Below are 72,089 nucleotides of genomic sequence, written 5' to 3' on the forward strand. Positions count from 1 at the left end.
CCGAGAGAGTCCAGCCCAGCCTCCCTTAAGGTACTAATTTGTTCTCATCCTCACCCAAGAGCCTAGGCAGCAATTGAAGGTTGACAAATCAATGCTAAAGATGTTCTCAGGGTAAGAAATTTCTTTAAGAAGCTTAAAATCTAGTGAGAGAAACTATAACTAGACAAATAATTGGCAAAATATGGTAAATATAACAGAAATCTTCATTATGTTCTGTTCGATCTCCATACCCTCATTTAGATGAAACTAAGGATTTAAAAAGTAAAGTAGGGCCCAGCCCGGTGGCGTAGCAGTTAAGTTTGCACGCTCTGCCTGGGTGGCCCCGGGTTCGCGGGTTCAGATCCTGGGCATGGACTGATGCATGGCTTGTCAAACCATGTTGTGGAGGTGTCCCACATAAAGTGGAGGAAGATGGGCATGGATCTAAGCCCAGGGGCAATCTTCCTCAGCAAAAAGAGGAGGATTGGCAATGGATGTTAGCTCAGGGCTAATCTTTCTCACACACACACACACACAAAAAGTAAAGTAACTCTCCCCAAGGTCACACAATTATTTGCAGTTCAGTTGCTAGGAGGTAATTTGTTAGCACGGAGAATTCGTGTACACTTATCAAGTTTAAAAAGTTATATTAAAAGTTAATGTAAAAGAAATCAAAAATAAGAAAAATTAAGGTGTGTACTTTTTATAGACAAGTTTCTATACTTCAAGTTTTAGAAGCAAAATGCCCAAATCCTAGTTTTATCCACATTTTCTTGACATTCTCTATTTACAAAAATGTTTCTTGCTAGTGGAGCCTTTAGCAAGCTAGCATCTTCATATTAGCCATGACGACGTGTACTGTCATTTGCACACCAGACAGCACTTGTATTAACCAGCTTAGGCTGCTGTAACAAGACCACAGACTGGGTGGCTTAAACAACAGGCTTTTTTCCTCACAGTTCTGGAGGCTGGGAGTCCAAGATCAAAGTGCTGGCAGATTCAGTTCCTGGTGAGACTCTCTTCCGAGCCTGCAGACGGCCACCTTCTTACTGTGTCCCCACATGACAGAGAGAGAGTGAGAGCAAGCTCTCTGGTTTCTGCTTATAAGGGCATTAATCCCATCACTGGGGGCCCACCCTCATGACCTCATCTAAACCTAATTACCTCCCAAAGGCCCCACCTCCAAATACCATCACATTGCTGGGGGTTAGGGTTTCAACATATGAATGTTGGAGGAACACAAACAATCAGACCATAACAGTGCTCAACAAATTTAATCCACAAAGTGGCAAAAATTATTTTTGTCATCAAAAAAAGTTCTGATCGGGGCGGCCCGGTGGCGTAGCATTTAAGTTCGCCAGCTCCACTTCCGCCGCCTGGGGTTTGCAGGTTCGGATCCCGGGCACAGACCAACACACGGCTTGTCAAGCCATGCTGTGGTGGTGTCCCATATAAAGTAGAGGAAGATGGGCATGGATGTTAGCCAGAGCCAATCTCCCTCAGCAAAACAGGGAGGATTGGCAAAGGATGTTAGCACAGGGCTAATTTTCCTCACAAAAAAGAAAAAGAAAAAGTTCTGATCATTTTGAACAGATAAGAGGCATTGTAGTAATTTTGATTCTTTAAAACGCTTTCAGTTGAGATTGTCAAAGAAGAGAAAAAATCATTTTGAGAGAAGCACATGATTAACCTGAGTCCAAACATCCAGCAGCTGGAGTCAGTGAGTCTCTGGAGAGGCGTCCCCACAGCTGCACGGTCCTGTCCTCCCAGGCGTGGTGTTCTGATCTGCCTTCAGATCTGTGGGTCTCCCTAGTGTTTTCTAAAGAACCCCCCCGTTTTGCTTAAGTTAGCTAGAAACTGTTCCTGTTGTTTGCAACCAAAAGAGTCTTAATAGACACAGGGAGTTTCTAATTCAAGTCCACTAAGGCTGCTGAACCTAAGGAATTCAGCAGAACTGGGGGAAAAAAGCAAGACGGAAACAAGCTCTTATCCCAAGAATATCAAGTTCAAGTTCTTGCTTTTCCCTTAGAAGTTATGTGATTTTATGGGCTATCCCTTTGTTAGCCTCAATTTCCCCACCTGTAAAATGCTAAATAGTCTCCAAAATGCCTTCCAATTCTGCCAGCCTATGAATTTTTGAGAGCCCAGAATGAGCCAATGGACATATCTCTCTGTTTAAAGGCCCCTTACTCATCGTTCCACCAATAGCCTGCAATACTGGCAAAGCTTAGTGCCAACCCCAAGATCCTGCCTGAAACGTAGCACAGTGAAACAGGTCAGACACGTTCATTTGTTTATCTGTAAACCAAAATGTCTGGGCTTCCTTAAGACAGGCCTCTGCATCTTGACCCACATAATAAGACAATCTAACTGCAAAGACCTTAGAGAATAACACTGAACTTTAGTGAAGGCTTTTGAAGGAACTTAGAAGAATTACTCTAATAATACACATAGGATGATTTCTTTAAAATCTTTTATAACGCCATCACTACCAAATGCCCCCCCGTCTCTTCTCTTCTGTATGACACCCCTTGCACCCCAGTATTCCCTCCAACTCCTCACATATGATTAGGATTTTCCCCAGCATGCCCTACGTCCTTTTGTCATCTACTTGCTGCTCTGAGGTTCTTGCAAGATGAGGCTTCCTAGAATTTGGGTGAATAGGTTGCCCCTTCATTCTACAAATAGTTACTGAGCTCCTCCCACATCCATTTGACTTGGAAGGAAGGGTGCCAGAGGAAAAATGAGAGATGCTTCTCACACTCTGATTCCAGCTCTATTTCACATTTCAGTTCTAAAGGTTAATGATTAAAATTAATTAATTTAAAGACCCTAGTCCACTCAGCAGTTAAAAGTGGCCTCATGTAACCCAGGCTGCGCGTGACCCGCAGCTGGGCCGCGCATGGAGGTATCAAAGCCTCCATGCCAACAGGACAGCTGCCTCAGGCAGAGGTCTGCCAAGACCAAAGAGGGAGGAGGCCGCCACCACTCCCCAGGGTGCTGGCACTATCTGGCCGCCTTGGCCACAGCGGGTAGGCACTGCTGATCCCCTCTGGACAGAGATCTGAGGGTGCTGCTGATGAGTGACGTCAGCCCCCTGGCTCAGGCAGTCTGTGTGATGGGGGTTCAGCACCCATGGAGGAATCGCTGGGAAACAGCCTTCTGTGGCAGCAAAGCAGCTTCCTCGGGAGGATTCAAGTTAAATCATATCAATAAAGTCCCTTGATCTGAGGAAGAAATGGGCCTCACATAATTGAACAGTCAGGTTACACCCCACAGAGAAATGAATTGAGTTACTTCGAGCCAAATTGATAGACTTTTTGTAAAATGACCTATAGCTCTCTGTTCTTGGCAGTTATCATCATACTAACAAGCCACCATCATCTTGCGCCTCTTAACTAGCATCTCCACATCCACACTTTCTCCTCTTGTCTCCATTCTCTTCACTTTAAGACAAAATTTTTAAATGATTATGTCATTGTTATGCTTAAAATCATTAAACAACTTCCCATGTATTTGTAGGATAAAGACCAGAACCCTTGGCTGACCCACCAGACCCTGCGTGGTCGGCTCTGCCAGCTCCCAGCCTCACTCATGACCTGCTGTCTCCTGTGGCAGCCACTCCAGACTGTCTCAGTTCCTTCAGTGCACCAGCTTCATCTCACCAGGGCCTCTGCACCTGCTGTTCCCTCTGCTAACACTCCTGTCCTCTACCCTTTAACTAGTTAGTGTATATTCTTCCTTCAGTATCAATTTAAATCTCACTTGCTATGGGAAAGATTCTTGTTTTATGATCTCATGCCAACTTTTATCCCAAATGCAATGTTCCATTTATTTTTACAGTTTTTTGATGAAAGTCAGTCTTTCCCACTAGAGTATAAGCTCATGAGAGCACAGGCTGGGACTTCGTTTTTTTGTTTACTTTTTTTTCCCACTAACTAGCACAGGACAGGGGAAATACGGAAAGGAAGGAAGGAAGGAAGGAAGGAAGGAAGGAAGGAGGGAAGGGGGGAGGGAGGGAGGGTAGCATATAAGAAAGATCTGACTTGGACAGCTCTGGGAGGTGACTTCCAGGCCCCTGGCCGAAGTGACTGGGTGGATGGCACTGCCATTCCCTGAAACAGACAGGACAGAAGGATCATCATCTTGGGAAGACGCTGAGTTCAGTTTGGGACTTGCAGTGGGATATCCTAATGGTGGTGTTCCACAGGAGGCTTCTTTATCTATCCGAAGCTCAGAGGAATGAGTAAATACTGAAATCTACATGTCTGCCTTAGCCTCCTGAGTGGATGGGATCACACAAGGAAGAACGCACAGGGGAAGGAGAGCAGTGGGCCAAAGGGAAGCTCACACAGAACCCACCTTTAAGTACTAGGCAGGGAGTGAAATATCTCTAAAGAAAACAGAAAAAGAAAGGTCAGAATATTACACAAATCCAGAGGGTAGGGTCCAGGACACCAAGGATAGTTTCCAGAATGAGGAAGGGACCAAAGCTGTCCAATGTGGCTGCGAGGCCCAGTAAGGTGTGGACTAAGAGGTGTGCAGTGGAGTGACTTTGGTAAGGGTAGTTCCAGGAGAATGATGGTGGCAGAAGACGGGGGTAGCCAGACCGCAGGGATTGGAAGTAAATGTGCAGAAAGGAAGGGAAGGCTGGAATCGTAGCAATTCTTTAGAATCTGGGCTCAGAAGAGGAGAACTAAAGTAATAAAAAGAAGAGAGTGGAAGAGGATGGGGAAGATTCCAGCATTTTTATAGGTTAACTTGGAATGAACCAGCAGGAGAAAGACGGGGCATTAGTGACAGAAAGGGGGCAATGGATGGATGGAAGTCCTGAAGGAAGGCAGAAGGACCAGCGTCAAAGGACAAGCAAGTGTTCTTCCCAATGCCTGGCGCAGTGTCTGGCACCCAGTGGCTGATCAATTAACATTAAACGGATGAATGTTGAACGAATAATCAAATGGATAGACAAAGGTGAAGACTCTGGCTTTGAGAAAGACTGACTTCCCTAGACTGGAAAGCAGGCAGAATGGGTGCAGATATAAATAAATTGCCATGGATTATAACTAGTATTGCAGCAAAAGCTTTCACTTTGAATGAACACTTACCTCAGTAGCTATTTGGAGGTAGAAGAGTGTCGAGAGGTTGAGGTACCTGTCACCCAGGCACCCCAGATGAGACTCCTCCAATTTTTCCAGGCAGCTGTCCCTTGGCTGCAGTGGATGCTGCCGAGTGAACCAGAAGGTACAGTGGCATAGGGAAAGCTGGCCTTCGGAGTCAGGAAGACACAGTTTTTAATCCTGTTTAAAAATTAGTACTTATTTGACCTTGGGAAAATCCTCTAACCTCTGTGTACCTAAGTTTCATCTCTGTAGAATAGTACTAAAAATTATTCTTAACTCATGGGACTCTTTGAGAATGCGTGCAAAGAGTCTAAAGTGCCCAAAACAGAAGTGCCCAAAAATTGAAGATGTTATTGTTGCTTGTGTTGTTGATGTTGCTGTTGTTTTGCAGCTGAGAAGCAAGCCCTCCTACACCTAAATATTTTATTTAGCAGAAACCTGAGAATTCTTTTATAAGTGAGTGCTCTGAGTATGCTTGCACAGTGTCCCATCAGCAAATTGACAAGCCAGTCAGTGACTTACGGAAACTTACGTGCACAAAGTAGTCCAAGGCCTGATACACAGCCAGGAGAGGTGAAAGGCCCCAAGTCCAGGCTCCACACCAAAGGTAGCTGAGTGGGTGAAACAGACACTTTGCAAATGAAACAGCCAGACAGGATAGTCAATTAGCATGGATGTGGGACCTACAGCTGGTGCAGTGTGTCCCATTCTCCCAGACAGCACTTGTCCATATGGGGATCTGGATTCCACAAACCCAAGATGGGGCAGCCAGGAACAGAGTGCCAGAGGGATCCTGAGCCAAAGTTGTGAGAGACACTTTGCTGAGGTCTAGGGGGGAGGACAGGGTTTGCTTCATAAGCCAGAGGGCAGGAGCAGAACTAGAAAGAAGAATCAAAGCCGAGAGTCAGGACAGAGGCAGAGGGGAGCTGATCGGAAGCAAAGCAGGGCAAGCCAGATGATTGCAGAAAACCATGTTCAAGGTCTCAAGTTTGCCCTCACTAGCATTCATGCACGTGAGATAAAGGGTTAGGATGGATACTAGGGCCCACTCACTGCACGCAGAACCCAGACGCTCAGCATCTCAATTCTATTCAATTTTTCTTCTGCTAACTCATTTTTGTTCTTTTCTATTTTCATTAATTCCCTGGAATTTGTTTGTTTTAAGTTTAAAACCTTTGGGGAAGCCATCAGGGCATGAAGGCATATACTGTAGTTATTTTCATTCTATCATGTCGGATGGGCATATCTTTGCAAACTAGTTTAAAACCCTCCTCCAACAGGTTAGAGTACAGGTAATTAAATAATACATATTTTTTAAGTGCATAGCTATGCATACTTTCCAATTTATTTTACATTTGCCACCTTTTTGTCATCTAATTCATTCTTCTTGTTTCTCTTCTCTCTATTCCAGAGTCCTGATCAGAGTTGGTAGCTAGGTTTGGAGCCTGTTTGGGGAACTAATCCTTTTTAACTATCTGTAAGCTACCCCCTTTTTTTTTTGCAATGAGTTGGAGTGTTAGCAAGTAAGCAAACAAACAAATAAATACAGCCTGTTCCTATAGTATAGTAACAATTGATACCATTTACTGAGCACTTGCTATTTGCTAAGTACTATGCCAAGTGCTCTTCATATTTTATTTCACAAAACCCTCACGATAACTAAATTGTGTGGATTTCTCCACTTTACTGATAGGGAAACTGAATGTGGAAATAGTTGCATAGATCACTCAGCTAGTAAGAGATCTGAATCCAAGATTATTGGACCGCTGTATTCTGGCTCTTTCCTCTAACATGCACACACATATGAAAATGTGCACACAGACACACACAGACACCCCATAGAACATCAAATAGTGGGAAGGGCTGGAATGTGCCGCCAAAGGCAACCAGTTATCCTGACTTGTCCGAGGATGTCCCCAAGGTCAAAGTCTCCCTCCTGGAATTTAGACATGGAGAAATGGCTTTCTGCTGCTCTGTGGTCCATCTCAAGGCCATTCCCCAACTCAGACCCACCAATGCACTGAATTGCTTGTCTCTTGAGAATTCACAGACACTAGTGATAAAGGCCCATTATTCCCTCATGCACACTTCCTGCCTCAGAAAGGGGTGGTAGTCACAGCTCATGTTCTCCCTGTCTTCAAATTCATGGAAGCTGGGCCCCAGACTGCCATTGAGAAGCCAAAGGAAAATGAACTTGTCTGTAGCCTTCCCTGGTAATGTTTGTTCTCTCAAAATTGACTCTAAGCTTGCATACATGGATATTTTCCTTCACTGGGGCCGTGAAAGCTGGATGGGAGTAACAGAGAGCAGAGCCCCATTTTCATTCCTGTGGACAGACCAGAGAGAGATGGAGCTGCAACATAAAGAGACTATGTTCTTCTCTGGCCCACTGCCTGGAATTCCACCATTCAGGATTCTTTCAAGGGAGGAAGTCTAAGGACTCTTGCATCTTTATGAGGACTCTCTGTAAACCAAAATGCCCTTGGAAAGAGGGAGGGTTAGACTAAATGGGTCTTAGTTCCCTCAAATTCCTTCTAATCCTGATTTTCAGCTTTGAATAGTCTCCTATGAGGGAGGGATAGGTAACAGGAATGGAAGTGTAAGGGGTAAGAAAGTGAGGAAGAGCTGGAGAGGAAGACAGGCTGTGCCCAGAGTCAGCCCTGCCCTCTGCCTTCCTGTTCAAGCCCACTTGCAGTAAAAGCTATGAGGCCACGATTTGTTGTGAACTTACCACAAGGATCTTGACTTAGAGATCGAAAGCATTCGTGTTTGTTCACAAAACCATTCCATTGTTTTCACTCACTCATTGGAAAAATATCTACTGAGGACCTATTATCCACTCTTTAAAAGCCCACAGTCTAATGAAGAAAGAGACACTTGTATACTTATTTTATAATACAGTGGAAGTAAATACAGCAAGATAGAGGTAATGATGGGTGGATGGCTGGATGGATGGGAGGGAGGGAAGGAGGGGGGGAAATTAATTTAGCGTTAAGTTTAGTTGTTTTATTTACAAGGGAGGAAGAGGTATTCTTGAGCTGATTTATAAAGGATGAATAGGGGTGAGCTCCTGAGACAGTAGGGGAGAAAGCTTTCCAGAGAGAGAGATCAGTACAAGCAAAGGCATGAAAAATCAGTATTATGTGTGTGTGTGCATGTGTGTGCAAACAACACCACTTTCAGTATGGCTGGTTAGTAGAGTATAAGGGGCAGGGAGGGCAGGTGAAGCAGAAGTGGCAGTTCTGAGCCGGTTCACAGAGGCTGCGTAAGCAGAGCTATTGAGTCACACCTTCACCCCCAGACAATGGGTATGAATGGTGGATTGAGAGCAATAGTGACATGACCAGAGACAGAAAAGTCAGCGTGGGCTAGGATAATTAAAGAAAACTTCCTGGAGAAGGCAGATCATGTGCCTGTGTCTTGGTGGTAAAGATAGGCAGAATCAACAATTATTCAAAGAATTTGGTTAAGTTGGGGCCATATCACTAATTTTCCTCAGTAATAAGAAAATCCAACTCATTTTCTCAACTCTCCATTAAGGGTGTAGATAAGCAAAGATCTTGCCATTTTTTCACTATGATATTGACCAAAATTCTGATCTCTATATCTGCAGGCAATAAATATTCGTATCCTGTGGAAAAAGAAAGAAAAAGTCAATAAACAACAACCAGAAGGTTCAGAGAGGTTGCCTAGGGCACATACCTAATAAACAACTGAGCCATGATTGGAACCCAAGTCTGATCCTGCGTCAAACTGAGTAGCTAGCCTCAGCTGTGACACAACATAAAATGTTCACCTTTTTTTCGCTCTCTGATTTCCTCTGACTTAGTGAAATCTCTCCTCATCGAAGAATACTTCTACACCCAACCTAGTTCACAATGACTTTTCCCTCCAAGAAGTCCTTTATATTTGCAGTACAAGTGATACAATCCCCATAGATTAGTCTGATATTGTTTCATGTCTACACATTGAAATTCTAGATTCTTGGGAGTAGAAGGACCTATTGGGATATGACTCATGCTCACAAGATGGGAAGAAAGACAAGAGACCCATGAACTGCCTTTGCTCTGATCTACTTTTTCAAGGATATTTGTAGAAAAGCCTCAGAAGATAGACAGAGTGTCTCCAGATAATGCCGTCCAGAACAAAGGGCAAGGTTGCTTACTGTCCAGAACAACAGAAGTAATGTCACCTCTAGAGCAAAGGACAGACATGCTTACATCCCATTATAAAAGATTTGAGTTGCCTCAGCTCAAGTGACCTCTTCAACCCCACTTTGCATCACCCTAAGGAAAGAGGCTCAGGGAACAGACATAAATACTGATACCTGGTTACTGCCATTGCTGTGACTAATGAACTGCCTTTTGTCTCTGACCCAGGAATTGTGCGTCCACTGCCAGCATCCATGAAGCTATGGCAGACTAACTTGTTACCATGCAAGCAGGGAGAAATTCCAGACTCTTCACAATTCTCGACAGGATCGTGTCTAACAATCCTCCAGTCTTCTCCTCGATAGCCAAGAAAGTCTTCGTTACATGGCAGGGCCTCAACAATAACAGAAATGACAAGAATAATGAGCAATGAATTCTCAGCATTCAAATTTGGAAGTTGTACTACTAGTAAATTTTAAAAACTCAGCCTCTTGTGATAGCCAAAATCCTCTCAATTAAATTTCTAAACAACCATTAGTCATATGACTTAAATCAGTATTAAGCCAGTATATTGTAGTGGTTGAGAGTGAATTCTAAGGTCAAACCAGGTGCCTGGGTTCAAATCCCAGCTCCCTAATTACTAGCTGCATGACTTTGGGCAAGTATTATAATCCCCCTGCTCTTTAGTTTTCTCAATGGTAAAATGAGGATAATAGCAGTACCTTACTTCGTGGGGTTGTTCTAAGGATTAAATAAGTTAATTTATACAAAGCACTTAAACTATCCGAGCACATATGTCATATTATTGTTGTATAGCTGCCATTCCAAATGCAGCAGAATATTTCAGTGGCGACAAAACTATTTTAAAAACTCCAGCTGTATTAGATCTGCTGACTGTAGATGATCTTCTGAGATGGATTGAAACATTTAACTATCAGAAATGAAGGATGCTTGTCCTAGGACAAACCCGTGCAGCTTTATTGTAGAAATCTGGTGCTCAGTAAGGGATGGAAACACTTGCCAAAACTTTTATGGACCATAGATACTATTGTCAGCACTCAAACACCATGTTCACAAGGCAGTTATTTCGGGCCCACGCTGTTTTTAGAATCCCTCATTGTTTGACAAGGCAATATTGGATTCACAAATGTCAGCGAGTCTATGGCTGCTCAAGGAAGCTCCCAGGGCTCGGGATCTCCTGTCTCATGATGCAAGTGATCATCAGGGGAAGAGGGAAAGGTCTGCACCAGCAATCAGTCAGAGCAGAGGAGGCTGCTCTTGACCTCAGAGCACACTGGCATTCATACCACATTGATGAAGCAACAGGAGTTTATCAGCCAAAGGATGAGGTGGAGAGCAAGGAGATTGTAAGTCTGAAGCATCCGGTTTACTGTTCACGCTATTCAGATTCGCGAAATACACGTCAAGGCTTCAGTTCACCTTATGAAAGCTTAGCCAAGAGTGCAATATTAGCTAACAAAAGGAGGAGGAAAGTCATGTTTACTGAGGACCCGCTACATGTCCTTAATGTGCATTACCTAAACCTTGTAAGATGGGCTGTATTAGCCCCTGTTGAATAGTTGAATAGGCTTCAGAGAGCTAAAGTACTCTGACCATGATCGCAGAGAATTAAGTGGTGAAGCCAGACCCTGAATCAAGCTCTACACTCCAAGGCCTGTGTTCTTTTCCTGCTCTGCCTCAGGCACCACAGCCCCAGATGCCCATTCCATCACACCACAAGCTTCTTGTAAGCAGGAGCTGTGTCCTTTTCACCAGTATATCAACATCAGTGTCAGAGTATATATATATATGTGTGTATATATGTATATATATGAAGTGGAGCATAACATACAGTAGCCTTTAATAAGTGTTTATGGAACAAATCAAATTGGATATCAGGGAAAATCATAATAAGTAATCCAAGTCCTTGAAGGCAATCACCTAGAATAAGAGCTCTTGGGTCCTTTCCTATCACCCTGGGAAGCTGCCACAAATAACCACACAACTCTACAAAGTCCCTTATAGACAACCATCAAGAGCCACTGGGGCTGGCTGGTTAGAAGAGGGGACAATTCTACTGGAGGTCCTAGGAATATGTGAGAGAAGAGTGGTCCATTTACAATCCTATTAGAAATCATGCAATATCTTAGGTTTGATCCTGGTCTCCCAGTATTAGTTGATAACTCTTGCCATGAAATCTGGAGTGAAGTCTGACCAGGCCTGTATCAGGCAGATGAGCTCATGGACACCAAGAGGCTGAAATATCTGGGTGTCTCCCTGCAGGGCTGTCAGCAGACTGGGCTGAACCCTGGCTGGTTGGGGCTTGGAGTTTTCCTCAGAGGCTGGCTGGAGTAGGCTCATATTGAAAATGGTCTGAAATGAGGAGACAAATAGACTGAGGATGTGGGGGCAAACTGAAGCAAACAACAGAGAAATCATTTGCCAAGACCCAAGGGCAGATGGTAAACAAAAGTCAAGGCTGAGAGTCAGGAGCCACATCACACCCGGATCTATCGGAAGCTGGAGGGGACCAGTGAAGAGGGCCTGGGTCTATTGCTGCAGCTTGCAGCTCAATTCCATGGACCAGGCAGTCAGGTTGGCCCAGAGGCAGAGATATAACAAAAATGAACCACTCTTTCCCTCCAGCCCTAACAAAGCCAACCCCCTTGAGAGCCTGGAAAAGATTCAGAAGTCCTGGTCTATACAGAACCCCCCAGCAGCTGGGATGAGATGTATCTGAGATGGCTCTGAAAGCTTTTTCTTGCTAGGGAGTGGGTGAGATGAAGGTGAGGACTGTGAGTGCACTGACCTCCCGTGATTCGTCTCCTCTATGACACCAGGGACTGTACACCATGACTCTTTCCTCATTCCTGGAATCTGTTGGGGTTTGGCCCAGGGAAGGATGGGCGAAGTGTCTGACTTGGGCCTTACACTCTATTCAGTCCACAATTAGATCTGCACATTCTGGAGTCATCATCATCTGTGGAGAGAAACTCTTGCAGCAATAGATTTGCTGACAGAATTTATGAATCCATCATTAGCTCTTCAGAAACAATAAGGCTATTTCTTGCCAGTGCTCAGGGATGAATGCATGTGCTGTGCATGCTGACAAACAACTTTTACAGTTTATAAATACCATGGCACGTGCTCCCTACTCCAATGGGAATATATCCAGTTTGCCTGCTGCAGACAAGGCACAATTTCATCAGATAATTGCTCTTGGAAAAAGACCTCTGCATGTGCTTCGTACATCTGGCCTTACAGCACCATGGAACTTGTCGATAAAATGTACGCTTGCATTGGTAGCTGGTAGCAGGATTCATTTGGAAAGAAAGCTGTGTTCAAATAAAGCTGCAACGCTTTAGGAACCAAATGTTCTGTTCATTGATTTTTTTTTTGTAATGATGCAACAAAGTCCATCATAGACACACGTGTAGTTGCTTGTGTAGTTGCTGCTTCTCTTTGTTTTTCTTATCAGGGAAAGAGGGCCTCATGGTAGCTTCTAACTATGAAATGTTTGTAGAACGTAGTGAAGCATTTTTAAATCCTCACTACCATGATATTGTTTTTCCCCTTTCATACATTAAGATGCTGAGAGGTGAAGCGGCTTCCCCAAGCCTATTCAGAGAGAAATAAACAGACTGGAGTGCAAACAAAAGGTATTTTGACTCCAGGTCCAGTGTTCTTTCCCATCTTCAAATCCATTGCAGCTCAGTGACATTTTCTGTTTTCCAAAAACCCTTACAATCCACTTAAGTGTTGCTCTAACATTAAATGTGATTGATTCTTCTACTTTAGATTTATATTTCTTAATTTTAAATTAGCTTCAGTGTCTTTTCACACAATAATATTTCAAAAATAACCTTTCTATTGACATCTGTAAATGTCTTACAGTCAAATTGTGTTTTAGTTCATTAATGTACTACAGTCAGAGAGAAAGTACCCAATCCTGCATGGGTACCACTTGAGATGAGGCAAAAGAAGTCTTGCATTAAAATAATATGGAAGGCCATTTATGGAGTACATACTATATGCCAAGCACTACACCCAATACGTTATATTGACTAGCCAATTTAATCCTTACATTATCCCTGTGAGAAGGTTGGTATCAACCCCATCTACAGATGAGAAGACTGAGACTCCAAGAGATTAAAGAGCTTGTCTGTGATTACACACAAAGCCAGGACTAGAACTCAAGTTTGTCTGACACCAAAACCCATGCTCTGATCCACTGTTCCTTTTTCCCAATCAATAAGATGCATTATATTAGCACACCATTAAAATTAGGCTTCTTAGTAGCTGTGTAACCTTGGTGTAGTAGGCTGAGTATCAGCCCCCAAAGCTATCCAGGTCCTAATCCCTGGAACCTGTGAATGTTGCCTTATACGGCAAAGGGACTTTGCAGATGTGATTAAATTGGGGAGCTTGACATGCGGAGATGACCCTGGATTATTCGAGTAGATCATAAATGTAATCACAAGTGTCCTTATAAGAGGGAGGCAGAGAGAAGTGTGACACAGAAGAGGAGACGGCAACGTGACCACAGAGGCAGAAATTGGAATGATGCATCCACAAGGTAAGGAGCACCAGCAGCCATCAGAAGCTGGAAGAAGCACAAAAATGACTCTCATCCTAGAGCTTCCAGAAAGAACCAGCCCCGCCAACATGTTAATTTTAGCCCCTAAGACTCAGTTCAAACTTCTGGCCTCCAAAACTGAGAGAAATAATTTTTGGGTTTTTTTTGGTTTTGTTTTTGTTTTTTGAGGACGATTGGCCCTGAGCTAACATCTGTTGCCAATCCTCCTCTTTTTCTCTCCCCAAAGCCCCAGTACACAGTTGTGTATCATAGCTGTAGAGTTGTAGCTCTTCTATATGGGATGCTACCTCAGCATGGCTTGATGAGTGGTGAGTAGGTCCACGCCCAGGATCCAAATTGGTGAACCCTGGGCCGCTGAAGCAGAATGTGCAAACTTAACCACTAAGCCACTGGGCCGGCCCCCAATTTCTGTTGTTTGAAGCCACCAAGTTTGTAATAACGTCACAGTACCCATAGGAAACTAATGATCTTAGAAAAGATTTTAAGCTCTCTACTAAAACACACACCCCATTTGGATGTTGGTCAAATTGGGTAACACCTAATAAATATTTCTCTTCTCTTACCTTCCTGAAAGAAAAAGCAAGTAAAGCTTTCAAAACTGAGATTCTTTGTAGCAGGAAAAGAGAGCTCAGAATGGAAACTGAATAGCTTGAGACACAAGGGCCGTTGTAGTTGGTTCCACCTTCAGTGAGTGAGAAACGAGGACAGATGAACTTTCACTGCTGTTGGCAACACTGAGGTTAAGTGTAAGCTGTGCGATGTGTTCTCTCAGCCTCTGGAGATCTTTAAAAACTGAGAAAATAGTTATCCATCTCAGATAATTTGGGGATCTAAGCAGAAATCATTTGAATGATCTCTTGAGGCTCCCTGCTTTCCTGTGACTCTTGAACACATGATTCATAGAAATTCTTACCTAAACTGGGTGTTCAGAAATGCCAAGTAACTGGAAATTGATGGTTATGCAGTACCTTCTAAGACTGGATATTGACAGTACTAAGAAATTATTGTTAATTTTTAATTCTATTAATGGCATTGCAATTGTGTTTAGAAAAAGATTACGCTTTGAAAGATACTTACAAAAATACTTATAGATTAAATGATATGACTGAGACTTGCTTCAAAATAAACTGGGGAGTAGAGGAAGTGAGTCAGGGAGATGAAAGAAGTCTCTCACGAGTTGATAATTGTTGAAGCTGGGTGATAGGCCCAGGGAGGTATCTCATACTATTCTTGCAACTTTCATTTATCTTTGAAATGTTTCATAATAGAAAGCAGGTAGGGGGCAGGCCTGTGGCTTAGTGGTTAAGTGCACGCGCTCTGCTACTGGCGGCCCGGGTTCGGATCCCGGGCGCGCACCGAGGCACCGCTTCTCCGGCCATGCTGAGGCCGCGTCCCACATACAGCAACTAGAAGGACGTGCAACTATGACGGACAACTATCTACTGGGGCTTTGGGGCGGGGGGGGAAGGAGGAGGATTGGCAATAGATGTTAGCTCAGAGCCGGTCTTCCTCAGCAAAAAGAGGAGGATTAGCATGGATGTTAGCTCAGGGCTGATCTTCCTCACAAAAAAAAAAAAAAAAAAAAAAGCAGGTAGGAAAGAAGTGAGGGAAAGAGGGAGAGAGGAATGAATGCACTGTGGTTGTGTTCCAGCCCAGATCTAGTCTCTAGGGAGCTGCATGGCCTTGGGTGAGTGGCTCCTTTTCCTCATCTGTAAACTAGGGAGGTGGGCCAGATGACCTCTCAGGTCCCTCTGAGCTGTCGCGTCTCACGGCTTTAAGCAGTGCTTAGCCATCCTGTGTGCCCTCTCTTTCTCAGCTCACCCCTCCTCTCCACTGTGTTCCTAAATGCTTTGGCATTCTTCCTGGGAAGGACAAAGTAACAGATGCTGAAAATGACCAAAGGTTAAACCACTGAGTGATTTTCAAGCACATCAAAATCACATATCTATTGAGGTTCAAGAGACCTTGTACCCACATCGCCCACCAGCATTTGAGGGGCCTTCACTCCTCACTGCCAGACAAAGGGAAAAAAATAAGTCTTTGCAAATGTTTTTAGTAACCTAAGTTTTAAGGCAAGCCAATTCCCTGTGCCCCCAATAACAAGAAATAAAACCTCATTAGTTAGGACTCTACTAAGAGAGAATATAAAAAAAATTAGATGGCAGGTTAAAATCGGTTTTTGCTATGCAAATTTATAACATAAAGCCAGAGGAGAACTAGCTAATTTGTAGAAAGAAAGTAGATTACGTCAGTGTCAGAGATAGAAAGGATTCTGGCTATCATTACACTCATCTCTAACTGGAGAAAACAAGCTCAGAGAGGGGCCTCCTGGCCTCCTGATCACACAGCTAGTGAGCCCCGGTGCTCATATTAAATCCCCAGGCTTCCCAATGCCCACTTCTTCCTTAAACTAGACACGCAGACAGGATCAGTCCCAAGTTTGTCTAAGAACTTGAGAAACACCTTTCTGCTAACATGAGGCAAACCCTTAACACTAAACGGAACCATATTGAAACTGCTGTTATTCTGGGTCAAAAACGATAGAATGATGACAATTTCATATGATGCAAATCAACCTTTTCTGAATGTTAAAAAAAGCTCCTTCAGTAACATTAATCAACCTCTATAAAATGGAACAGGGGGTCTCAAAGCATAGAAGTCTCAAAGCAATGGCCCTCCATGATCCTCTAGATGGGACAATACAAGTGCACCCAAAACTCTAAGTTATATTTAATTCTAAGTTAAATATAAAATCAACACATGGGGATGACCTCAGGCATGTACAAAAGCAACTGCAACCAAACTTTCTGGCAAGAAAAAAACAGTAAGAACAAGCAAAGTCACAAAATCTACCTGTATGGGCAAAGCTAAACCTCCACAGGAAACAAATGGGATCAGCACATCTAAAGGTGGAAGATCCTTTAGTAAAGAAGGGTGGTTAGCAGAGAAGGAGAAAAGAGAAGCCCAAAAGGCAGAGATTAGCAGTGTCTGTGGCTGGGACCAGTGTCAATGAAGGTTTTATTCCTAAAACTGAGCTGAACTCACCAGGATCTCAGACACTAATGTTACCAAATAGCTCAGGTGTCACTTCCTCCAGGAAGCCTTCTGGCACTCACACACACACACACACACACACACACACACACAGATAAGTCAGTAGACTGATCTATCTCCCGTTAGCCTAAGGGCTCTCTGAGGGCAAGGACTGTATCTCATTCTTTGATTCCCAGTGCCTGCCCTGAGCAAACACCACAATAAGCACTCAGGAAATGCTGGGTGGAAACACGGGCAAGCTGCAACAACCTCGGGCGGAGGAGGACTGGGAAGGAGGAAATCAAGCCTGGTGGGATAGGTCCTCGGGTGATTCAATGGCCTTCCAAACCACCATAAAGAACTGCTGCTGAAGATGAGACAATAAATCTGAGGAAATGGAAGAAGTCACAGGCTAGGGACAAGGAATTTGAAATAATTAAAAGACAAAATCCCCCGAAGTGGCCTGGTCTCTCTCGAATGGACTCCAGTGCCCAGGACTGCTCAACACGGAAAAAGGCAGTGCCAGGGTAAGGTCGAGTTGCCTGGCTCCCTCCTCTGCCCCTCAGTGCCCCACTCCACCACCAGCGTCCCCATGCAGGGTATGACTAGCCATGGACTCAACCCTTCCCGCAAGAAGGAACCCACCTTCTGGATTGTGGACTATGGGAAAGCTGAGAGCAGCATAAACACAAGAAGCCACTGCAGCTTTGTGTCCCCAAAGGCTTAACGATGCAGCAGGGATTATGACTGAAGATCAGCAGGGACTGAGGTGAGAAGATTCTGGGGTCGGGGGGAGATTTCTAGCCACCCAAGCCCAGAGTGAGGCTGCCACCACCACTCACTCCAAACGCTGCTGAGCGCTCTGGCAAGCTACCTCCAGGAATTAACACACACGATACAGACAGAAACACAATTCCTATAGGGCTCTGATCATAAAAACTCACAGGAAAAGGATCTAGGTGTGGAAACTCTCCTTCAAGACCCACCAACTGAGAGACACTCCTGAATTCTTGTAGAACCACAGGTTTCCCACTGCGTCTGCCACTCAGGGTCAAGGAAGAACCTGAGAGACTGCTCCAGCTTCAAGGGCAACCTAGAAAACTCTACTCTGTAAACAAATGTGTCTGCTTTGTGGGTCAGAATAGGAAAGGTACATAAGCCAGCATTTTCCTCTTTCAACTCACATACTGGAAAAATCAAAGTCTGACAGAGTTTCTTGCTCTTTGTCTCTTCAGATGATGTATCCTTAAATTCACTCCCAAACACAGCAGAGCAGGAGGCAGTGCGATGCAGTGTTCAAAGCACAGGCTCTAGAATCCGGGTCCTGGGGTTCTAAGCCCAATTCCATTACTCACTGTGTGAACCTAAGCAAGTCACTTTTCCCATGAGCCTCAGTTTCCTCACCTTAGAACGGAGACAGTAATAAGCCCTTGCTGCCAGGGATGTTGTAAGGAATAAATGAGATTGTATAGGTAAAGCACTTACATAGTAGCTTATTAGTATTATTGTTGCTATTACTACTACTGCTACCGTCACCATTACTATTACTACATAAGCAGTCTTCAGTTACTTCACTACGAAGTGGGAAATCTTTAATAAAACCAGATCCCAAATTCTACCGTTATACTTCAAAACTATATTTATGCCAACATCAAAGGCACTTTGGGGAAGAGAAAGATTTTTTTAAATGGGCAGGGGATGATATATGCATGTAATAAACCTCCAGATTTAAAAGCGACTATAAACCCTGTTTAGTTATATCCATCTCAGAAATCACGGAAATGTTAAGAGGAGTGATGACTCCAAGAGTTACCTTCATCAAATAACCTACAGACAATGTCCTTCTCTCGATGAAATGCATCTGCAAACATAAAAAGTTGGATAATAAATCCATGTGGCTCTTCCATTCAAAAGATCTCAGGGAGAGAACCCCACCTGACAGCATGAGTTAGAGCTGATGAACACCTCTAAAATCAAGATTTTAGCTAAATTCTCTCTGCATGGGATAGAATTGGTCTGTCACTGCTCTGGAAATGGGTATGTATGTCTTCTTTTGTTGTGAGAGCTTTCTACATAAGATGCAGACATTACTGTCTCTAAGGCGATTTAAAAATATTGGCTCATTTTATAGCTGCTGGCACAGCTTTTCTCAGTGATTTAAGTTTCGCTCCTCTGGCATAATGAATCACAGCTGTCTGTACATTTCCCCTTGCTTCCATTCACTGAGTGTATCTCTGCCTGCAAGTGTGTAGGTTGACTCTACTCTGCATGATTTTCAGGTGATGAGGTTTTATCTTAGTAGTAGAAATTATAAAATACATCATATATGCTGGAAACATATCTGTAAGGGCACATGTTTCATTGATATACGTCAATCTGAGTATGTCCTAAACACATACGTGTTTAATCAGTGTACACTGGACAGTATGGTTAAACCATGAACATGATTCTTCTACCTGCCAACCACTACCAAGTCTACCGGACAAAAGAACTAACCCATTGTTGGTATATATCCAAAATTCGAAAACATAGAAAGGACTCTCAATCCTCCAAAAGGAGCATTTCCCTTCCAAGCCAATTTTGAACATATTGAAATGTACTTACTTGACATAAAACACACAACTAAGACATTTTCCATACTGAAGTAGGCAGTTTATTAGGCTCCTAATTTCCATGTAACATGAACATGGATTTACATGCATTGTCTCATTTTGTGGATCTTACATGCATGTAGTCTTCAGTCAGCTGGGCCTTTGATTCTACTTGTCAGTAATTTATAGTTAGCTCAATGTGAGTAAATGACAAATACAGAATGATATATAAGCCGTAGCAAGAAATCCCGCCCATTACCATTCACTATTTTTTCCAAAATCATATCACAACTCTGTCTTATAAAAAATAAATTTCAGAACAAGGCATTTTATTCACCTCACTGAAAAAAATAAAGACGATTCTATCATTTCAGAGCAATGACTGTCCAACTATGGCTGAAAGGTACACCCTGAGAATTAAATGATTTTAACGAATCCGTTGAAGTTTATAAAGCTGTGTTAACCTAACATCGGGAAGGGACACAAGACACAGGCACAAACATCCCTGCTCATTTTGCTGTGCAATTCTCCAAGGATGCCATGTTATAAACATCCTCGTTGTCTTCAATGCTTGAAGCGTCTGTGGAATCGGGATTGCTCACCACAGTTCCCACAGAAGATAGACTGGTAATGAAGGCGTGCATCCGCTGTGCATAAATGTCCCTAATGTTAAAGTAAGGTAGCTCATGACACTTCTCTGGTGGGTCCTCACTGCACTGGTCCACATCCATGTCCTTTTGCTTCTGGTAGTACTTGGAAAACTTGTTGAAGATAATGGTGATGGGAAGGGCCACCACCAAGATGCCACAGATGATGCACGTGCTGGCGATAAGCTTCCCAGCCAAGGTGACGGGGTGAGTGTCTCCATAGCCCACAGTCGTCATGCTGATGGTGGCCCACCACCAGCAGACCGGGATGCTGGTGAGGCTGGACGTGCGTTCATCTTTCTCCACGGAGTAGATAAGCACAGAAAAGATAGAAACGCCCACAGACAGGAAGAGAAGGAGCAGTCCAACTTCTTGGTAGCTGTGTCTCAGTGTGGCACCTAGAGACCGAAGTCCTACCGAGTGCCGGGCAAGCTTGAGAATTCGGAAAATCCTCATGAGCCTGAGGATCTGGACCACTTTTCCCATGTTCTCAATGTCCTCACTCTCTTCCTCCTTGGTGTCTACAGCCAACGTGGCATAGAAGGGAATAATGGAGACAAAGTCGATTATGTTCAGAGGGTTCTTCCAGAATTTCTTTTGACAGGGAGCAGCAACCAGCCGGATGACAAGCTCGCCAGTGAACCAAGCAATGCACGCGATCTCCACACCTTCCAGCACAGGGTCATCCACGTCTCCATCCTCATTCTGGAACTCCGACATGCTGTGAACACACATGGCCACAATGGAGGCCAGTACCACACTCAAGGAAGAGATGGCGATGAGCTTGGCAGACAGGCAGTAGGCTGGGTTTTCCATTCGAATCCAGATCTTCTTCCGGAGCTGACCAAATCGCAGCTTGTCAAACTTCTCCAGCTCCTTCTCAAACAGAGATGACTCTTCAAAGGAGGAGTCGCTACTCACATCATTGCTTTTCTGGTCCCAGTCCTTCTCGTGGTTTTCCTCCTTGCGTTCCTGGTAGCGATTACTGCAGCAGGAATCGATGAAGAGCTCGTTGATGCCCCAGTACTCAATCTCCTGGCAGAATGAGAACACGCACAGCTCCTCCATGACATGCAGCTTCCCCGTGTAATAAAAATTCAAAACATATCTGAACAAGGAGGGGTTCCGATCAAAATAGTACTCTTTATCAGCCACACTGTAGTCATCGCACAGCTCCAGAATGGCCTCTTCTGAGTGGCAAGTGAGCAGCTTCCCGAGTCTGGTGTGAGGAAAGCGCAGGAGGGTACTTTGGTCGACGGACTGCTTAAAGCCCCCCACATTCAAGTTGACAAGTTCCTCGTCTTGTCCAGGGCGATGGAAAAACTCACCAAACACCATGGTGGATACACGGGGCAGAGAGCTGGCTGGGAAGGGAGACGAGGAAGTTCACGCTGCACCTGGAAAGAGCACAAGACGGCATTAGCACTGTCCCATTGTGCCTTGCCAAGCTTATTTTTAATCTGCCCTTTCCAGGATGATCGACTACATTAAAAGCAAAGCAGGAAATGGAATAAAAAGGAATATAGTATTGCACATTTTGACTAAAAGAAAATCAACACAAAACAGATGTTTTTTTTCAAAAACTGGGGTCGATAGAGCCATTTTTTAGGAAAAAGAAAAGACTGCCATATAATTTTTATGAACACTAATTCCTATTTCTCTATTTATTAAGCATCCAAAATTCACTTCCCACTTCCCAAAAAACAAGGCATTTTGTATCACTTACACAATACTCCAGTCTCAACCATAAGGCTCTGGCATTTGGAAATGCTCCATTCAGACATGATAGGTTAGTTGCTGCCTGGCTTGTAGCTCATCCCTCCCTGTTCCCAGGGCTCGGTCGTGCACCCTCAGAAACAGCTCTCTCCTCTGCTCTGCACCTCGCCCCCAACCCACACATCACTAGGGGCTCAGCTCAGCTCTTACAAAAGATGTGGGTTTCTCCTTATGCTCTAGTGTTTCACTCCTTCAAGAGAAAGCCCTATTCCCTATGTCTGCTGTGGACAATCAAGAGAATATAATTATCTCCCTGGCCTTAAGTACCGTATATCTTCAAGATACAGTTACACTTCATGGGATGGGGTTTCAGGCACATCCACAAGGGGAGAAACTGACTTGGGGAAACCTTTTTAAGTTAATCGCACTATCAGCTTCCTGACACAAAAACGCTCCTCTCCCACCTCCTCTCTCCCCTCATAGACAGTCTCCCAACACACACCCAAGTCTATACTGGCCCAGCACATATACCCTGTTCTTAGTCCTAACACTAACCAGGATGTACCAGACCCATTTCTCAGAGAGAAAATAATAAATTTTGACTATCATCCAATAGAATGATGCTTCCTCAGAGCAGATGGTGTAGATAAAAGAAGGATAGGAGACTGTCACATACTGAGTTCCTACTAGGTACTATTAGATACTTTGTACATATTATGTCATTTAATCCTTCCAACACTGTGAAGTAGGTGTATAGGACAATGGATACTCAGAGAGGCTAAGTCCAAGATCACAGGATAGATAAATGGTGGAGCCAGAATTTAAACTCAGGTGGGATTAACTCCAAAGCCTGTGCTATTTCCACTACATACCACCCCCCGCCATTTTCTTCCTTATTACAATCCAATAATTCAATGTGGGAAACACTATAATAGAAGTGAGTCAGGCATCTTTGGGATTATTGAGAAAAGAACAATGACCTCTGTCTGGAGAAGCTTCATAGCAGAGGTTTTACCTTCAGCTCAAACGTTAAAGCTTCAAGCAGAGCTGACCAAACAAGGGAAATAGGCCATCTCAACAGTGGGCATCAAAGGGTATGCAGAAGCAAGGTTGTGAAGAACCTTGTATATCAGTCTAAACGGTCTGGACTTTATCCTGTAGGCAAGACCACTAAACGATCTTAATCAGTGAGTGGACATTGTTGTAACTGTGACTTAGAAAGACTCCACTGACAGCAGGGTGGAAGACTGCTGGGAGGAAAGGCTGGGGCCAAGAGACAGGGCTGCAATAGAGCAAGTGAGAGAAGGTGAGAGGACCCAACTTCATACAGCAGTGGTGTGTAGAAGAGGAAGTGACAAATTCAAGGGCAGTTTATAAAGCAGAATTAACAGTACTTGACGATTGACTGGAAAGAAGGGACAAGTAAGCAGAAAGGCTGAAGGAGGATATGTTTTCTACTTTGCATAAGTGGGTGGATGGTGACATCATTAAAGGAGGCAGAAATGTCAGAAAGGAATTTCTTTCTCCTTGTGTTTATGGAAAGCCAAGGCTGTCAGTGAGACAGAGATTCTTCCTCTGAAAAGGACACACCAGAGGACACAGCCTTAAAGTGCAGCCCCTGCCATCCACCCCAGGAGGAAGCCTGTGGTCATAAAGAATGCATGGGCATTTGCTCTCAAGACATCAACGCTGAATGTGTTCTCATGAAACCAGAGGGCATATTATGGCTTGACACACCATTTAATAGATTTGTTGACCTCTTCAAAAGGTTTGATTTTTTCTGCCTCTGCTTTCTACTTTTAGTTAGATATCTTCTTTGAAGGGCCTAAATCAGAGCTCATAGCTTGGTCCAAATAGTTATGGAACTTCAGATCTCTGAAAGCAGGCTAATGCTCATAGCAAGTGTAGTAGTAAAATGTTCCAAGGAGTGAGTTTCAGCTAAGCTGGCACTAAGACTTTAATGGAAGTTATCTTCTGGTGGCTTATTTTTCATCTCCTTGGCTGTCCTGGAAAGCCACATGATAGAAAGCCAGTGTCTGTCTTCATGATACTATCTGCATAAGTCAGTCTCATAATCAGAGGGTATGTATCCATTTCCCAACAGTTCTGCAGTCATTTCTCTGAAGAATACTGTTATCACCCATAATATCAGTCTTTCCGCTCTGTTCTCCTTGCTTTTTACTCATTCTGTGCCAGTGAAAGAGCCCATTATGAGGTCCAGTCATCCCACAAGGTCTAATCATAAAAGCAACACACATAATAAAATAGAGGCTTCTTGTTGTGGGGCTTTCATAAAAGAGAAAAGAGAAAGCATCTCTGGATCAGATCAAATGCCTGATGTCAAAGTATATACCTATATATAGGTATACACATGTGTGTGTATAAAGTCAACCATACACATACTGAATAAAAATGAGTCAATTCCTCTATAAGTGGGAAAAACTTTCCTAATTCTGACACAAAATATATAAAAAATAATAAAATAAATAAATTTTATTGCATAAAAGTAAAATTTTTTTTGTATTAAAAAAACATGCCATAAGCAACATTAAAAAGAGAATATGGGAAAAAATATTTGCCACTAATATCACAGACTAGAAGTTAATATACCTAACATATAAAGACCTTTAGATAGAAAGAATAAGAGCAACAACAATAAAAATGGACAATAGAAACAATAACAACAATAGGAAAATGGACAATAGATATGAACAGACAGTTCACAGGAAAAAAATTAAATGGGCCTTAAAAAAGGAAAAAAATAATGCTCTACCTTGCTCATAATAAGATAAATGCATATTAAAATTACGCTGAAGCATCATATCTAATCTATCTAATTAGAAAAATATCCAAAACTTGGACTACGTACTCTATTAATGAGTCTGTGGGGAAGCAGGCACTCTCGCACATGGCAGGGGGGAATGCAAAATAAAGGACAACCCTTTTGGAGGGGAATTTGTGAAGATCTAGCAAACCTGCACAGGCATTTACTCTTTGACCCAGCAATCCTTCTTCTAGAAATTTCTCCCAAAGAGAAACAAGTAAAAATTGAAAACATTTGGATAACTGGAAACAACCCAAAAATCCATCAGTAGAGGATTGGCTGAATAAACTATGGTCTATCTCTCTACGTATATGCAATAGAGTGATTTCTAGAATATATTAGTTAAGTAGGAGGGGAAAAGCTAGTTAGAGAAAAATGTACATAGCATGCTATAATTTATCTAAGAAGGGAGAGTTATGACTATACACACATATATACATACATGCATGTACACATGCATATGCACATATATATGTATGTATATGTACATATATGTGCATATATATAAATACACACACATCTGCTTATGTAAAGAAAAAGAAACAGTGAAAGGATAAACCAAAAATGAATAAAATGCTTCCCTATATGGGGAGAGAGGGAATGGGTATAGGGGACAGTGTTGGAAGCTGGACTTGAGAACCATGTAAATGTTTTATATAATTATGACAGAAAATTAAATAAAAATGAAAAAGACAATCCCTAAAATTTAACCTTACTGTGTATCAAGTTTGTCATTAACCTCAGAGAGATGAAGTATTTCAAGGTTTTTTATTTATTTATTTATTTTATTTATTTTGTGTGTGTGTGTGAGGAAGATCAGCCCTGAGCTAACATCCATGCTAATCCTCCTCTTTTTGCTGAGGAAGACCGGCTCTGAGCTAACATCTATTGTCAATCCTCCTCCTTTTTTTTTCCCCAAAGCCCCAGGAGATAGTTGTATGCCATAGTTGCACACCCTTCTAGTTGCTGTATGTGGGACGCCGCCTCAGCATGGCCGGAGAAGCGGTGGGTCGGTGCGCGCCCGGGGTCCAAACCCGGGCTGCCAGTAGCAGAGCGCGCGCATTTACCGCTAAGCCACGGACCGGCCTTCAAGGGTTTTTAAAACATAATAATTTGACTGTACATCGCTAGTGGTATACACCCTAGGACAAATAAACTGTAGAAACATTAAAATCTTTTTAGTATTCATATTCACATAATTATTCTGAAACTTTCATACACACAAAGAAAGGGTAAAGCAAATAAGTGATTATGTTAATGTCACTAGGAACTACCAAGATTTTGGGTGCAGAGTGAAAGAAGCACAAATATAAAAATCAAAGAAATTAAGTAAAAATCCAATGATGCTAAATTTGAATTGGAAATATCAGTATGAACTCATGACTGATCTTCTGTTAAAAGAAAATCTTATTTCCACTGAAAAAGCCTAGAAGAAAATGACCAACTATCGTGGTTGTTGTGAAGCATCACCCCTATCTCCTGACAGGAGCTGAGGAACGCATTCTCTCACCTGCTGGGAGTGTTAACAGCTAAGGGCTCTCAGCTAGGTCCCTCTTTGGGAATCATTCTCAGCCAAGGAGAACTGCCCAAGGTCACACTCCCTCCCTAGACCAGCTCACATCCAATGACTTATCTATGAGGGGCTATAATGACCCAGCATCCTTTTCTCAAGGTAAGCAACCCAGCTCCCGAGCTCCCCGTAGGATCAGCTGAGGTTTCTGTCGCAACATCATCACAGTTCAACTCCTCCCTTTGCCCAATCCTCCTTCCTTCACTTCCCACAGATATTTATCCCAAAGGTACCTCCCAACAAACTTCCTGCACACAACTCTCTGTCTCATTCTATTTCCTGGAGAACCCAACTGAAGACACTACTTCAGAAGCAACGAACATCCCGAGTTTGTGCAGGTTGAGGCATCAAAATACAATTTCTCGCCAAAAGAACAAGAGCTCCTTGAAGAAATAGCTAATCCCTGGTCTAGGGCAAGAAATGTATAAGATAAGCCTGGAATATCTTGTTATATCAGAAAGCAAGGAAGCTATCAACAAGGACAGGCAAAGAGTCAAAAGGACTCAGGCCCGACTGAAGGAGACTCCCACTGGTCAAAGACGGGAAATTTGTGCATCAAAAAGAAAAAAGTCTCCAGTGGAATGAAACACACCAAGTGTGTTAAAATTCTTGAGTTCATAATATTTTTTAAAAGGAAAGAAATGCATTGGTCACCTTTAGAAGGTGCTAGAGTACTAACCCATTATTTTGGAACGTGAGAAATTAAGAGAAAAATCAAACATTTATCCTACCTTCCTGCATGAATCATATTTTAGAAGAACTATATAGCAGTTAATGAGGAAAATTTTTTCCCGTTACAAATATTCCAATAATTCAAAAACAATAGTAAAACAATTAAAATGATACACTAGAAAATATTTATTTAGATTTAAAAACACAAACAGGTTGAAAGTAAAAGGATGACAATAGTAACTGAAAGATAGCAGGAGTGGCTATACAGCTATCATGCAAAATAAAATTTAAGACAAAAATTGTTACTAGAGATAAACAGCATTTTATTATAATGCTGACCATTAAAATGGTCAATCCATCAAGAAGGCATAAGAATTATAAATATAGATGAACCTAACAATAGAGCCCCAAAATACTATTTGCAGATGACATGATCTTGTATCTAGAAAATCCTATGGGATACACACACACAAATTATTAGAAGCAATAAATAATATCAGCAATGTTGCAGAATACAAAATCAATATACAAAAATCAATTGTATTTCTACATATTAACAATGAGAAAACAAAAATACAAAATTAAAAAAAGGATTCCGTTTAGGTTCAACATAATCCTTCTCAAAATAATTAGCCGCCTTTTTTCAGAGATTGACAAGCTGATTTTAAAATTCATGTGGAAATGCAAGAGACCCAAAATAGCCAAACAAGCTTTAAAAAGAACAGAGTTGGAAGACTCCTACATCATGATTTCAAAACTTGCTATAAAGCTACAGTAATTAAGACAGGGTGGTACTGACACAGGATAGACAGGGAAGATCAAGGTTAATAGAACTGAGAATCCGCAAATAAGCCCTATCTCTGGTCAACTGAATTTCTACAACTGTGTCAAGGTAATTCAATGGAAGAAAAACAGTCTTTTCAATAAATGGTATTGGGACAACCAGACAGCCACATGCAAAAGAATGAAATTGGATGCCTACCTCATATCATATACAAAAACTAACTTAAAATGGATCAAAGACCTAAATGTAGTGCTAAAACTATAAAATTCTTGTAAGAAAATAGAAGCATAAGTTTTCATGACCTTCGATTAGGCAATGGCTTCTTAGTTAAGACTCCAAAATCACAATAAAATAAAAGGAAAAATAAATAAATTGACTTCATCCAAATTGAAAATTTTGTGCTCCAAAGAATACGATCAAGTCAGAGGACAAGTATCAAGAAAGTTAAAAGACAACCCACAAAATGGGAGGAAATATTTGCAAACCATATATCTGGTAGGATTCTAGTATCCAGAATAGATAAAGAACTCTCACAACTCAACAATAAAAAAGACAACCCCTGGGGCCGGCCCGGTGGCACAAGTGGTTAGGTGCGCACGCTCTGCTGTGGCGGCCCGGGGTTCGCCGGTTCGGATCCCGGGCGTGCACCGACACACTGCTTGGCAAGCCGTGCTGTGGCAGCGTCCCATATAAAGTAGAGGAAGATGGGCATGGTGTTAGCCCACGGCCAGTCTTCCTCAGCAAAAAGAGGAGGATTGGCAGATGTTAGCTCAGGGCCGATCTTCTTCACAAAACAAAACAAAAAAAAAAGACAACCTATTTGAAAATGGGCAAAGGATTTTAATAGACATTTCTCTGAAGATATACAAATGGCCAAAAAGTACATGAGAAGATGCTCAACATCATTGGTCATCACAGAAAGGCAAATCAAAAATTTTTTTTCTCAAATGCAATCACGTGAGATATCACTTCACACCACTAGAATGGCTATCAACAAAATGTAATAATAATCCAAGTGTTGTATTATAACACTATAAATGTTAGTGAGGATATGGAGAAATTGGAAGCCTCATGTATTACTGGCGGTAATTTAAAATGGTGCAGCCATCTTGGAAAACAATTTAGTCCCGTTTCTCAAAAAGTTAAACATAGACTTACGATAGGATCCAGCAATTCCACTCCTAGGTATATTCCCAAGAGAATTGAAAACATATGTTCAAACAAAAACATGTATATCAATATTCATAGTAGCATTATTCATAATAGCCAAAAAGAGGAAACAACCCAAATGTCCATCAATTGATGAATGGGTAAATAAAATGGTATATCCATACAATAGACTATTATTTGGCCATAAAAAGGAACAAAGTACTGATTCATGCTATAACATGGATGAACTTTGAAAACCTTGAGCTAATGAAAGAAGTCAGACCAAAACGGCCACATATTGTATGATTCCATTTATATGAAATATCCAGAATAAGCAAACCCATACAGACAGAAAGTAGATTAGTGGCTAGGCACTGGGAGGAAAGGAGAATGAAATGTGACTGCTAACGGGTATGTGTTTCTTTTAGAGGTGATAAAAAAAAGTCTGGAATTAGACGGTTGTACAACCTTATGAATATACTAAGAACCACTGAATTATACATTTTAAAAAGGTGAATTTTATTTTGAGCAAAGTATATCACAATAAAACCATTATTTAAAAAAGTATTCCAGCTAATGAAGAAGGAATAGAATTAAAATCTAACTATTTTGCGACTGATAATGAAATAATGGATCTAGGCAATGATCATGGATAGCTGCTAAAATGCAGATAAAAAGCTGATGGGGAACAGGTAGATCAAAATAACAATACCTGAACTCATTGATCAAGCCTGATATAACAGAAAGGTACAACAGGATATATGCGCCTCTTGATGGAAATACATACACAATTCTACAGCACTACAACCAAAAAAAAAAAAAAAATCAGGGCTGAATTTGATGGAGACTCTAGATCTACCAGTTGAAATCAAATAGAGATTTTAGAGGAACATGTTCAATGATACTATAGGGATACAATCAACAAAATCCACACTGGAAAATCGTACAGGACAAATGACATGGCTCAAATAAGGGACATATCAGATAGATCCAATGTGTGGGCTTTGTACAGATCCTGATTCTAACTAGCCAAATGCTTAAAAAGTATATGAAAATTAGGGACATTAGAACACCAACTAAACACTTGATAATATAAAAGAATTATTGTTATTGTTTTCAATGTGCTAAAGGTGGTATAATTATGTTCTTAAAAAGAATCCTTATCTTTTGGAAATGTATACTAAAATTTTATGGATAAACTTATACCACATTTGAGATTCATTTCAAAATAATCCATGGAGGGCAATGGAGGATGGGGGGAAGGGAGGTTGACATTGATCGTACAAGACATTGATCATGCCATAAATTGATAATTCTTGCAGCTGAGTGATGAGTACAGAGGACTTTAATGTATCATTCTCTCTATTTTTGTATACGTTAAAACTCTCCATCAAAAATATTTTAAGAAAAATTTACTAAGCACCTTTTTTGGCCATTCATTGTGGTAAGTGCTTTCATATACATTATTCACCCTTTAATTCCTAGCAGCTTGGGCAGTACCTGGACACTAGTAGGCAATGAGTGAGTATCACTGAGTGAACGAGTCATTTCCTTTAACTCTCCAATAATCCTAAGTGGTAGATCTTATATCCCCATGTTGCAAATAGAAAAACTTGAGGCTCAGAGTTTGGCCAACATTATTCAGCTTTTATGGGGCAGACACTTACCACTATGTCTCACGTGAGTATCTAAATTTTGTTTTTAAGTAGGGGGGAGGAGGGATTGGTTGATCTTCAAAGTTACATATTTTATCAGTCATCCTTATTAAAGAATGCCATACTCTTCGATAGGGGATTTGGTACAGCATGCTGAGAGCAGATGGGGTCTCCAATCAGACACATCTGTGGGTACAAAAGGCCACAAGGGTAGAAAAATCAATTGCTATTTTCATTCTCTTCCTCAACAAGAGCTTAGGCTCACTGTACCAATGCCTTTACCTACTATCAACCCAAACCACTCGTGGTGAGAACCCTATATACTGTATTTGGCCACCCTGAGCCTCTTGGTGTTTGAAAAGAAAAAAATGATGTCAAAAGTCCAATGTATTCACTGGTAGCTTAAAAGAAAAACCACATTGATCCACTTCTCTCCAAGTGGCACCCTGTAAAGCCTTTTCAAAGCTATTAACCTCTTACTCACCTCTTCCTAGTCCACTTCCCTCTCTCTGCTTCGTGCTCTCAGACTCACTGAAAAAATACTCTCAAAACTGTCTTTTCAAGGCTGGCACATACACATGCACACACGTGCATGAGTGGCTTGCTTTGCTCAGAAAAGTAACAGAAGTATAACAAATACAAATCAGTATTTTTATGGGGAAGAATCACTTTTTAAAATCAATTCATCAAAAGTAAACAAAAATCTAGCTTCTTTTTTCCTTCCCACTTGCCCAAAATCTACATTGGTCCTTTCATCAAAGAAAAAAATAGGGCATTTTTCAGCATTAATGTCGCCATCTTTTTGGAACATTCTTCTAAGAGCTGAACTTTATTCTATTAAATTTAAAAGAAAAAAATCATTTATGTTTTTAAAAAGGGTAGATGATGCTAAATTCTATGGCTGGCCATGCCGTGTAAGAATATTCCAAATAGAACCAAACAAACATAAACGCAATTGAAAATCTAAACTCACTCCATACCCATGGATGAGCACCCTCCCACCAGGTACCTTCCCCAGTGATCGTCTTCTCTTACAGCAAGCTCCCTGTGCACTGGTGTGAGCAACGAGTAAAAAGAAAATCAGAAATCAATGATAGGGGCCAGCCCCGTGGCTTAGCGGTTAAGTGTGCGCGCTCCGCTATTGGCAGCCCGGGTTCGGATCCTGGGCGAGCACCAACGCACCACTTCTCCGGCCATGCTGAGGCCACGTCCCACATACAGCAACTAGAAGGATGTGCAACTATGACATACAACTATCCACTGGGGCTTTGAGGACCAAAAAAAAAAGGAGGAGGATTGGCAATAGATGTTAGCTTAGAGCCGGTCTTCCTCAGCAAACAAAAAGAGGATGATTAGCATGGATGTTAGCTCAGGGCTGATCTTCCTCACAAAAAAAAAAAAAGAAAAGAAAAAAGAAATCAATGATAGGCCAGAGAAGAGCAGACAGTATGACGAAATGTCAATGGCATTGAATAGTCCACTATGTGGATTTGGAAATGGAGACTCAGGTGGTCCTTAGTCTGGGCCTTCGTGAATCAGAATGTTTTTACGGCAGCTAAAATAGTGCAATTCTCAGAAACAAATAGCTGCTTAGGGGACATCTAGAAGGACACGCCCAGAGCCAGAGTGCAGAACACAAAATTTCAAAGAGCCTTCTGAATTTGAGTCTTTGTTTCCAGGGATCAGCATTCGCTGGGCATCCTGAGGCTCCTACATGGAGTCATTCCCTCCAGTAGCCTTCGCAATGGTTAAGCCCAGCCAGTGAGGAAGCCTGGACAAAACATGTGAGTCCCACTGGCCAAGTAGACAGCAAGGAAACTCCCCACTAGGTCTGTTCCACATCTGACATGTTCTGACAGCATGGGGCACAGCTGACCATACATCAATGGCACAGCTCCGAGTAGTCCCCAGGGTCCCAGGTTGCCCTAGTTCAGAACATTCATAACGTGAACCCAACTTTTAAATGTTGAACTGAAAGAAATGAACCCACCAGGTCCCTTATCCATGCTGAGTTTTCAGAAGCAATTAAAGAAAAGAGAAAACGCCTAGGACTCCAAAAATTTGTGTTTGAGCTGCCACTTCCCAGCTACATGCCCTTGGGTGGGTAGATTCTTGATCTATAAAAGATGATAAGGGGCCAGCCCAGTGGCGTAGTGGTTAAGTTTGGCTGTTCCACTTCAGCGGCCCAGGGTTTGTGGGTTCATATCCCAGGCACAGACCTACACCACTCATCAAGCCATGCTGTGGAGGCATCCCACATACAAAATGGAGGAAGACTGGCATAGATGTTAGCTCAGCAACAATCTTCCTCAAGCAAAAAGAGGAAGATTGGCAACAGATGTTAGCCCGAGCCAGTATTCCTCACCAAAAAAAAAAAAAAAAAAGATGATAAACCCATCTTCATGGTAAATTAACAAATGCAAAAATCTTGAAAACACAAAGTACAAGACACATGTAAAACCATATTCCAAAATAAGAGATTGAGGTAACAGGACCTCTAACTCCCCCTTTGTGCCCCTACTCCTTTCCCTCTCTTGCTCTCTCCACGTGGGACAGTTATAAGTTATATTAGAGTTGTCTTCATTCCCTCTGGACTTCTATTTAGTGTGGCTGCTCCCCTCTGGAAACTCCAGTGATCCCCGTTAGTCACACAGCTCATCTCTGAGCAGAGGGCTGCTCAGAGGGCTGAGTGATTTAGTGAGCCAAATAGCCAGAAATCTGTCCTATTTGTAAAAAGCAAAGAATCCCAGACAAAAGATTTTCAACAAGAAATAGGAAAAATGTGGACTTTGCCACAAGAGGGGAGCCTTAACTCTGAGGTAGGTACCCATCACATCTCCAACAGAGTCACGTTACGTAGAGGAACCCACGTAAATGGCTGTAACAGTGAAGCCTTGCTGTCCTGGGGCGGGGGGGCGGGGGGGATGTTTTGGAGAATTTGAATGAACCTAGGCCAAATTAATAGTTCTCTCCTCCAGTTCCCCACTCTACTCACCTTCTCCCACAGTTCTTCAGGTGCACTTTTATCTTAGCACCCACACAAGATACCATAATTTTTTTACAGTTCTCCTTACCCCTACAAGTCTGACCATTGCTGTCTCTAGACTCTAAGCTCTTCCGTGGAAGGGATCAAGTATTGTCATCTCCACAGCCCAGCCCCTTCTGCTAGCTGCTGCCCATACTCTAGTGAAAGATATTCACTTTTATCTAAGAATTAACAAAAGCTATCACTGTTTTTGTCAAAGAGCTAGCAGAATGATCTAGACCAGGCAAAGTAAAATGAAATGCTTCCGGTGACCAAACAGGTAAGTTAAACAAATGAAGTGGGTTGGTTGGGTACTATAGTGAACTATCCAGATGCAGAGGCTACTCAGCACCCTAGTCCTTCATGGGAATAGAGGGCCAGTACAGGTGTATCTTACAGTGTTCCAGGAGAACCTGGGAATCCTGATTTTTATGTGGGATATCTCAAGTTTAATTAGAATTGATCCAACATGTATTCAACATTATGTGGCTCAAACAAAAATCTGTCTCTGGACCAGGTACTCCTGATAAGCCCCCAGTCTGGGACCTGAGGCAGACTCTTACCAACCCCAGCTCCACAGTACCCATTTTAAGCCAGACTGACTCAAATGAACACAAATGGAATCTTGTCACAATAACAGTAGTGTTACTCCCTCAAGTCTGAACTACAAATGTCAAAAGGGGGTGTGGGCAATGTAGACTATGGAATCTTCCAAAGTTGGCCTGCTGTGTCTCCCAGTACAACCCCAACCTAATCCTTCCAGGCTGGCACTCTCTCTTTCTCCTTTAGACATCTGCCCCAACTGCCCAGTGGATTTTACAATTAGAATAGTCTCCCTAGTGTCTGACCTTCATTTTGTCACTATACTCTAAGGTTCGTTCTCCCCTTCCTTTGATAAGTATTAGTGCCAGAGAAAATGCCAGAGAGGCAGCTCTTACCCTTGTGGTGTCGATGTCGCACACTCTCCCCTCATCCTGCCCCGTAGACTGTCCATCGTCATCCAAGAAGCTCCGCCCTTCTTCTCTCACTGGAATGTGTGGTGCACATAGGCATTTAGTGGCCAAAAAGAAGAGAAGAATCCTGTTCTCTGGCTGTGCTGGCCAAATCAATCGCTGGAAAATCACTCTCACCTGCAGAAGAAACCATCAGTCAAGTTGTAGCTCCAAGGAAGAAACACACCCAAGACATTCTCTCTCAGACTCGGCGCTCTGGGCACCTTACTGATTAGACCCATATCTCAGAGCCCCATCCAACTTTCAGGGAGAGGCCAGTCTTTTCCTCCCACAGAACCATCAATCCGACTGGACATGTGGATAGAGAGACATCACGAAGCCCCAGGACCTGATTCACAACGACTGCAGGCTTAAGGACTCTCAGATCTTGACCATAGTGGACACTTGGGACATCCCCACTGGCCCTGAGGCCAACAAAACGTTCAAAGATAAAACAAGGCACTAGCATTAGGATGCAGTCACTCACCTCCCACATAGTTTCTTATAGGAGTATTATTTTCCCAGCTAATTCATCAAAGATATACTTATAAACTTCTAAATGAGTACCTTTTAATCCATTCCAGACACCAAGTTCTGAGTGTGACTGCCCTAATAGAATTAACGCTGCTGCTCTAATTTGAAATCAATAGGTTTCAAAGGCTGGCCAAATTCAATTTTGCTTTATTAGTCCCTTGTTGTATTTCACAGATCAGAAATGATACACGTGCTACATCAGAGTCCTTTGGTTAATGCGTGTGTGTGCGTAGTGTGGGTGTGCATGTGTGTGTGGTGTGTATATGGGGGAGAGTTAAGTTTGTATCAAAACAAATAAAAGGACAAATTTCAATTTCTCTCTCAGAATAAATTAAAGAAAGCAAAAAAAACCCAATTCCCAATGAGGTAAGCCTTGCCTCATGTTGATGCATTCCTATAGATTTATGCTGGTATCTAAGCATCCATCCACTGATTTTCATGTTTTGCAGTCAATGTTAGATCAAAAAGGGGGGGTTGGGGGTGGGGGAGAGAAGAAAAAATTGATTGTGAGCTTCAGAAAAGAAGTAAGAGAAGTGTCTCTGGCTCTCTCAGTCATTAAACAAACATTCATTCTAGTTTGAGATCTGTCTAGAATTATCCTATGCACTGAGATTACAAATAAGATGCAGCGCCTGCCCCCTTCTCCTCTCAGGAGCTCACAGGCTGAAAAGCAAATAACCAGCAATGGTGGCCTATCAACATCAAGGGGGCAATGCAGAGGGAACAAAACAGGAAGAGAGGTTCCGACAATTGCCAGAGCAATCCTTCAGTGAATTTCCACCTCTAATGGAGATGATAACAAGGAAAGATCCAGAAAAAAATGCAGCTCTACCTAAACTGAACTTCTGAGACGGGGTTCTTGGCAGAAGAGGCAGAGAAATCTCAACAGGGATAAAGAAAATCAATACAGGAGCTAAAATCCTCCTCCTCTCCTTTCCTTTCCCCCTCCTGCCCCTCCTCCTCCCCCTCCCCCTCCTCCTCCTCCTCCACAGCCTCCCAGCAGCACGCTATTGGGTCAGCCTCAGATATTTGCCTTCCACTGAAATGCAGAAAAGCTGCTGTGTCTTTTTTGAAGGATATAGCACACATGTATAGTCTTCCTTTCCCTGTGAGACGCCTTTCCAAACGTAACACATTTTAAGGTAAGGTAAGATTAATTTGGTTGGGGCACAATTAATTAACTGGGGACAGTTTTGATATGACTATATTAATTACTGAAGAAAAAAATTAACAAAGTACTTAGACTATTCAGCACTTCCAAGAAACCCCAAGCACTACGGGCACTGGCTCATCACAGAAGGACAGGGCTGGCCCAGTGACAGACTGTGAGGTTAGCCAAGTGTATCTTTTTTTACAGAAATTGGTGCCCAGTGGGCCTTCCATCAATGTCTGATGAATGAATAACATCCCAGGCTGTCCCTTTCTCTCTCCTTCCCCCCAAAACTCAGAATTCTTGTGCCTTGCCTCATTTTCCATCACCATGACTCCTGTCCAAAAAACTAGATTTTTGGAAGAGATATACCAGTCTATACCTCTCGGTATGAATTTACGTCAATTCACACCCCTCTTAGGGCATTCACGTGCTAAGTGTGACCTCTCCACATAAAATGATAGCTAGCATTTTCTGAGTCCCTCCAACACGCCAAGAACCCTCTTAGGAGTTTCACACACATCACCTCTATCCTCAACCCCTCTAAGTGGTAAGTGCTGTCATTTTCAGTTTATAGGTTGAACATGGAGGCTCAAAGAAGCTATTTGCACAAAGTCCCACACCCAATGTGTGCCAGACCCCAGATTCAAACTCAGGTAGGTCTGTCTGATTTCAATTAGTGCAGAAAATCAAGATCCACTTTTAGCAGTTGGGGGAAGTTAAGGAAGGATCAGGAGACGTGGGCAGAACATGGCCCAAACTAGCTGGCTTTGGTGAATAAAAATGTGTATATCCAGCACATTCTCCCCTTCCTGCTTAGCAATCCCACTAAATGTTTCTATTTCTCTATGTTCCTAATATCCCTATCAGTGTATAACTAAGAAGAGAGTATTGCTTGTGATTCTGCACTTAAGCAGGTTTCTGACTTTGCCGAGTGATTCAGCAGGATCCTGGCAAAACCCCTCAAGCTCACTCAAGCATTGCTGGCCTTTGCAGAATTCCTCTCTTCACAATAAAAAGGGAGACCCTCTGCTGCATCCTTGGACCTCCCTCCAGCCGGGCTATATTTCCTGGTGGGTTGACTACAACATTCAAAAATGTACAGAATGACTGCCTCCATTATTGAGAGGGAAAAGGTGAATATTTAAGTGGCGTATTGCACTCTTCCATCATCCAGAGAGCTGACATCCAATCTTGAAACAGAACAAGGAAAATTAAATGGACAAGCCGACAGTACACAGGAGCGATCACAGCTCCTTACACTCTTCTCCCAGGACTCAGAATCACAGGAATTAAGGTTGCCCTCCAAAACCTAAACTACCAAATCAGTACCTGAGAGATAAAAACAGACAGTCCAAGTGACATTGCAGCATATTCTGCAATGTCACATTCTGTGTCCTCTGCACTTGCACAGAATCCTGAGTATACCTGTCACTGCCCTGCTCACATTCTTCTGAAATGTTGTCACCTCAGTGCCACTCACTAGACTGAGAAGCCTCCAGTTAGGGACAGTGCCCTAATGTCAATCTTCATATTAATTACCCCTGTTACACAATGGTGTTTGACATTTTTATTGAACCAATTCCTCTCCTCTAAGCCAATAAGACTTGAAAGTAAATTAATTAAAAGAATCAATAATGGGTAATGGAAGGCAGTTGGTCAGCAAGGGAAGCAGAGGAGGAAAGTGTGAAAGATCAAAGTTAGTTGCCAAGACCCATCCCAGCACTTTCTAAAGGAGAAGAGTGTTATCCTGAAGATGCAGCGTCTCCAACCCTGATATGATGCACCTTGAGTGGAGTTTTAAGCCTCCAGACCTCAGAGTTTCAGGTACCATTAGATACTCAAAAATCTTCCCTTGTTTTGCTTCCAAGCTCCCCAAGGTACCTCCTGGCAATTTCAATTTCCAGGCACCTGGCCAACAGGGAACCTATGAGCTCTGCAGCCAACACAAGCATCACTCTGACACCAGTTCTATTTATTGGTGGAACTTAGTAAGGCAGGAAGAAGTAATTTACTCAGTTTCCTGTGAGTTTCTATGCAAGTTTCATCAGCTCTGGGACACCTGAAAATGAGTATCTGAAGTTGCAAGGCTGAGAGAGAGCCTGACCCTGACCTGTGATAAGGTTACCAGGCGAATGGCACCTTTGAGTACTCTCCTGGCAGCCAGCCAGCTTCCCTGGAGACATCCTGATCTTGCTAACTTCTACATCAGGGTTTCTCAGCCTCAGCAGTATTTTGAGGCCAGATAATTCTTTTTTGTGGAGGCTATCCTGTGTACAGTAATATGTTTAGCAGCATCCCTGGCCTCTACCCACTAGATGCCAGCAACACATCTCCTTCCGGCCCCTAATGGTGGTGACACCAAAATGTCTCCAGATATTGCCAAATGTCCCTGGAGAGCAAAATCATCCCCAGTTGTGAACCACCACTCTACAAGTAGAGTAGAAAGACCTCAGACACCCGTTTGGGAGCTGGAAGTTCAGGAAGCTCAGAATGACAGATTGTACTAATGATAACTAACATCATCCGCTGAGAGGGCTGGGGATAGTCCCCCCAGGACTCATTCTTTTAGAATTCAGACATGGCATTTCTGGGGTCAGACAAGTAAAACTTTGCAAATGAGGAGAGGTAAAAGTAAAGTTAACATTTTATTGAAACTCAAAGCCTGCTTCATGCAATTTGAATCCAGAGGAAAGGTTAGCGATTTTCTCTGAGAGTCTGTCTTATATTTGCTAACATTTTTGGTGCCAGAATGACACACGCGCACGTGCGCTAGTATAGTTTCAAAGACATGGCCGGCTACGGCTTTCCGCAGGCAGTGGCGCGCCTGCTGACCACACCCACTCCCCCGACCAGAGCTCCACTCTTGTGGAAACTCATTGATGTCCCAGGAAAAATTCAACTGTATGTCATTTCTGTAGTGCTGCCACTATTCATCAATTACAGACCAATTTTCAATAAAATCTGAGAGTAACAAAATAATAGGAAAAATAGCAAAAGGTGAAATTCGACCCTACCTCTATTTTACTTAACTAAGGAAAATTGTGGCCCAAGGTTTTGCTTAAATAAAATGAAAATATCACAACCTACCACCATAATTGGATTTAGTGAGCCAGAAGTATTATATTTAAATTCTATAATCCAAAGCAATCGGAATAATACAACACCTTCCAGTTGATTCAGACAGTAGATTACTAGGAACATCCCCACACTACTGACTTTTTTGAAATTATCAATTTTCAAGAAGTACCTTAAGTTAATAGGAGAAATCCTTGAATTAACAATTATTTTTTTCTTTATTTTGCTCTATCCCAAGAAGATAATGAAAACTTCTCAGGGTCTAATATATTCGAGGATTAAAAATAAATTTATGGAAGTTCTGGTCTTCAGAGAGAAAATCAGTAAGTGCTTTCCAAAGCAAAGCCTCTAAATTATATTTGAAAGGTTAATATAAATTATCTTTCTCTTGGCCATCCAGAAGGAGTAAACACAATACTGTCTCCAGAAATCCCTAAGGGTAACTAAACGCCACTTCCCTCTCCTCGGGTTCTGTGTTCCTAGACAACCTCCCCTGTGGAGCAGAAGGAGGCAGCACGCTGCTGCTGAGTCACCTCAAAGGGCGATCTACAAAAGGAAAGCAAGGAAAAGCCCCATGGAGGGGTGTGCATCTCATAAGATGAAGCAGAACCACATGGCCACTGACCCCAGCATGGGCATCCCCACATGTTGACAGGACGCTGGGCCCACCCTGAGTGGCCGACGTGACTGCTGCCATTCCATTGGCCCCAGGAAGGAATTACCCTGGACCCTCCACCTTGCAGGAGTCCCCCTGCAGTGTGGCTGACTAAGAGCAGGGGCTCAGGGTGCAGCCAGGTAAATCAGCCCACCTGGGGTCTTTCGAGCCTGTTCTCGGCCTCATCTGTCCCCATGTTTTCAATGGCTGATGCATCACGCATCTGCACTAACACAGGGATAAAATGAGAACAAAGGCAAGCGGTTTCGAAGGATGTAGAGGTTGAAAAACATTATACAATGATAATAGTATCATTGTATCAGAAGGAAACCTTCTGGACAACAGTATAGCAACGTGCATCACAAAATCCCACAGTCTCACATTTTGGAATATATCCTGAGGAAATAAATCAGACAAGTGTGCAAGGAGGTATGTACAAGGATATTCACTGCATCATGAATTATTCATAAGAGTGAAAAGTCAAAGGCAACATGATGCCCATAATAGGGGAATGGTTAAATAGATTTGGAGGTAGCCATGCAATGGAAGACTCTGCAGTCATAACAAATGCTGAAATAATAACAGAAAGATCTCCTGTGTACTGAGTCAGGCCCTAAGTGTCTGCATGTCTGAACCCATTTAATCCTCACAACACTCCTATAACTAGTATTTGTATTGGATTCATCTTATAGATAGAGAAACGGGTAAACAGAGAAATTAACTGACTCTCCAGGGTCAACAGCTATTAAGTGATAGCTTCAAGTTTAAATTCAAACAATAATGCTCTAAAGCCATTCTCTTAACCACTATGCTCCACTGCCTGTAGATTCATGAAAAGACAATCACAATGCTAAGTAAAAAAGAATAATAATTATAATATAATGTATGGCATGATCTGACCTTTATAAAACGTGTATGACTTTATAAAGTGAAAAAAAAAATCTGTAAGAAAATACACCAATCGGGGCCGTCCCAGTGGCACAGGCAGTTAAGTGCGCGCACTCTGCTGTGGCAGTCCGGGGTTCGCCAGTTCGGATCCCAGGCGTGCAGCGATGCACTTCTTGTCAGGCCATGCTGTGGCAGCGTCCCATATAAAGTGGAGGAAGATGGGCACGGATGTTAGCCCACGGCAAGTCTTCCTCAGCAGAAAAAGAGGAGGATTGGCAGATGTTAGCACAACATCTGGTCTCCTCACACACACACAAAAAAAGAATATACACCAAAATGTTAAATACATTCTGTCTGGATGATGAAATTTGGGGGGATTTTTGCTGTCTACTCTGGACCTCTCAACAGTGTGTGAATTTCTTAACAAGTATTACAAAACACTTATGAAAATGGTTATTTCCACTTGGGAAATAAAAGGTCCTAAGTAGCCTTGGTCACTATTTGGGAAGGGAGGAGGGCAAGTGGGATAGACGTGAAGCAAACTTACAGATTTCGTTGAGACCGAATGCTCTGCCAACAGGCTCCTGTGTCATTTGCAGCTTCCGCTTCCCCCGTTCATTCACGCCTGCTTTCCGGCAGGCACCATCCTGGGAACTACGGAGACAAAAGACAGCACCGCTCTTGCCCTCAGAGCTTATAGGAGCTTAGAAGAGCGTAGGAGGGTAAATAGGTGTATAAATAGCTGCACTACAAGGCAGAGTGTGGCGGGTACCATGAGGAGAGGAACCAAGAAGGTGCCACGAAAGTTCAGAGGAGGTAATGGGGCCCTGCGGGAAGTAGGGACAACCACATGAACAGGTGGCATTTGAGCTGAGCCCTGAGGGTCAGGTCAGATATGAACAAGTAAAGGAGACAAGAGTAAGAAGGCCATTCTCCAAGGAAACGCAAGAACACGTGCAGAGACATGGGGGCTAGAAAGCTGTGGTATGTACAGAGAGCAGAAAATACGTGAGTTTGGCCAGGATGTAGCCTTGTGACCTAGAGATATTTATATAGATTACTTCTTCTTAGAATATAAAGAACTCTGCCGGTACTATCCACACCTGTGTGAGCTAGGAATAACCAAGGGGAGAGATGACACTAGGAAAGGAAAAGGGATCGCCTGTGCCATACGGAGAATCCACTGAAACTAAGGGACTGTACCCCAGGTCTCCTGAACTATATGGCCACAAGAACAAGTCAGAGAAATATAAAAAACCTCTTGGAGTTTTTGCTTTTCCTAGAGCCTTTAAAAATTTAGAGGCTGTCACTGGGTTCCACACTGTACCAGGAACTGCAGTGATCTGAAATGCAAGCAGTGAATTCCAGCGGTGCCTGCTGAAATGCAGACAGGGGCAAGACCAGAGACCCGGCAACATGTCCTTAGATCACCCAAGCCTCTTTGTATCCCATTTAATCTATTCCCGCCTAGCAGAGCAGGGGTCTGTAGAGAGAATTCAGTAGATCCTTGAACTTAGATGGGAAAAAAATCTTGATTTTCACTAATCTCTAACTGAAATTTAGCAATTCCTCCCATTAAAAATGCAGGCAGTGGTCCGGGGCAGTATTAGCAGTACCTGTGACTTTGCCCCAACGGAAATCCCAGATAATTTCATATCAGATCAGAGCTGTTGCAGATCTCTCAAAATATCATGTATGTTCATTATTTCTTTGAAATCACAGTAGTTACAGACCTACTGCTAGGTTTACTTTAATGAGTTAATAAAGAAGCATATATATTGCTAACCCACAAATTGGTGTAAATATTTTGATAACTGTATTTCCATACAATTGGATTCCTTTATATCTTGTGGCTTTTATTTTTGCACTTAAAAACACTATTCTGAAAAGTGGTCCATAGGTTTCCCCAGACTGCCAAAGGAGTCCATGGCACAGAAAGGGTGAAGAATCCCTTAACTAGAGATCCTGTTAAAATGTAAGTCACATCGTGTCACTCCTATGGTCAACCCTTCAGTGGCTTCCATCTTACTTAGAGTAAAAGCTCCCTCCCCTACTTTACTTATCTAATTTAATCTCCTACTCCTCTCACTCTCTTTCATTGCCATCTGGCATACTGATCTCCACACTATTCCTTAATCATGCCAAGTAAGGCGCATTTCTGCCTCAGGGTCTTTGCACTGGCTGATTTCTGTGCCTGGAATGCTCTATCCCCAGGGGATTGCATGGCTTGCTTCCTCACTTCCTTCAGGTCTTAACTCAAATGGTATATTCCAAATGAGGCCTTCCTTGGTTACCCTATCTAAAATACCCCCAAACAAAATTCCTATCCCCCTTGCTTGCTTTATTTTTTTCTCCTTAGCATTTATCACTCCCTAAAATACACTTAGAGACACATACTCTAGATATGTCTATCAAGAAATATTTTATCTTGTTTATTGTTTGTGTCCCCACTCAGATATGAGCTCCCTGAAGGCAGGAATATGTGTCTGTGGTATACACAACCATATCCCGAGTGCCTAGAACCCCACCTGACACACAGCAGGTTCTTAAAAATTATTTGTTGAATTAATTGATGAATCAATTAGTTGGTTGACATTTATCGCATAGCTTGGCTACTGGCTGCTTCCATTCCATGTCGAATTTTTTTTTTTCTTTTTGGCAGGGGAAGATTCTCCCTAAGCTAACGTCTGTTGACAATCTTCCTCCTTCTTTTCTTCTCCTCCCACCCCCACAAAGCCCCAGTACATACTTGTGTATAATTGTAAATTCTTCTGGTTCTTCTATGTGAGCCTCCGTCACAGCGTGGCTACTGACAGATGAGTGGGTGGTTCTGCGCCGGGGGAACTGAACCCAGGCAGCTGAAGCAGAGCGTGCCAAACCTTAACTGCTAGGCCATCAGGGCTGGCTCTCCATGTCGAATTTTAAAGCCTCTCTTGCCCATTGCATTACCGAGAGAAAAGAAAAATCACAGCAAATGTGCTTTTGAAATAGTGGTCCCCACAGAAGCAAAGTAGTTTATTTATCAGCTGCTGCAGAAGTGAGATACATTTTTTTTCCTTAATAAAAAGAGTGTTCATCAAAGACAAGATAGATAAGTTCTAACATATACACACAAGATAAGTTTTTGGATCAAGTTATATCATAAAACAAATACAAAAAAGTAAATGGAAAAATTGGCATCTGGCATAAAACCAATAAAAGCACACTAGCCCAGATGGCACAGAAGTGATGCTGGTTAGGATCCTCACACAGATTCCACCTGCAAATGATCAAAGGAAGTGGAAGCGTACAGACGCCTGAGTGAATGCAGGCAACGAATCACCCCGTGGGCACTGCTCGACTTAACCCGCTGCTGTTCAAATGCTGCATTACCCACTTTAAGGCACTGCGGCTTACATATTAAATGAGCAAAAATGCATTTAACACTGGTAAGATCTGAAGTTGGCAGGGCTGTCTTCACAGACATATAAAGCACTTCACTCCATTCTATACCCTGGGAGCGCTCTGTTTCAGTAACAACCAAGGCTAACACCGGACTCCTTGTAGCTATAAAACGTTGAGTGAAGGACAAATAAAGGAAGTGCTATTTTATGTCACATACGTCCTTATACAGATACTCTCAAGTCACACACATATTGAAAAGCAGCATAAAATAAAATCTCCCAACCCCAAATTCCTCTTTGCAATGAGCTTCTTGAAATCATTTTTTAACATTCATCCTTCCTTCTTCCCCCACACATCTTGCCCTAGGGTTCTACTAAGTGTTTTTGCTAAAGGCACCTCCAGGTGACCAAACCCAAAGGACACTACTCATCGGCATGTGACTTATCTGCCCCAGGCATTTGTCACTGCCGCCCTCACGGCCCTTGTGGTTCACTGATGCCACTTGTCTGACTACCCATTGGTTTCCTGTGGAACTCTGCTTCCTTTTCCCAAACCTTAAATCTGGGCTCATACAATAAAATACCTGCAGGGGCCGGGCAGGTACCCAAATATGAAAAAGGAGGACAGCTGGCCACTGTGACAAGCTGGAGAGCACTGGCCCTACCAAAAGGAGACTGCCGTCCCTTATCCGCGGGCATCAGGTTGCCGGATTGTCCACGTTGTCAAGAACACCCACGAATCTTATTTTTATGGGAACTTTCTCAATTTTTTAAATGTTGGCAACTATTGTTTTTAATGTTTTAATACTGGAAGCCAAATCAACATGTAGCCTGGATACAATCTGCAGGCCTCAAGTTTGCGTCATCTCCTCACTCCACTGCACCTCCCATGGGTTCCTCCTGACCTCCTGCTCTTCTCTCTGGGAATTTCATGTAACTAGGAGCCCAGATGTATCTCCAGCCCAGATCTGACTCCTCCATTTCGGACTCACATAACTGACTACTGGGCGTGTCCTTTTGAATATTCCATCGGGACCTTAAAATAAACACGTCCACATTGTCCCTTCGTCCTCTACTCCCGAACATCTCTCAAATCCCTTTCCTTTCCCTGTTCCTCCTGCCTCTGCTTTAGTTCAGACACTCAGTATTTTCCCATGGTTTACTACAGTAGACTTCTAACTGTCCTCCCTGCTTCAGGCCCATCCCTATTCTCCACCCTCAAATTCATTCTAAAATGCACAGGCACAAAGTCGTCTTGGTCTTCACGTTAAACTCTGGCTCCAGACTGCCTGAGTCTGAATCCCAGCTTCACCACTCACTAGCTGTGTGACCGCGGGCAAGTCATTTAAGTTCTCTGAGCCTCAGTTTCCTCATTTGTTAAATATGAATACTAAATATCACATATCACATAAAATACTTAGGAAGATTAAAACTGAAATAATACAAATAGAGCCCTCTATGCTTGGTACACAGTAAATGCTCAATTAAATGTTAGTTGTCAGTATTATTCTTCATCCATTATCCTCGCCAGCTACAATCCAACTCAAACTCTAGAACTATAAATAATTACTTGAAATTCTCCAAAAGTGCCCCAACTTCTCACTTTTTGTCTACTCGGAATGCCCTTCAAGATTCAGCTCTATCATATTCTCCAGAACCAAGCCCTGAACCCAGACCTCTCCCTACTCCAAAACCAGGTCCCCCCACCACCACATCCACCAGTGCCTGCCTCCATCCAAGTATTTAACTTGCTGAACTGCAGTAGAACAATTTCCTCGAAGCCTCTACCATGGCGGCGTGGGCTCCCCAAATGCAGGGCCTATTTTTCCTTAATCTTTGTACCCTTAATGCCCAGCAAAAATACTGAATGAATGAATGATCTTCTTTAATCCCCAGATCAGCCCAAAGAGGCAGGCATTCTTATGATCCACTGTTTATGGATGAGGAAATCGAGGTTCAGAAAGGTTAAGTACAGAGGGGAGGTGGCAGCCCAGAGCCCAAGCCTGGCTGTCCCAGCGAGGCCCATGCCGGGGACGCTGGTCACACTTTGCTCCTGTTGGTGGTGGTTTGCTGTCTGTCCTTACACACCAGGCTCATGTCCTTAAAACAAAATTTACTTTTTTCTTCTCTCCCTAAATGACTGTGGGAAGAATACAAATGACTTTTTATCATCTCATGCTCTTTCTATGAAGAGCTACAAAGTATCTACAAGGGTCATTGTATAGAGCACAGGTGACCAGTAGAATAGTCACAATTTTTTCTGCACTCACCTCTATAAAGAATGTACACCCAGTCATCTTTATAGTGTCTATTACAAAATAATTTTTTGAGCAAACCCTTAGATAGTACTTACTCTGGACCAGGCATCTTATTTTATCTACCTTCAGGTAGATGCTATTATTATCCCTATTCTGCAGATGAAGAAACTGAGGCCAGAGAGGTTAAACAACTTTCCCAGACAGTAAGTGGTGGAGCAAAGATTCAAAGTCATAGGTAGGAGCACAGACTCTGTACTTGATTTGAATCCCAGTTCTGCCACTTTCTAGTTCTATGACTTGGGTAAATTATTCAAATCTCTCCTTGATGTTTCCTCATCTGTTGATTGATAGATAGAACAAGTAATATAATAATTTAATAAAAAGATAAATATTGTTATGAGAATTAAATCAGTTAATATGTATATCACATTTATAACAGTGCCCAGCACATAATATAAGTGCTGAATAGACATTTATTATTGTTACTTTTATCATTAAGCGTGGCCAGAGCCCTGAGTGGCACTGAGTAAGAAGTAGAATTCCAGGCACACAGAAATTGCCCCATCTATTTGATGCTATTTTGACCCCTCCAGGTAGACACACCTGCAGCAGGACCACCTGCAGCAACACTGGGAAGCCAGCAAAGCTTGTCTGCAGGGCCTTAGCCTCCTGTGTCCTTTTCAGAACATCCCTCACTCTCTTTCAGCAAACATCACCCTTGTGTTCGCTCCCTGTTCCCCTTTCAAAACCAGCATAAGACCATGAGATTAGTCTTTATGCTCTAGTGTGAAGTAAGGCCTTCGAGTACTTCACCCATCTATTAGGGTTCTTTGGATACAAGCAAGAGCAACTGGTGTTGGCTCACTAAACAAGTCCAGTTTACGTCAGAAGGCTATGTGAAGCTCTTAGGGTCAAACAGAAGTTTAAAGAGCCACACCTGGGAACAGGCAGGAGCCAGGGCACTTCAGAAGGACGTGGAAGCAGAAACAACTCATAGAAGAAGAGGTTTGGTCAGGGTGCTGCCACAGGAAGGAACACACTCAGTGTCCCCTTCCATCCTTGAGTCACTCCATTGACAGAGTGTCTGATAGGCTGGGCCTACACCACCTGCCCACCCAAGGGCTGGACTGACGCAGAAGGAAGCTCTGGGGACATCCTTATCATGTAGCATTCCACCAAGACAACATTCAACAGGGAGAGATAATTACCTATAGGAAATTAGGGGGCTTCAAGAAGAGGAAACAGATGTGTGGCCAAAAATTCCATTCAATCTTCCCAGAAAGTTCTCCATTCTTGACCTTAAAATATATATATAAACTTATACAGAGAATGTAGAAGGTTAAGGAATTTCAGGCACCAAGGAACAGCCAAATTAACTACCTGGGTGACAGAGGCCCTTATCCAGTGCCCCCAAATCACATTAGTAGACACGTCAGGGACATTATCTTGCCTCCACTTCTCACTAGCATCCCTTTCCTCTCCACAGGCGGCCAGAGGGATTTTTCTAAACTACTAGTCAGAACGTGTATATACCCTACATAAACCTTCGTGGTTCCCCAGCATCTTCAGGAGAGAGTCCAAACTACCCCTCGGATGTCAAGCAAGAATATCCACGCCTGTCTCTCTGGCCTCAGCGTCCACCAACCTACTTCAAACCCCTCTGCCTTAGCCCCATCAAGTTATTTACCATCCTCAACCTTATGGTACACTTTTGTTTCCAAACCTCACTGAAGCTGTTCCCTCTGTTCCCTTCTTTTTCAGTTAATTCCAGTTTTGTCTTCAAGAAATCAGCCCAAATGTCACCTCTTCCAGGACACTTTCCTTTGATGTACCACACATGCGCATGTACACACACACACACATCTAATGCTAAATAGGCACCTGTCTCTTGTGTCTGCAGAACCCTATTTCTTAGCAATATTCCTGATACACAGTGATATCAGTGTCTGATACACAGCAGACAAGGGGGAGACATCTGGTGGATGTGTGACTAAATGATTTTTCTGCTTAAGGGTAGAAGACAAGGATTTTCCTCCTCAAATAGAGTGAAGAAGGCTGCTTGGGAGGTCCCTTCACACCACACAACCTTTCCCAGGGGCTCCAGGACGGTGGGATGAGAATGCCTGACCAAGCGATTGTTTCTCTGTACCCAGTCTGAGCACCTGACATGTCATGGAATTTCTAAAGGATTGTTGAAAGGCATTTATTGCTGCTAGAAAGTAACAGAGTGCTTTTGCCAAATCATAAATCCTCAGCATTTTTAACAACAAAACTCTCATAGTGCCAAGTGTCTATTGCTGTAGTAAGTTGCCACGGTGACTATTTATTTCATGGGATGAAAAAAAAGTTTCACTTAAATTTTTAAAAGATAGAGTAAAATAAATGTGATGGTTTATATAGCCTCTTATCCATTATTTGGAAGGTAGAAAAAAAGGTTTTTATGCTTCAGAAACATCCACATCCAGCTCCTGGAAGCCATCCTGGGAGGATTTTTTTTTAATGCTTTGCTCAGAACTATCTGCTATGACTAATGCCACATTTCATCAAGATGAAAAAAATTATGAAATAATGAGATCCCACGGCAACGCAAGTCAAAAGAGTTTTCAGTTTGACTTATTAAAATTAATTCTCCCTCTGCTCCTTTCTCCAATCCGCTTCCTAAGTGCTCTCTCTAAGTTTCCAAGTTCTCCATACAAAGAAAAACAAAGTGGGATAGAGCAGGCAGGAAGAAAAGTAGATCCTCTGAGGAACACCCACGCCCTCCAGCGAGCACAGCGGTGACATCTGACAGCTCAGGACTGAGCCCCGGGAGACAGACAGCTGTAGGCATGGTCTCTGGACAGGTGCAGGTTCTCCTCCTGAGACGCAGAAAGTCCTCACTGCACAGTGAGTAGGAGTGCACTCGTAAAAAACAACAAGCTTTGTGTACTCTGGAGTAAAACGTGGTTTTCTTTACCTGTTTTCACACTTGAAGTCTCCATGTCTAAGAGTTTTCTCCTCAAGTTAGTTTAGCAAGAAAAGTTCAAAATAATTCCACTCTTGGGGCTGGCCCCTTGGCCTAGTGGATAAGTTCGGCGCACTCCGCTTTGGCAGCCCAGGTTCGGTTCCCCGGCGTGGACCTACACTACGTCTCAGCACCATGCTGTGGTGGTGACCCACATACAAAATAGAGGAAAATTGGCACAGATTTAGCTCACGGCAAATCTTCCTCAAGCAAAAAGAGAAAGATTGGCAACAGATGTTAGCTCAGGGCAAATCGTCCTCAGGGAAAAAAAAAAAAAAAATCTGCACTTGACTAATTGGCTAGCTTCTGAAGAAGCTCACAATAGAATGGTTCAAACAGGGTTTGGGGGGATTGTTGTTGTTTGTTACATAAACTCATAAAAAAATAAGGTGGTACTTTTTTTTAAGGAGTCACCTTGTTCTTTTATTTGAAATCATAGGTAAGCAATATATTGAATTGCTAAAGTTCAAATTCAGATAACATTAGGGGAAAAGAAGCTAAAACATATAACATAAGAAAAATTTAACTTGGCAGCAAATTTATTCTATAGTAGTAGTTCTCAAAGTGCGCTCATGGAACCCCTGGGGTTCCTAAGACCCTTTAAAGGGCCTATGTGGTCAAAATTATTTTCACAATAAACTCAGATGTTATTTTCCTGCTTCACTCTTATCCTCTTACAAGTGTCCAGTGGAGTTGTCCAGAGGGTATATGTTGTGTGAGAACATAACATATTAAATGGAGAAGCAAATCTAAGAATCCCACTGTCTTCTAGTAAACCAGACAATAAATAAATTTGTAAAAATGTAAAACAATGCCACTCATAATTTTTTTGTTTTAAAAAAGATATCTTTCATAAAAATATGCCATTTATGTTAACATGTAAGGAGATTATTATTGTTATTTTAAATGAATTAACAAGTAAATACTTTAAAATATATCTATTTTAATTTCTAATATAAATATTGACAGATATAATCCACATTAACAAAAGCTTTTTGAAGGTTCATAATAATTTTTAAGCATATAGAGGTTCTGAGACCAAAACACTTGAGAGTACTATTCCATAGCGTTGGAATCTCAATTTCCTTTTTTCCCATTTTTTTTATTATGGTAAAATACACATGACATAAAATTTACCATCTTAATCATTTTTAAGTGTACAGTGGGTGGTATTAAATGCATTCATAATGTTGTGCAGCCATCACCACCATCTATTTCAAGAACACTTTTCATCTTGTAAAACTGAAACTCTCTACCCAGTATGGTCTTTTTTGTGGTTTGTCTGCTTCTGTCCAATCACTAAGCAGCCACACTAATGAGCACTAGGTCTCAAGAGTGTGTGTCTGTGTGTACGGGTGTGTGGAGCAGGGCCCTATTCCTAGGAGAGAGAACTCCATCTCCTCCTTCTACACCACACAGCCCTGGAGTTCCATGACTCAAAACCATCTAATGCAATGCATTTGTGGGGGATTCTGAAACCTAACCCCAATGTCTAATAATGCTTAAATTGGAATTATTTCTGAGTTGCTGACACTAACTTACAGATGAAGGGTTGTGAAACAGGGCTTGTTGTGGTTGTGTGTTAACTGTTGACGTGGGCGATAGCAGTGATGGGTAAAAAAGCAACTAAAAGCAAACCCATTCGAGTTTAGGGCCACATTACATAACTGTGCATCCTGTACCCTTCACTTCAAAGCCTCATATAAAAGACACTAGTTAAGAAGACAAAGTGTGATGCGGCTTCCACATTCTAAGTCTGGAGGAGCTGGGAGAAGAAAACTCAGTGCTCATCACCAAAAAGATGCCTCATGCTGACATTTGATTTCTAATTAGATCAAGAAGTCTGGGGAATGCTTAAAAGGTGAAGTTCTCAGGCAACATATGAACTTTCATGAGATTCCTAATTTTGCACATCCAGAGAGCCTACACTGCAGAATTTGTGATTTAAGGAGATGCTGAGAAGGTATGGGGATATCAATACCTTTTTACACTTTGGCAAAGATAGATAGGTAGGTAGATAGATAGATAGATAGATAGACAGACAGACAGACAGATAGATAGGACACTGCCACATAATGACACTTTTCATTTACACTTTTAGCCCAGAGGAGACAAGCTTCACCAAGAAGGCTCAACCCTGAAACAGCCTGGGAGCTAAGTCTTGGCCAGGCAATGTCTCATCACCAAAGGGAAGTGGGCGGGCAGAGGTCTTATCTCAGTGACCTCATGAGGGGACCACACTTAGAAAACTGGGATCTTAAAAACCCACAAGAAAAACACTGCCCAGAAGGTATAATTTATTGACCTCAAAGACAAAAATGCTGAAATACTCTTTCCAGAACCCAGGCATCTCCTCTCAATCCAAATCTACAAACCACAGTCTTTAACCATGGAGTTCTCCCATCTCTTTGGCCAATTGAATGCTCTACCTTAAGTAAATCACAGGAAATACTTTCAGGTTCACCTGGGCATGTCAACCACGGCTTAGGCAAGCCAAACCAGTCCATAGAAGAATGAAAGTAAAAACATGTATGCATGTTCAAGCCTGCAATTTCAGTCTGCCAGCATTCTTTTATCTCAAACACTAATTACTTGTCAGGATATAAGTCAGCGTTCCTGAAAGAAGTCTTCAAGAGGCATCAAACATATTAACTGATCTTTGGAGGAACTTTCAACTCTATGGTCCTATTTACACTCTCATTCCCTACAACTGTGAACTGATCATTGGGTACTCAATCACTTCTTCATGGCCCCTTAAGGGTATCTGGGGTGTTCACTACTGATTCTTAGGCCAGCATTTTCTCCTAAACATGGGTTGCCAGATGACAGACCAGATGTACCTTTTTTGTATCTTTTCATAAGATACCCATGGGTACAGAGGAAGAGCCTCACATGATGAGGAAGACCAGGTAAAGAAGGATTCCACTGAGACGCAGAAAATTGGCTTATAGCCACGCTCTGAGCTCTCCATTGGGCCTCGCCCCCATATGTATCTTGGAGAGGCTTGGCATCTCCTCACCACCAGGTGCATCACTGATGTCTCTCCATTTAAACCAATCTGAAAGCAGCTTATTGTGATCACCAAATGCTTAGAAGCTCACCACAAATGTTCCCACATACCCACTCATAGTTCTCCTGACTCAATTTAGAAAAATGATTCAAATTAACACATATAAATGATGCTATTGAAAAAGAATATTCATAAAAAGGTTATCTATTTTTTTAATCATAAAATCACCAGTTTGTGGGGAAAAAAACAGGGAAGGACAAGTGATATGCTCAAACTTAGCAATTGAAGACAAAGCCAGAGATAGGATTCACATTTCTAATGTTCTAGAAGTACTAGTACCATAAAAGTCTACCTACAGAGAAGTGCATGTGTTGATTTATTGAGGAGCTGGACTCAGCTTGCTAACCTCGGCCAAGGTTGCCTTCCCCGTAGACACGCATATATGCGAACCCCCACACCCACCCTGTATCTATTCCCTTTCATAACTGACCTATACATGTATAGTCTTCACTTCTTCACCTCCCATTCATTTTTCACTCAGTCCAATCTGGCTTCAGGTCCCACCTCTCCCACACACCTCTTGACTAGGCTCCCATCTGCCACACTTGAACCTCTCTAATCTTCTTTTCTCTAATCTAGTCTTCATAGCCTTCACAAGTGATCTTGTAGAAATATAAACTGGCTCCTGACAGTCCTCTGCTACAAATCCATGAATTTCTTCCCACAGCCCTCGAGATAAACTCGAAGATCCTGAACTTGGCCCAAAGGGCACAGCATGATCTGGCCCTCCTCTCTAACCCCCTCCCAGACACCTCTTCTCCTGGAGTTCCTCTGACACTCAATGCTCATTCCTGCCTTAGAATCCTCACACCCCTTCCACATCCAAGAATTCCCTTTCTCCCACTTTTCACTTCATAAACTACCCACACCTCAGAATGAAAAATCTCTTCCTCAGAAAGGTCTCCCCAGCTCCCCCATCTAAACTAGTGCCCTCCCCACCCTTGCTATTGTTTCCCGTGAAGTGCTCTAGAGCACTTGCCACTACTTAAATATTTGCATTTATTTGTTTAAGGTGTGTCTCCTCACCCACCTCCCACCCCCACAACCGTTTCCTTTACCCTGGGTGCCCAGCCCCTAGCATAGTACATAACACTGGGTAAGTACTTGACTACTTGTTGAATGAATGCTTGTACATGTTTGTATTTGTAAAGAGGATGTATATGACTACATAATTATTAAGTCAACATTGGTAAGCGTCTGGTGGGTGCTTAGGTGAACTCAGTTGATCTGCTCAGGGTGATCAGCGGGATGCCTCATTCACTAGGGACTTCAGCAAGCACACTGAAGCCAGCTGCTGTCAACATTAACTGCTTATCTGTAACATTATTGGCTAAAAGCAGATCTTGAGCCTTTGTCATTCAATACTTGTGCAATTAAATACAATTTTGGGGGTATCTACTCTGAGAAAACTATGGTGCAAGGCTCTGCAGGATTCCAGAGAGCGAGACTCCATGCCCACAAAGAAAAATAGTACAACCTAATCTACTAACTCTTCATAGCTTAGAAAAAGGAGTTTGCTTTTACAAGGGGTAGGTGTGCATGTGTTTCCAAGCTGCAAAATGTGCTCTAGAGAAATGATAAAGGAAAACAGGGATGGAAATTCTTCTAAGTCAGCTTCTATATTTGATTGCACATTCTACACGTTGTTATTGTGTTCATCATCATTGAGATTTCTCCCAATGATGCTTCACATACCAGGTCCCTGAATGCAAAAATAAAACAACAGCAGAAAGTACTTCCTCCTCCTCTCCAGCCCCTACTAAGCACCCTGGCAAGCCAAGAGCAGTAACCAAAAGCCAGATTCAGGATAAAATTCAAACTCTGCCACCTCTAAGGACCCTCCACATCCACTGCCCTTGTTGTGAGGCAGAAGGATGATGGACTTGGAGTCAGAAGACCCCCTTGGCTATAGCCAAGTCCAAGTCTCACTTTGCCTTATTTTCTTCATCTGCAATGTGGGCTTCCTACCCTCCATCCTTCCTATTGCTTATCACACTCAGTTACTGTGAGAACTGAAATGAGATAACCCTGTGAAAGTTTCTGCAAACTACACTAGGCTACACAAATGTGACAGAGACATGGCGATTTTTATCAGGACTCATATGTAGCATCTTGCATTGTCCTGTCTTGTGCTTTTTCATCTTTTTTCCTTTGTCAGTCACCACTATGATAAAACATAGGTTACATAATAATGAAATTTAATATTGAAATGCAAATAACAAAATGTTGTCCTATTTATATTTTATAGCTATTTGCTGTTTTTATTGAGGTAACATTGGTTTATAATATTATATAAATTTCAGGTATACATCATTATATTTCAATTTCTGTGTAGACTACCTCATGTTCACCACCCAAGGCAAATTACCACCCACCACCATACACACATGCCCACACATGTGTGAGTCTCCAGGTCCACTTTAAGTTCAAGCTTGGAGGACATGTCTTTGATTCTGCCTGCCCTTGCTGCCTGCAATACTGGACACACAGCACTCACACAATAAATTTTTGTGGATTGGTTACTGGTTGGCTTTTTTGATGAATTTGACTCAGAGTGCAGTATGCTGTGATTTTTCTGGGTTTCTGATTGATATTTTCTGGAAATAGCCATAATGTTTACCTAGCCCATTATCTTTATGGTCTGTCTTGCTTTTTCCCAACCAGCTGGGTAGAATTCCATTGAAAAGAAGACTATTTTGGCAAAAGCAAAAATAACATTTTTGTAGCGCAGTTTTCAAGTTTCCTTTTAAGGATGAGATGGGGGGGACAAAAAGTCACTTGGTAACAGCAAGCAACCTCTACCTGTCACCGTTCAATGAAGCCAGTCTGAATTGTACTAAGCACAAGTCTCAGTGTTGAGGCTGTAGGGATAAACAAGGAGGAGAGACGCTCACAATGCCTCTGCAGCCAAACAGCCAGCGATAGATTCCTGGCTTCACACTGTCCTACTTGTGTGACTTTGCACAAGTTACTCAGCTTGTCTCTATTCTCATCTAAAATAGGGTCATAATAGAGTTCCTCTCCTAAGGCTGTCGTCAGGATGAAATGAGTTAATACATTAAGAGCTTTTAACGCAGAGCCTAGTATGGGGTAATGACAAATATTAAACATCTGGATCCTTGTAGCTAAACAGACTGAGACTCAGAGAAGCAAAGAGACTTATGTCAAGTCAAGGAGCCATACACAGACAACAGGGCTAGAACCCAGGTCCCCAGCCTTAGTGTGTTCTCTATGACCTCTCCTTGTAGGTAATTCACACAGTGAAAATACTCTGGAGGTACTTCCTGACACCTGATAAGCAGGGACAAAAAACACACCAACCTTCCCTTCTGCCTCAACCTACCCTAGATAGCTATCCTCTCCTGCCAGTGAGACCTCAGTCCCAGCCCTATGCTGTTGATCTCCCACCCGATCAGAATGCACCTAGAGGGACTCCAGCTACTGCTGGCTCCCACAGAAACACTTCGATGAAGAAGGAAAGCCTCATTTCCTAATAGGATTGTTCTGAGGATTAAATGACATAATGCCTGGAAAAGTGCCTAGCAGAGTAGCTGGCATACAGTATGCAGCCAACAAATGTTATCTATTAAGAAATAAAAAGAGGAGGAGGAAAACCCTGTGGTGCCTGCTCTCTCAAAGCTGACACACATTCCAACCCCAAATGCCAGACACAGGGCAGACTAAGATCTCTGGCAGAACAGAGGGATGCAGAGTCTGTGAAGGATTACAGTGAAGGGCAAAATCCACTGAAGACAGAGCGGGTGGGTGGAGTCCCCATTCTTCCCCTTCTTTATTAAAAAAAAAAAAAAAATAATAAAGAAGAAGGAAAAAACTTAGCTGGTGCTTTGCTGGCAAACCCAAGTATCAGAGCATTGGATTTTTTAAATTTTAACATTTCTGAACAGAACAAAGACTGCTTCCAACCTCCCGATTTGTTCTCATACACTTGACCAGCAAAAGCTTAGCTTTGCTGCATCCATTAATGGCTTTATCCAGGCTGATTTTCCAGGTAATAATGGCTCAGACACAGGACTGAATTAAAACAGATCCACAAATCTCCTTAGAATATTCACAACATGCTTTGGATTCAGAGTTCTCAAGCACTTCAGCATCACCTTCTCCTCCCTACCCCAATATTGACAATGTCTAGTTCTGAAATAAATTTAATGTTAGAACAGGAGAAGGAAGGAATCTGGTGAGAAAAAAAGAACTGGACTAGACTGGGAGCAGAAGCGTCATCTTGCACCGGGTTTTAGTGAGCAGCGCACAAGACCTGGCCCACCCACGCTGCGCTGGGTGTAAACACAGACTGCACGAATCAACGTCCTCAAGGAGCTGACAACCCAGGTAAGGAGTGAGACCCACACGTCACACCAAGTTCCAGCACGGAATCCATGCCGCCCTCCTTCAGCCTGAGATGTGTGGGGAGGAGAAGCACCGGAGCATCCGCCTTTAGCAGGGGGGCAGGTGCTCGGGAAAATGTTTGCTTCCTGTTGGCTTTGGCAGGTATTTGCAAGTAGTCCAAAAGGGGGGGGCAGCTAGGGGTAACTTATACAGTTCTAAGCGAATGGTTATGCAAATCACTTAAGCAAATACATGAAAAGGGAGGGGGAAGGTTTCTGATCTGGTTTTCCTCACCTGCCCCACTCTTCAGAGGGTAAGATGAAATGCAAAAACCAAGAGTCGGGAGAACCAAAAGCCTACCCTCTATGAGGACAAGGAACACCCCCCGCCCCTCACTCTGGCATCAAACCGGCGCCCAAGGGTTATTCTGGCGGGTGGAGGTAGTTGTTTGCTGTCTCCCCTCCTGCCGAAAGCTGCCTGAGTTAGACTCCGGCTCAGTCTCCCCAGCCGAGCTGGAGGAGACACCAAGGGCGCAAAAGGTGCTCCTTTCCCAAAAGAGACGAGGAGAGACAGAGCTGGGGGCGATGCGGGGGTTGGGGGGGTGGGTGGTGTTCAGAAGGAGCCCTGCAATGCGAAAGGCGCCCAGCCCGGCTCGCCGCGGCCCCTGCCGGCAGGTCTGGCTCGCTCGCCAGCCCATTCACCTCAAGAAGTCGGGCAGCCACCCAGAGGGGCGCGGGAAAGGGAAGTTCCCGACCCAGGGACACCCACTCCTACCACCACCACTGATCCAAACGTGGGGAGTCTGCAGGCGACTCGACATGGGCCCTGCAAACCCCAAGCTGCTCCCACCCCGAGCGCGCCGGCAGTCCCTGGGCGCAGCGCTGCACCAGGACAAGGGCCCTGGGTGCGCTCTTCCCTGCAACTGTCGCGGGGCTCCTTGCACCGCTGCAGGGCAAAGGGGAGGGGAGGAATGACAGGGAAGAAGGCGGAGCAGGCGGCCTGGAGAGCACTTACATTCGTCAGGAAAGCGCCTCCTCTCGAGGAAGGGAAGGAACGGCTTCCCAGCTAAGGAAACGCCCCAGGGATGCCCCTCTGCGAAGTGCCGCCTTTCCCAGGCTCATCGATTCTCCCGCCTCCAGCCGGTCCTCTAACCCACCCCAACCACCCCACCCCCAAGAGCGGCTTTCCGAGGGAGCCAGACACCGTCTCGACTGCCCGCAGCTCGAGCAACAGGCGGATCCTTAAGGCTCCAGAGATGACTCCCGGCTCTAAGGACCGGAGGATGGGGAGCGCCGCGAGACAGGCACCCAGCAAGATGCCAAGTCCCCTGCGGGCGTAGACTTGCGGTGTCGTGCACCCGTGACCTGGGCCACGGGAGGGACTGGGGCAGCAAAAGGTGGGGAAAGTTGTGGGGTGGCACAGAGAAGTCTCCGGAGCGCGCTCGGAGGTGGGGACACAAGCAGGTACCTGCAGGAGTCCGGGTGTTTCAGGCTGGCTCCGCTCTGCGACGCCGCCCGCCCGCGCTGCAGTCATCAGGCCTGGCCGCGCGGCCCGGCGCCCGCCGCGGCGGCGGCGAGGAGAGCCGGGTGGCCCGCGTCGGTCCGTCGGTCGGTCCCGCCTAGCAGGCGCGCGGCGCCCGGGAGCCGCGGGCGGGGCGGGGCGGGGCGGGGCCAGACGCTCGGCCGCCGCCCCATTGGTCCCAGTTCCGCCCGCTGCCTCGCTTCGGGCCCGCAGCCGGTGCTCCCCCAGCCGAGGGCGCGGCGCACAGCCTCCGGCGGTTGCTGCCTGCGGGGGTCAGGCCGCGCGACAGGCAGAAGGATGGATGGACAGAGGGGCGGCCCTGCGGGGCACGCGCCCCGGCCCAGACTCAAGTGCAGAGTCACCCGTGGAGCGGCGCGCCCTGTCCGGGTGGGAGCAGGAGCGCGGCCCGCGCCTCCCACCTGCGCGCCTTCCCGGGCTGGGAGCATCACGACCCCGCGGCCCGGGCAACTGCCTCTCGAAAGTCCCGGCCCCAGCGACACTCTGCAGATTTGCCGGGATTTTCTTAGGAAGTCTCGAGGCCCCAACTTCTTTTAAAACAAAGTGCGAAGGAGGAAACAGCCTCCAGTCCTGCCTGTTTACCACCAGCCCAGCTGCCTGAAGACTCATGCACAGTGCAGAAGGAGATTGCTTTACACGCTCCATTCCTCGACTTACCAATTCAGAAGAGGTGGCGGACATATGAACTGAACGGAGCGAGGACGAGTCGGGTCCCTTGCCAAAGGATGGAAGAGGCCGTCCGAGGCAGATGCCTTAGGGTGAGGTTGAGGGACAATTCACGACCTCAGCGAGGGCGGCGTGTGGTCCAGAAGGCATCTCTGGCCCCTCTGCAGTGAGCGAGAACGCTCAGTGAACCGCCCCGAGGAGAAATGGGACGCTCGGGGACCCACCCCCGCGCTCCCCCTCCCGCCCCCAAACTGCAGATTTTTAAGTTGTGCAGACTTGCAATAATTCTTCAGAGCCAGCTGCTCCAAGCTGTAGGCACTCAGTGTTCCCTGGGTTCCCGACCCACATCCCGCGATCCGCCAGCTGCCCCCAACCCAGCACCCGCTGACCACTCGCCTCAGAGAAGCACCTCGAAAGACCATATGTAGTTCAGTTCCAGGCCCTGAGCCAGGCACAGGGGAGGACATTCGCCAAAGAGAGGTATGGAAAAGGTGAAAGATACTTTCTCTGACCTCATCGAAGTACCCAATGGTTTTCTCATCGTTTTTGTTTGATCAAAACCCACAGTGGGAGTCAGAGAAAAGGAGCCATATTTACACTGTCTGGTAGGCTTCTAATAGGAGGTGAAACCTGCGCCTTACAGGGAGGTTTGGCGAGAGGAGAGGGTAGTGGCAAGCAGGAATGGCAGAGGAGAAGGGAAAGCACAAGACGGTCTTCCCTCAGACTCCAGCAAATTCATCTGGCTCATGGAAGGCAAGGTGGGGATGCAGGTGGCTGGGGAACAGGTGTTGGGGGCCCTCTATCCCTCATCCCATGGTTCTTGGGCTCCCTAAGCCTACCCTCTCTCTTGTAGCAGAGGATCCAAAGCATTTGTCTACACTGCTGTTTGCAAGCGGCTGAAGAAGGTAATTTTCATACACAATTCATCATCTTTAGCATAAGATCTAAGATTAGTCTAAAAATATGTTTACATTTTATCAGCACCTGAGAAGAATGCTCCCACATCTCTCCCAGCAGTTGGTTATTTAATCATTTTTAAATCACTGAGTTTATCCAAAAAGTCCAGCACTGTTTACTCAGGAGTGAAATATGTTCAGAATCTCTAAGCACTGCAGGAGGCATCTGCAGTGCAGAAGAGTCAGGGAGTGAGGTCCTTCTCACTGGGTCTGGATGACACATGTGCACTTGGAGGGAAGGCACACACAGTGGGGACCAGAAAGGGCCCCCACTTGGCATCTGTGAAAACTGAAGACAGAAAGGATGGGCCTCCACTGTGGGCATATGGGGGGGTGGATGTAGAAGGGGTGCAGATTTGAGAGACAGACAGACTGGGGTTCTCATTCTGCTGTACCCCGTGGGGAGATGTGTGAGCGAGTCGCTTAGCCTTTCAGCCCTGGTTTCTTCATCTGTAAGAAAAGTTCCTCCCTCAAGAGGGATCATGTGAAGCAAATGAAATGATAAACAGGAAAGCATTGTGTGCACCATAAAAAGCATGCCTGTTCCCTGAAAGTTCACCCCTGAAAGTCTACCCAGGTTGAGCCAGGCAAAGCGGTGAATGCACACTTATACACACACACACACACACACACGCATGCACATGCCACGTTCTCACTCCCTGTGTCTATAGCCCCTTCCACTGACCTCAGTCTCCATCACCACAGCGCATGCTCTGACCTGTCTAACTGCCTCTTTGGTCCCACACGCCCACTTCCTATGCCATCAAAACATCTTTGTACCACATGCTATGACATCCCATCCCTTCTTCATTAACCACGCCCCTGGGAAAGCATCTAGACAAGCCGTGCACTAACCTGTAAGGGGTTAACCATCAGCTGACAATGGTACTCACTCCTCCACGGCCTCAGAGAGGACTCCCAGAGTCCGTGGAGACACCTCAAGCACATGCGGGGTGCGTGCAGTCTGTCTCGCAGGCCTCCATAGCCTCCTTGCTCTGGCCACTTCCCCCTTTTGAAGTCTCCCTCTCTGACCAACTTACCCATACATCCGTGTACTCCCTTCCCTCTGCCCTCCCAAACCTGTCCTTGACTTTTCATTCTCACTAAAGTCCAAATGACAGAGAAGCAGCTGGGCGTCACCCCTGGAGGTAAGTTAAGTACTAATTTGCTTTTTAAATTGGGACAGGTGTACCTGTGAAAATGAAGATGCTCTCATCCCTGGGAGGAAAGTGGAGAGTGAGGGGGTATTAGTAACAAATGGTTAACATTTATTCAGTTGGTGCCTCTTACTCACTACTGTTGAGCCAGCAGGCTGAATGTCACCCCAGTCCATCTGAGCACATGAAATACTCGCAAATTTCCAAACCCACCAGGCTTTTTCATGTCTCCCTGCGTTCACAGCGGTGCTCCCTCAGCTTGGAATACCCTTCCCAACCATCAAGCCCTTTTTTTGCTCAACTAACTCCTTTTCCCTCAATTAATAATCACTACCCTCTGGAAAGCCCACCTCCAGGGCCAGCCCAGTGGCATATTGGTTAAGTTCATGCGCTTCAGCAGCTCAGGGTTTGCAGGTTTGAATCCTGGGCGTGGACCTAGGCACCACTCATCAAGCCATGCTGTGGTGGCATCCCATATACAAAATAGAGGCACAGATGTTAGCCCAGGGCTAATCTTCCTCAGCAAAAAGAGGAAGATTGGCAAGGGATGTTCGCTCAGGGCCGATCTTCCTCACCAAAAAAAAAAAAAAAAAAGAAAGAAAGAAAGCCCGCCTCCTATCCTGGATTATGTCTCTCCTCTCCATGCTCCCTCAGCACCCTCTGCTTCCCTCTTTCATAGCACCTACCATATTGGATTTTAATTGTTTATCTTCAACCAGACAATGAGCTCCATAAAGACTGAATTTCCAGGACCTTTTATAGGCTCTGCACAATTGTAAAGTGAATTACTGAAGGCTCTGTCATAAGGCTGCTCTGCTCCATCTGCTCCTGATAGGAACTGACATTCTTTATTTTTATGTTACCTTCCATCAGGTAAAAAGAAAACATATAAACCATCACATCAATCTCTTTGCTTGGATGCCAGGCAGCTCAAGACTGAATCTAGTTAATTAGCTAGCATACTTTTATTCCAGATTATTGCTACATTGATCATTCTTCTTTCACAAAATTATTTGTATGCTAACTTTAAATGCCCTGTTATATTATTTTTACATTGAAAGTATCTTAAATATTTATGGTCTTCAAGTCCAAAGACTTGAATTCTAGTCTGCCTCTGCCCCTGATCAGCTCAGTGATATCTCTCTCTGGCTCTCTATTTAGGTTTGGATTAGATGATCTCCAAGGTCCTTGCCAGCTATAAAACCTTTACAATTCTACAGATAAAAGGACATAGTTTATAAATTATTAAAGAAAGAAAACCCTGTGACAGAATACAGCCTTAATCTCCAGGCACAAAGGAATGCTCTCCTCAGGTACTTGGAGGTGTCCTCCAAGGACCCTTGAGCATTTCCCAAGGTGAGTTCCATAGAACACCTGTGCCATGGTCAAAAGCCTTTGGGCAAGTGTGTATTACATTCCACTTGTTGATACTCACAATACACTTTAGCATAGTAAAGCTTCTGCATGAGAAGTCAGGTCATAAAAATGTTCCAAGGGGTGGACTTCCAGATTGCTCATAATCCGGCCAAAACTTACCTTTTCAGCCATGTTTCAAACTCTTCACACCTTTCTCTCTGCCTGACTCATTCCCATACATCCTCCCCCAACCTCAACACACACACTCTCCACTCTTACATTCCAGCCTGACACGTGAGAGCCATCTTTCCACTGTGCTCATGGGTGCTCTCTGAGCCTTGGCCTTGCTTGGACCCTGCTACTATAATCCCCTTCTCTATCAGGCAAATGCCAATTTAACCTCCAATATCATCACCCATTCTCTGAAGCTTCCTCTAACCCAAATCGTATTTAGTTGTTCCTTCTACTGGACCACATTACACTTTGTACAAACCTCCAGTTTTGCTCATATACAGTTATACTCCTGTACTATTGTTGCCTGATTGGATTGAGTCTCCTGCATTAAACTGTGAACTCCTTGAGGGCTGGCCCTATGTGGTGTTATTAATCTCAGTATCTTCAGAGCCTGGCCCATTATAGATGCTCAGTGCCTTTAAGAATAAAAGGAAGGGTGGATGGATGGATGGATGGGTGGGTGGATGGGTGGATGAACTAAGGCCTTCAGACTTCAGGGAGGGTGCAGGAAAGCAAACCTAGAGGCACCAAAGACCAGATGTGTCAACCTATAGTTTTTCCTCCAGGGGGAATTCTGCACCTATTTTAATAATCCTTCATTTGTGTGATAGAACTTAGGGTCTAGCCTTCACTGCCAACTAGAAGAGTGAAAAGTGGCAGAGACTGCTAGGCACAACCCCATGATCTTTTCTCTTCTGCTTCCCTAGTAATAGTATCCCCAATGGTTACCTGGGTAGTAGGGTGACCAGTTCCTCCCAGTCTGCCTGGAATTGTCTCAGTTTTAAAACTGAAAGTCCAGTGTCCCAGGAACCTCCTCAGTCCAAGACAAACCAGGACAGTTGGTCATCCTAGTAGGTTCACTGCTGCCCAGGATAAACTGTACATATTGCAGCCTCCCATGCCACTAGGCGAGAGCTTACCACTGAGTTCTTTCCCATGGGATGTCAGTGAAAGTGGCCCGTTCAGTCTTTGGAACAAAAGAAATTTTCTATTAAAGTTTCTTTTGAAAAAAATCACAACTTCTTGCTACAATAATGAGGAAATTCTACCATATCAAGATATGGTTATGAGAGGGAACCAAAAGAGCTTTCTGGAGGAGAAAGGTGGAAAGCAAGTGCTCTGATCTCGATGACAGGTCACTCTCAAATGCACCCCACTCTTCCTCTTTAAATGCAGCTGCAAATACCTATGAGCATTGGTCAGCTGCACTGACTTCTTCTTTCTTTCCTTTTTCTTTTTTTTTCCCTTGGTTGCACAGGGTTAAATTACTCATACTTCTCAGTTGTGGCGTATTATCATCGTTAGCACACACAAGTCCTTTCTCCTATTTTTATTATTTATTTATGCTTTTATTCCCCATTCCACACTTGCATTGCCATCCCACCCTCCATAGGAAGCCTTTCTAACGTGTTTATTGACAGCCTTCCATTTCCATCTGTACTTGTGAAACGTGTAGGGTTGTTTTGAATGCATACATTTTAATTTATACAAATAGTCATTTGTCTTTTATCTCAATCTTCTCATGTTTCACTCCACACAGTGAGATGGTTTTTAGCTCCATCCCTGTTGCTCTGTGCTCATCTGGTCTGCTCCTCTTCATTACTGTGTACATCTTCCACTCCCCAAAGATGGGTGCCCAGAATGCCCCAAATTCCCCACCACTACAAACAGCACTGGGATGGACATCCTCGCACGTGTCACCTTATGCACCCGGGAAGAATTTCAGGGGGGTATATATACCCAGCAGCAGGATTGCTGGACATAGGGTAAGGCCAGGGCCGATATAGAAATATTGAAATACTTCTATGCTGGTTGGTAAATAGCCTTGCCCCCAAGATCTCTGAGTATCCTTCCCATTGCCCCAGACCCTTCTCCAGGATCCCCCAGGACTTTCCACCATCCACCAACTAAAGGGTTAGTTGGCCCAGCTAGAACTGACAGTCTTTCCAACAGTTGTTCAATATTTTCAGTAATACCCCTGGATATGCATATACTTAATTTGATATTATTATAATAAATCTGGATATATTATTATAAGGAATATTATATTAATATTCCTTATTTCTCCACAGAGCAAACAAACAAAAAAAGTTGCCTAAAGAAGTTAGTCCAGTCTCTTGTCATGTCTTTAAGAAATTCTCAGAGCTACAGAAACCCTCCTGATGTTCCCATCTGCATCACCAAGGTCATGTCCTACCCAGTGCTAAGCAGAGATGTTGGAGCCAGCAGGCTGTGACCACTCTCCTCTTATCAGGTCCCGCATCCCACACAGCTGTGCCAGCAGGTGAAAGCCCCGGAATCAACACCCTGAGTTTTAACTTAGCTCTGTCCCTCTCTCTATCCACTGTGTGGCTTGGAGCATTTCACCTCTCTCTCTGACCCTCAGTCTCCTCATTGGCAAGATGCTCTCCCACAGGGTGGGAGTGGGGTCCAAATAAGATGGTGATGAGATACAGAACAATATCGAGGAAAGAAAAAGCCTTTTGGTGTCAAACTCAGCATCATACTGGCTGTGTCACCTTGGCCCCCCTGGGTCTCAGTTCCTCCCATGTGAAATGGGGATAATTAGGCTGTACCACATCCCCCAATTATTATGAGATTCCATGCGCTGCCTTGACATCTTTGAGCCTCGCAGGGTCCCAGAGGCTTAGCCGTGAGTTCCCCTGCTCTGGCCAGATATGCCCCCCACCCAATGGGAATTCTCCCCTCCCGGCTAGTTCCTCTAACAGCTGGACCAGCTGCACCCTACTTGGTCTTCAACCTCATGGGTTTCACCTCCCTGCTAGTCCACAAAACTACTCAAACTAGCCAGTCACATCCTCCTGCAAGAACCAAGAGTCACTTCACCCTCTTGTCACTACAAAGCCTGCATCCTGCAGCCCCTGCTAGTTCACTCTGCTCCAGAGTGCAGCCCCGGGTGGCCCTGCATGGCATGTGGTATCCTCGTCCCCAGGGCTGTGAGTCTACGTGACCAGCAAACTGCTGTCAGTCTCATCTATCCAGTGCCAGGGGTTGTGTGTTCAGCCATCTCATACTATTCAGAGTGAGGGAATCCCTCCTTCACCAGCAGGGTGAACAGGAGGTGCTCAGGACAGACACCTATCTCAAAGAGTTGTAAAATTAAAGTAAATGATATATATAAAGCACTCAGCATCATGCCTGGTCTGGTAAAAGTTCATCCAAACAAAGAGAAAAGATAGAACTTAGCCACAGCAGGATGTTGGTGAGAGCCAGAGGGTGAGGCACTGCTAGAACCTGGGTGGGAATGAACAAAGAGCTTTCTTAAATGCTGTTGAAAGACCCACCTCATGCTTACTGACTTCATGTTGTCCTTGCCAAAGGGGAAATACATAGAGAAAAATGATTTCTCTTTTTCTTAGTGTAACAAGAAACGTTGTCATTCATAATTGAAGTGGCATTGTAAGTCACCTCATCTCTCTTTGGTTCAGTTTCTCACCTGTAAAATGGGGATTTTGTGCTAATAATACACCAGATACCAAGCAAAAGAAGGGAGCTGAAGGGACAGGATGGAAAAGACTGATAACAGGGTTCCTCCCTGAAAGAGCTCACAACTCAATGGGATGATTCCACCTGCCTTACCCACAGTCAGGAGGGAAGATGACATAGCAGGATAATACAGTTGAGAGATAAGAGCACTACAGAATGTGACAGGGACAGCCACTTGTCACTGAATCTCCCTTCTTCCCTTTTATCTTAGGAACAGAACTCCAGTGTTTACAGGACAGTCATGTGCCCAAGTAAACACATTACCTTTCCCAGCCTCTCTTGCGACTAGTGCTGCCATATCAACTTTTAACAGTCAGATGTAAGCCCAAGTGTTCTCAGAGAGTCTCTTTAAAAAGGGGAGGTATGCCCTTTTCCTTCCTTCCTCCAACTCCTGCCTAGAATATGGATAAGATGACTGAAGCTCTGGCAGCCATTTTGGACCATGAGAACAAGAAGTAGACCCCAGGGATGGTGGAGTGTGAGCTCAATGAAATCTGGGGCCCTCACCACTTCACGGAGCTATTCCATCAATGCTGTTTACTGCCAATCACTGTGTGTCTCTCACCTGAGAGAAAAATAAACAATGCATTTGTGTGCCTGTGTGTATTAATGCAACCGATCCCAATCTCAACTGATACAATACATATTTAACATTAATAAATATTATTCATAGTCACTATTTTATTTAGCTCTTAAAGATCTCATGAGATTTTTTGAAAGTTAAGACTCTTTAAGAATTTTTTTTTACCTTCTGAAATGTCAAGTTTTATGGCGGTGCAGCATTGCATTGCAGGCATTTTCACAACTACTTCTAGGAGATTCAAATCAATGTTTGGGCTCAGGTTGTTTTATGACTGAAAAGCCTGGAAAATTCTACCTTCTTCTGAACTAGCAGGTAGACTTCCAGGAGAGTAAATCTGCTGTACATGACTTAGGCCCACATGCACTCTCATTCACACGCATACACACTCAAATGCACACATTTGCATGGGTGTGCACATACTCCCAGGAAGTTACATATGCATCACACGCACACACAGGTACACCCTGGTCCCCGTACCCAATGGCAGGCTCCAGTGGTTCCTGTGATTGTGAAGGCCCTGGATTTCCCCTTCACTAGAACGCTATGCTATTATGAGTTATTATTTTCAATAACCTTGTGTCCTGGCTGGAAGTGGGTGCTGAGTCCTAAATAGCAAGAGCAAGAAAACTCCGTAGTCAATCCTTGACCATGCAGGTGGCCTCAGGGAGAAGCAGGAAGAGGACGAGCCCCTCCCACACACTGATTCTGGGTCAGAAGGAGAATCCTGGTGAGCCAGGAGCAATCTGGACTTCACGAGGCCTCACCTTCATGGAGGATACTCCAGGAGAGTGTGAATTAGGCTCCCACCCAGCCTCTGTCCTTCTCCCTCCAGGGCTGCTCCTCTAGACAAGCTTATCAGTTGATTCAGTCCCTGCTTCTATATTTTGATGTCTCCTGGAGCTCCGCCACTGGCTCTGATCCCAGTCTTTGAGAGCCTGCTCAGGCTGCAGGTTGTGATAAAGACCTTGGAAAACACAAAGATTAAGAAACTTAGTCCCCTCTCTCAAGAAGTGAGCACTCTATCAAATAATCAATTGAGAAATTAATATTGAGAGCCAACTCCATAAAAATGTATGGATAATTACAAGAGTTGACACAGAACTAAAATGCCACATACTGTAGAACCTTGGGAAATTCTCGGTTTTCTCATCCACAACTTGGGAATAATAACTCTGCCCTCAGAGACTTGTGAGCTGAGTAACCGGCCTCACAAATTATTTAGGGATCCCCTCTGATGCTCAGCAAATCTTTTATTCAACTCTAATTTTTTCAACATTTCCCATAGAACCCCATCCAAATATTCTCCACTCTAAGCCCTGGAATGTCTCCATCCCAACCCATTTGCCACGTCTCATCCTTAGTAAATACTCTGGCCACCTACTTAGTGAAAATACAGAGGCTGCAGGAGGTGTGGTCCCTCAACTTCCATCTTGTCCACCTTGAAGTCTGAGGCTTCACGCATCTTCCTTTTTTCTCCTGCTTTGAGGAAGGATGCTTACACCCAAGTACTTTGGAGAGTCAAAATAATGACGACCAAGAGATTCAAGACAGAGAGAAAGAATGTTTTAATAAATGATCACCGAGGAACTAATTACAGTCCTAGAATGCACATCATAGCGTAGTGGAAATATATAGGTTTCAGGATTGTTTCTAGGCTCCACCACTTACCATCTGTGTAGCCCTGAACATGTGACTCAACTTTCATTCATTAATTCCTTCAACCAACATTTAAAGGTCTATTGAGTACCAAGTGTATTAACCACAGCTACCATTTAACCACTATAAAATGGGCGTAATAATACTAACTTAAAAGTTGATCTTGAGGCTTTGGTCCCCTACCAAGCACAAGAGGGAGTAATAAACATGAATTACCTTCCACTTTCCTTCCTGAGCCCTTGGTACTCAGGCTCCTTTTCTATATATAAAGAGGAATTTCTCATAAATGAAATAAATTCCTAGTTGGATTTGGAGAAGCATCAATATAAATCCCCCACAGATTTCAAAGCACCCCTTCCATTCCGCATTCCCATTATATGTAAACCATTCCAGGGCAGAGTCTGCAAGTCCTGCCAAATGATGACAGGCAGGACCCCTTAGGTAGCAGGCTGGCAGCGTGGCTTCCAAATATGCTCTCCCTGATCATCAGAAGAGCCACATTTTCATTCATTCATTTCCCCAGTCAACAAATGTTTTCTGAACATTAAGATTATACCAGGCTCAGTGCAAAGAACTGGGATTATTGAATGTGCATTTCAAGGACTCAGATTCAGAGGTGCAAATTTTTTATTTTCTTTATTTCTATATCACTGACTCAGCTCTTAAGAACGCAGTTCTGCACAGCACCAGAAAACAATCTTGGTAAATCTGGTGATTTCTAGAGCTAAATTCTATAAATTCAGGATCCTCCCCCGCCCCTTTCCTTCTCTTATCCTCTGAGGTATCTATGATCTGTGGAGGGCTGTGTATCACCCCAACAGTGGGGGTAAGTGGAGTAAAGTCTCCACAATGGGCCCCCACTGGGATGGGCTACTCACTGATACTCACACTACACCATCACTCATCACTGATATCCACGTTTTCGCTGGGCCCTCAGTTGCTTGTTGAATTCACTCTATTCTCTCATGGACCTGACCCTACTGCTTTTGGGCCATCACCCCACTTACAACACTTCTGCAATACCTCTGCAGGATTTAGAAACTCTTAGCTCCTTTCCCTGCTCCCCATGGGGTATGAGGCACCCCTAAGGTACCTTTATTCCCAGACAGCTCACTCAGCTGCCGCTACTCATTGGCTTGAACGCCATGCTGGGAGCAGATAACCCTATATAGTTTGCAAACATGGGTACTGGTATCTTTTGCTCTGGGATCCTTTTCATCTTCCTCTCCATCTTAGGGCCTCCACCAACTATCTCAGATCTAAGTTCCAAAGGTCTTCCCACCATCTCAGAGTTGCTCTATCAACTCTGTGTTGGAAAACTGATTCTTCATTTATTCCCTTTCCCATTTATTGTTTATGCCAGAACCTCAGCTCTTGAGCCTCTATAATTAATTTCTGTCTCTCAATGTCATTGTTATGGGTTTCAAGAGTCTATTTTGCAAGTCAAAAATGAAACCGGTATTTCTTTCTCTTTGCATTCCTATAACAACCATCCTAATCCTAGCCTCTGACTAAATAAGGGAAAGATTGTGCACAAAATATGTGGACGGAGGAAACACTCTGATTAATATTTTAAAATATTATCTCACTACATATTAACCACATATGGTCCCTGCCATCAAAAAGCTCACAGTCAATGGAAAATTTTCACGAAATGGCAAGTTAGGCCAATTGAACAGATCCAATATAAACTCCAAAGACTGGCTGTGTTTAGCAAAAACTGGTTTGTAAAGTAATCCATAGATTCAGCTCTGTCACCAATATTTGTGGGGCCAGGATAAGAGAACAGATAGAGGTTCTCAGCTCCTTATCAGATATTGCCTTCTTCAGATATCAGAATTGCCTTCCCATTCCAATTCCTTCGAACAGCATAAGGGAACCTCACAGTCATCCTAATTAACACATCAACCCCCTCATCCAAGATGTCTGTAAGGCCTGCTTTCAGGCTATGTTGTACCCAAAGGCTTTTATTTTCTCAGATATATTATTATCTGGACACCAAATTTAGGTTAATGTCTTCGCTTGATAGTTCTACAGACCATAAGATAGCGTAATACAAATCCCACACCTGATTGTGAGAGTAGAAAAAATTATTCCACTCAAAATTCAAACTTTCTTATCAGCATCATTTGCCAACAGGAGGAGTTTTTTTCCTATTCTAGCCTTCTCCTAAGTCCTTAGTCCTTTGTGAGTCCAGGTTTTAGGTGAGGAGAGTAGTTACTTTCCATATTCATTGAATTTATAAGGTTGTTCAGAGCAAAAGACGAGTGGGTCTTGGAGAATGCTGGGGTGATTACCTTTCCTCAGGAAAAGGGAGCAATTTAACCCCATAGGAATGGAGACGCATGTTTGGCCAGTCAGCCACTCTCTCTCAGGGCTTTGTGTCGTGAGCAGGTGGTGCAAACACAGGCGAGCGGTGGAGCTGGTCTGTCAGAGAGGTGGTGGCGGTGGATGTGTCAGCAGTTTGGTATTGTTGCTATGTTTCTGCTTTTTGATTCTTGACTATCCAGACGGCCTTTACTTCTTGCCCATTCCCAAGCATGATCTTCTGGACTTTCACGAACTCTATGAGCCCCCAGGAAATTACCCTTTAATTAAATTTTTCAGTCATTTTTTTAGTTACTTGTCGCCAGGAACTCAACTGAATTCACCATGAGAAATGCCTGTTTCTTTCCCCAGGTTGCTACCTGGAATTTTCTCAATGAGCAATTTGCCAATCTTTCTCTCTTCTCTATCTTGGGCAGGTCTGAGTGACATAATTTGTGACTGATGTATGCCTAGCCTCCTGCCTCTGTGATATTCCCGGCCTGCCAGCCGTGCCACCTTCTTTAGGAGACCAGTCTTTTTGCCATTCCAGATGGCCCATGGTCTCTCATTGGAAGTGATGCCAATGGTCTGAGTTTGGGACAGGACAGGAGACCTAAATCCCTGTGCCTCCACCTGACTGATGATAAATACTAACACTAACATTCACTAGAGCTGGCACCAGGGCTGCCCCACAGCACCCAGCTTAGCCTTGAAATGGACACAACAACCGACTTTAGTATGAAAAGCTCCACAGTATGGACGGGGTATTGGACTTTGCCTTTAGGTGAGCTCCACAAATTTTGCAAATACCACAAATGCTTTTCTTCATCTTTCTCCTGATAGAACAGCATCCGAGCCTTTGAAGCAGGTACCAGTATATAACATGAAAGGCTTGTGAAGGTCAGCGAAACTCAAGGCAGAATCCTTGTCTAGCCATTCCATCAGAGTTCAGACTGCTTCTCACAGACCTCAGTCCATCTCCTTCCTGAGCAATGATGTTCCCATCAGCAGTCTGTTTGCTGTTGAGAAACCTGTAATGCCAGTTTACTCTTTTCAAACTGTCCAAACTATCCTCTGAACACCACTCCCAATTGATTTGGTTCTCTCCGTCAGTGAGCACGGTTCGCTTCGTGTTGAAAGAAACCTTTCCCAATCAGAGCTTAGTCCCAGTTGGAAAACTGTCTGCCACTTATTTCTCAGAGAGGCTGGAGAATTCACACTTGTCAGGAAGTGCCCTCGCTGCCTCTTGGGGGAAGGCT

At 43.7% G+C, this 72,089-nt stretch overlaps 1 protein-coding gene across 2 annotated transcripts; it reads right to left on the reverse strand.

Annotated features, from left to right (window-relative positions):
• Window positions 1–19,519: 19,519 nt before the first annotated feature.
• KCNS3 (potassium voltage-gated channel modifier subfamily S member 3) lies at window positions 19,520–58,422 on the reverse strand. 2 transcript variants are annotated; one of them, XM_087436428.1, is made up of 4 exons: window positions 58,337–58,422; window positions 41,358–41,464; window positions 34,452–34,643; window positions 19,520–21,515 (listed from the first exon to the last, which is right to left on the reverse strand). In XM_087436428.1, exon 4 carries the CDS (start codon window positions 21,454–21,456, stop codon window positions 19,981–19,983), a length of 1,476 nt encoding a protein of 491 aa, XP_087292554.1. In that variant the 5' UTR covers window positions 21,457–21,515; window positions 34,452–34,643; window positions 41,358–41,464; window positions 58,337–58,422; the 3' UTR covers window positions 19,520–19,980. The 2 variants fall into 2 exon arrangements, with proteins under 2 accessions (XP_087292554.1, XP_014637784.1); XM_014782298.2 differs by lacking the exon at window positions 41,358–41,464.
• Window positions 58,423–72,089: the final 13,667 nt, after the last annotated feature.

Source organism: Ceratotherium simum, chromosome 11 (genome assembly GCF_057802395.1).
Source record: "Ceratotherium simum simum isolate JZ-2026a chromosome 11, ASM5780239v1, whole genome shotgun sequence".
NCBI classification, from domain to species: Eukaryota; Metazoa; Chordata; class Mammalia; order Perissodactyla; family Rhinocerotidae; genus Ceratotherium; species Ceratotherium simum.

Excerpts from the sequence above, each read along its gene's own strand:
- KCNS3 (XM_014782298.2), bottom strand. The coding sequence starts at position 21,456 with ATGGTGTTTGGTGAGTTTTTCCATCGCCCTGGACAAGACGAGGAACTT.